Raw genomic sequence first — 61,255 nt, forward strand, 5'->3', positions numbered from 1 at the left:
TAAACTTATAGTGAAGATTAAATGTAAAATGTGGCGCTGTCCTGGTGTATTAGTCCACTTTCATGCTGCTGATAAAGACATACCCGGGTCTGGGCAATTTATAAAAGAACGAGTTTTACTGGGCTTACAGTTCCACATGGCTTGAGGAGGCCTCACAATCATGGCAGAAGGTGAAAGGCACATCTCACATAGTGGCAGACAAGAGAAGAGAGAGCTTGTGCAGCTAAACTCCCGTTTTAAAAACCATCAGATCTGATGAGACTTATTCACTATCACAAGAACAGCACGGGGAAAGACCTGCCCCCATGATTCAGTTACCTCCCATCAGGTCCTTCCCACAACACATGGGAATTATGGGAGCTACAAGATGAGATTTGGGTGGGGAACTGAGCCAGACCACATCACCTGGACTTAAAAACAAAACGCGCACACACTGACACTGTCCCGGGCTTTAACAAAACACACACACACTGACGCTGTCCCGGGCTTTAAAAAAGGTAACATGTATTGCACGTGGCATATAGATTTATATTTAAAAATGTAAGCAGCCGGGCAGAGTGGCTTTTTTTCTTTGACTCTGTCTCAAAAAGAGAAAAAGTAAGCTGTTGTTATATCCCCTACTCAACTGTGATCTTGCAAGCAGGGAGAGGATGGGCAAGGTGGTTCATGCCTGTAACCAGAACACTTTGGAATGCTGAGATGGGCAGATCACTTGAGGTCAGGTGATCGAGACCAGCCTGGCCAACGTGGACACAGCGGCCAATTTTTTTTTTTTTTTTTTTTTTTTTTTTAGAGATAGGATCTTGCTATGTCACCTGGGCTGGTCTTGAACGTCTAGGCTTAAGCAGTTCTCCTGCCTTGGCCTCCCAAAGTGTTGGGATTACAGGAGTGAGCCATTGAGCCTGGCCCCTAATTCCAATATCGTTGTGTCTCAGAGTATAGGAAGGCCAGAGGAGAGCAGGAGAGAGGGGAGAATGGCTGGTCAGTGGAGTAGTCAGAACACACAGAATTTATCAGTTAAGTTTGCTCTCTCATTTAGGTGTGTTTCATGATGCCCTAAAACAATTACAATAGTAACATTAAAAATCACTGATCATAGATCACCATAACACATATAAGAAGAAGAAGAAAGTTTGAAATATTTCAGGAATTGTGAAAAAGCTACGAAAAATACAAAAATTAGCCAGGAGTGGCCGGGCGTGGTGACTCAAGCCTGTAATCCCAGCACTTTGGGAGGCCGAGGCGGGTGGATCACGAGGTCAAGAGATCGAGACCATCCTGGTCAACATGGTGAAACCCCGTCTCTACTAATACAAAAAATTAGCTGGGCATGGTGGCGCGTGCCTGTAATCCCAGCTACTCAGGAGGCTGAGGCAGGAGAATTGCCTGAACCCAGGAGGCGGAGGTTGCGGTGAGCCAAGATTGCGCCATTGCACTCCAGCTTGGGTAACAAGAGCGAAACTCTGTCTCAAAAAAAAAAAAAAAATTAGCCAGGAGTGGTGGCGGGCACCTGTAATCCTAGCTACTTGGGAGGCTGAGGCAGGAGAATTGCTTGAACCCAGGAGGCAGAGGTTGCAGTGAGCCAAGATCTCGCCACTGCACTCCAGCCCAGGAAGCCACAGAGCGAGACTCTGTCTCAAAAAAAAAAAGAAAGAAAGAAAGAAAGAAAGAAAAGAAAGAAAGAAGACAGTGGGCATGCCTTTTTTACTTCTAAATCCTCAGTTTGGGGGCATGGACACATAGAATTTTGTTTTTCTAGAAATTCAGGTTGAACCAATAGATCGCACCACTGCACTCCAGCCTCAGCGACTGAGCAAGACTGTTTAAAAAAAGAAAAAGAAAGAAAGAAACTAAAAAAGTGCCCACAAAACAAAAGGATGGGGGCATATCATAAGGGATTGAGGGAACGCACCTGAAAGAGCTCTCAATGACCGAGGCTGAAACAATTTGAGCAACAAAATAGATACATAGTATTAGATTATAACTCAAGGTATAAAATAAGGATACATGAATGCATATTGATTGTATTAGTTTGCTAGGGCTACGTAACAAACAGCCATAAATTGGGTGGCTAAGACAGGTATACATTGCCTCAGCGTTCTGGGGGCTAGAGGTCCAAAATCAAGGTGTCAGCAGGGCCCTGCTCTCACTGAGACTCAGGGCAGAATGGGCTTTCTTGTTTCTTCCAGCTGCTAGTGGTAGCTGGCAATTTCTGGCATTTCTTGACTTGCAACTGTGTCAATTCAGTCTCCCTGCCTCAGCCTCCCGAGTAGCTGGGATTACAGGCACACGCCACCAAGCATGGCTAATTTTTTGTATTTTTTAGCAGAGATGAGGTTTCACCATGTTGGCCAGGCTGGTCTTGAACTCCTGACCTCAGGTGATCTGTCTGCCTCAGCCTCCCAAAGTGCTGGGATTACAGGTGTGAGCCACCGCACCCAGCCAGTTTTTTTCATTTCAAAGCCATCATGAAGGTTTGGTTCTCATCATCTTTCACCTGGGCCGTGGCAATCATTTCCTATGGACTGCCCAGTTTTCAGACACTATCTACTCTATATACAAGCTATTCTTTCTGAAATGAAAATAACTCCTCTGCTCAGAAAGCTTCAATGACTCCCTATTTACTCCAGTGTCAAGTCCAAATTCTTGGGTTTAAAGCCACTAGTTATATAGCCCTATTACTACCTTACAAAAACCATTCCATCTTGACCAAATACACTCTTTGAATTCACACCTGCAAATTTTACTCATGATCACACTTCTAACTTTTGCTTCTTCTCTAACCATGAGTTCTTTGATTTTTATTATCAAGGTGTGGGTGAAATTGAGTAAGTCTATTTATCCTAATCCCAAGGAGCTCATAGTCTATGAGGAAAACAGACAGGTAAATCAAGAGGAGAGAGACTTAAGCTTGCCTGGAAGAATCACAGAAGGCTTCACAGAGGAGGTAACACTTTGGGTGAATCTTGGAGGAACAGGAATTTGTGAGGGAAGGAATTGAGGGAAAGGCTTCCAGGCAGAGGAGGCACACCTGTCTCTAAGAATCACGTGTCCCTTCTTAACATCTCTTGTAGTTTGTCTTGTATTTCCAGCAGCTTTAAACTGGCCTATCACCTCCTGTATCTACCCTCTGTTAAATGCGGGTAGTAAGATTTACTTTACAGGATTGTTAGGAGTGTTAGCGATAATTCATGTAACATACATGTCAGACACTCAGTGATTTTTTTCTGTAATAAATGAAGTGTCTAGCTCAGTTTCTGACTCATATGAAGGTAGTCAGTGTTTGTTGAATGAATGATGATACCCTGTTTCAAAACTGTTTTGTTTACAGTTGGAAAACTGTGCCTTGGAAGATCTCGGCTTGGCTCGCTGCAACCTCCGACTCCTGGGTTCAAGCAATTCTCCTGCCTCTGCCTCCCAAGTAGCTGGAACTACAGATGTGTGCCACTATGCCTGGCTAATTTTTTGTATTTTTAGTAGAGACAGAGTTTTACCATGTTGGCCAGGATGGTCTCGATCTCCTGACCTTGTGATCTGCCCTCCTCAGACTCCTTAAGTGCTGGGATTACAGGCATGAGCCATTGTGCCCAGCCATAATTTCTAGTACTGCACGATGCTCTAGATCATCTGTTTTCCCTGTCCTGGCCCCAGAATCAACTATTTCACCAAGAAATGGAGAAACGTTCTTCCTTTCAGAATGGTATTTAGAAACCTAGATCTAGCTTTGAGGTATGCTACTGTTATTGAAGTGTCATTGCTCCTAGGCCCTCTGGAGCAACGGAGTTAGGTAATACGTGTATGTATACCAACCATGTGTATATAGGTATCTATCATCATTTCTGTATCTATTCATCTGGCTATATATTAAGCTAAATACAAGTTCGCACTGCTGTCTCCCATTCTAACCCAGTACCACAGAGTTCCTCATAGCCTTTCCCCAGTGGCTCTGTGACTTCTCCCTCTGCCAGCGAGAAACCTGGCTCCCAACATCCATTACTTATTTGCTCAACCCCAATATATATGTAAAACAGTTTCAAAACGTTTAACCCATGCCCCAGTGAAAAACAGATGTACCAGTTACAGTAGTGTTCTGTAGCGTGCATCCGTCTTTTGTCTTTAGCCTTTGAGAGTGTTTCCAGCTAAAACACTGTTTCTAAAGTTACTTAGGTCAGCTCCTTTTCTTCTTACCCTCCGCAGTGTGTGTGTATCATCAATGTGTAATATAATTAGATTCATTTGTCACAGTCTGCATTCTATCCCAGAATACCCTGGCATCCTGGCTGATTTTCTCAGTTGTTTGTCATATGTTGAATCAATGGATATTAGCACTAAGCTCCCAGGGAGCACAAGTCCTATTTATCTTCATATGTCCCAGTTACATCTACACAAATAGGTGCCATGCCCTGCGAATCCATTGAACGACTAAATATACTTTTATTCATTTAATTACAAAAAAAGCAAGAAGCAGATCCTCAGTTGCTCCTTTTTATTCGCTAATGATTCCCAACTCCCAACCATCAGGCTGGCTCCAGCCCAGTCTAGAAAAGTTCTGTTCTGGCCGGGCACAGTGGCTCACTCCTGTAATCCCAGCACTTTGGGAGGCTGAGGCAGGTGGATCACCTGAGATCAGGAGTTCGAGAGCAGCCTGACCAACATGGAGAAACCCTGTCTTTACAAAAAATACAAAATTAGCCAGGTGTGGTGGCACATGCTTGTAATCCCAGCTACTTGGGAGGCTGAGGCAGGAGAATCACTTGTCCCCGGGAGGTGGAGGTTGCGGTAAGCCGAGATAGCGCCATTGCACTCCAGTCTGGGCAACGAGAGCGAAACTCAGTCTCAAAAAAAAAAAAAAGAAAGAAAAGAAAAGTGCTGTTCCCTTGTTCTTTTCCCAACTCTCATTCCTCTGATATTCTGAAACACTGAGGCCCAGGTGGCGCACACATGCAAGCACACACATCCACACACATATGCTGTTTTCTGCCCCTGCCCTTTTACCTTTACAACCGGAACACAAAGATGTGTTTTCCTCTTTGGGATGCCTTTACCATCTCTCTCTTCAGCCCCATCCATTTCTTCTCCCAAAGTCTCTTGTAAAGCCCTATTCCCTGGGAAGCTGTTTGATTTACCCGGGGGGCAGCTTTCCCTCTGCTATTGACCCCTGACAGCACTCGGCCTCTCAGACTATTTGGCCTTTACCTGAGAGCAGGGAGAGGATGAAGAAAAGAGAGAGGAGGCACTGAAGGGGTGGGAGAGCCAAGAGAGCCCCTGGAGTAGGCTGGGCTAGGGTCCAGGAGGATGGTGGAGCCTCCAGAAGAGTTACAGCATCTCTGTCACCTTTCCATCCCTCCCCCAGGACTGCCTTTGCTCCCACCAAAAACACCAATATTTCAGTGGCTGGAGGCCCAGAGATAAAGAAGGTATGGGGGCCCCATTCTCAAAACACCCACAATCTAACTGGAAACATGACACAGGAAAAGAGGAGCAAAAATATAAAATAGCAAAAAAATAATGTGGATGAATTCAAAGGAAGGCAAGATCTCAACTGGCCAAGTAGGTGAGGAAGAGGTGCCAGAATTTGATTAGTGATGGACTAAGTGTGGTGTCTTGTAATCCCAATACTTTGGGAGGCTGAGGTGGGAAGATCACTTGAGTCCAGGAGTTCAAGACCAGCCTGGACAATATAATAAGATCCTGTCTATATATAAAAACCAAAAAAAAGTGGTTTTTTGAGGCGGAGTTTCACTCTTGTTGCCCAAGCTGGAGAGTAATGTCACAATCTTGGCTCACTGCAGCCTCTACCTCCCAGGTTTAATCAATTCTCCTGCCTCAGCCTCCCAAGTAGCTGGGATTACAGGCATATGCCACCACACCCAGCTATTTTTTTTGTATTTTTAGTAGAGATGAGGTTTCACCATGTTGGCAAGGCTGGTTTTGAACTCCTGACCTCACCTCAGCCTCCCAAAGTTCTGGGATTACAGGTGTGAGCCACCGAGCTCAGCCTAAAGAATTTAAAAATTAGCCAGATGTGGTGGTACGTGACTGTGGTCCCAACTACTCTGGAGGCTAAGGTGGAAGGATCACTTGAGCCCATGAGGTTGAGGCTGCAGTGAGCTATGACTGAGCCACCGCACTCCAGCCTAGGTGACAGAGCAAGACTGTTTCAAAAAAAAAAAAAAAAAAAAAAATGTGGCTAGTGATGAGGGGAGTGAAGGGAGGATCCTTGTAAGCTGAAAGCTTGGAGTTCAAGGGAAGAAATGATTCTGAGCACAATTATGCCTCATCCTCACTTCCCCTTATCCCATTTCCATCCTCAAGATGAGAAACCATCAGGGGTTTTTGGGGAAGGAGATTCAGCCAGCTGGCCAAAGCAGGATGTGTTTCAGAGACTTGTCCACGGGGCTGTGAATATCAGATGGAGCACAGGTTCTGTGTCAGGGTGGGGGGTGGAGGGCTGTGGGGTAGGGGAGCGAGGGGAGGGAGAGAATCTGGTCAAATAGCTAAAACCTGTGGGGCTTAATTCATAAGTTAATATGTGGGCCAGGCATGGTGGCTCACGCCTATAATCCTAGCACTCTGGGAGGCCAAGGTGGGCGGATCACGAGGTCAGGAGTTCGAGACCAGCCTGGGCAACAAGAGCAAAACTCTGTCTCAAAAAAAAAAAAAAGAAAGAAAGAAAAGAAAAGTCCTGTTCCCTTGTTCCCTTCCAAACTCTCATTCCTCTGACCAACATGGTGAAACCCAATACTACTAAAAGTACAAAATTGGCCAGGCATGGTGGTGTGTGCCTGTAATCCCAGCTACTCAGGAGGCTGAAGCAGGAGAATAGCTTGAACCTGGGAGGCAGAGGTTGCAGTGAGCTGAGATCACGCCATTGCACTCCAGCCTAGGCAACAGAGTGAGACTTTGTCTCAGAAAAACAAAAAGAAAAAACATAAATACATAACTGACAGGTTGATAGGTGCAGCAAACCACCATGGCACATGTTTACCTGTGTAACAAACCTGCACGTTCTGCATATACATCCTGGAACTTAAGTTAAATTTAATAAATAAATAAATAAGTAAAGGACTCCTGAAGGCTTGAGGATAAGAGAATTATGGGATCAGGAGCACGTTTCAGCAGGACCAGTTTGGATGGTATATGTGGGAGAGATGGCAGAAAACAGAGGCTGCAGGTCAGCTGAGGTTTACACAGTAGCTCCCATCAGCCCCATGTCAGCCTTAGGCCATGTTACGATGTGGCCATTGACCTTCCTCTCTGAGACTTTCCGTCTGTGGACTGTGCCACTACTTCTCATCTCAAACTTAAAGCTGAATACCCCTTGTTCTCAGAAGGAAGTCAGCACTTGGGGAACCAAGAATTTAGAGGGACAGACTGAGTATGACAGACACAGCATGAGGGACCAGAAGACCAGGGTATAGTATAGATGAGGAGGAGGAAGTTCCAGCAGAGTTTATTTATGGGAAAGCTAAGTGATACCCCAAGCTATTTAGCCTTTCCTCAACCTGGAAGAAACTTCTCAGCAAACTCTTCTCACACAAAGGCCAGACAGAATCCCAGGGTTTTGCACCTTGGTCCACACTCTTGGTCTGAGTGTTAAGCATGTGCTTCAGATTTCTGCCCTGGGTACTGAGGCAGAGGGCATCCCAGTGGGAGGAAGCAGAGTTCAAGGGTCTCAGTCTGCAAGGAGGCTGATGGCCATACAATTGGGGATCATGCTGGGCAGGGGGAAACAGGGAAGTGTAATGCTGGGGTGGCAGGTGGAACTGGACTGTGCCATCTGGTTTAGAATCTAGAGAGCAATGGAGCTGGGCAGGTGAGAGCAGCAGGCAGAGAGAATCCGAGGAGGCGGCGGTAGCCGCATGGGAACAGGGATGGGGAAAATTGAGGAGGGTTGGGGAGGGAGCGATGGATGTTAGAAGCTGGCAAAGTGTTGGGCTTTCTCTGTAAGATAACCTACAAAGGAGGAGCACAAACTTTTTTTTTTTTTTTTTGAGACAGAGTCTCACTCTGGTTGTTCCAGGCTGGAGTGCAGTGGTGCCATCTCAGCTCACCTCTCCCATCTTAGCCTCCTAGCAGCTGGGACAAAATATCACCCAGCTGATATTTTGTATTTTTAGTAGAGATGGGGTTTGGTCATGTTGCCCAGGCTGGTCTCAAACTCCTGGGCTCAACCCGCCTTGGCCTCCCAGAATACTGGGGTTACAGGCATAAGCCACCATGCCCAGCCTGACAAACATCTTTAAAGAGTCGCATCAAGCTGAGTGTAGTGGCTCACACCTGTAATCTCAGCATGCTGGGAGGCCAAAGTGGGAGGATCACTTGAGCCCAGGAGTTCCAGACCAGCCTGGACAACATGTCAAAACTCCCACTCTACTAAAAATACAATTAGCCAGGCTTGGTGGTGTGTGCCGGTAGTCCCAGCTACCTGGGAGGTAAAGGTGGGAGGATTCACTGAGCCCGGGAGGTCAAACAGTGAGCCGTGATTGAGCCACTGCACTCCAGCCTGGGCAATAGCAAGACCCTGCCTAAAAAAAAAAAAAATCTAGAACCAGAAATACCATTTGACCCAGCAATCCCATTGCTGGGTATATACCCAAAGGATTACAAATCATTTTATTATAAAAAAAAAATGAACATGTATGTTTATTGCACCACTATTCATAATGCCAAAGACATGGAACCAACCCAAATGCATGGAATACTATGCAGCCATAAAAAGGAATGAGATCATGTCCTCTTCAGGGACATGGGTGAAGCTGGAAACCATCATTCTCACAAACTAACACAGGAACATAAAACCAAACACTATGTGTTCTCACTCACAAGTGGGAGCTGCAAACAATGAGAACACATGGACACAGGGAGTGGAACATCACACACTGGGGCCTGTTGTGGGGGTGGTGAGGTGAGGGAGAGCATCAGGTAGGACAGCTAAGGCATGCAGGGTTTAATACCTAGGTGTTGGGTTGATGGGGAGCAAACCACCACGGCAAGCGTTTACCTATGCAACAAACCTACACATTCTGCACCTGTATCCTGGAACTTAAAATAAAAATAAAATAAAATTTCAATTTAAAAAAAGAGCCAGCTGGGCGTGGTGGCTCACACCTGTAATCCCAGCACTTTGGGAGGCTGAGGCGGGCAGATCATGAGGTCAGGAGTTTAAGACCAGCCTTACAAACATGGAGAAACCCCATCTCTACAAAAAATACAAAAATTACCTGGGCGTGGTGGTGGAGGCCTGTAATCCCAGCTATTCAGGAGGCTGAGGCAGGAGAATCGCTTGAACCCAGTAGGTGGAGGTTGTGGTGAGCTCTCCATTTGCCATTTGCACTCCAGCCTGGGCAAAAGAGCGAGACTCCATCTCAAAAAAAAAAAAAAAAAATCCACACTGGGATCCTGCAAAGCACAGCCATCTCCTCCCTCTTCCCAGCTTTCCACAAGCTTTCCCTCTTATTCAAGAGCATCAGGCCAAAGTCCAGGAGAAAGACTCTAAGACCCTAGCCAGAACCATGTGCAGGACAAAAGAAATAGTGATAAAGGGTGTGGGGCAGGGCTCCAATACCCTGGAACCCATCTCTGACCAGTCTTGGTTTCAGGGAGCTCGGTCAGAGCTTGGGGCAGGGGGTGGAAGAGCCTTGGTGAAAGAAAGCTGCCCCACACCCCTCTCCTCCCGGCCTCTCTGGTCTGCATCAGTGTCTCAGGGCCACGGGAAAACACCATTCCCCAAACACATGTCCGTAGGGAAGGGGCAGTGCTGATAAGGAGGTTCATTTTATTTCATATTTACCTAAAAGTTCAAGAAGCCCTTGCTGACATTCTTGCTTGGGGCCCAGAATTTAAACTTAGTCACTGCCCAGAGCCCTTGTTTTAGGAAAGAATGAGATGGCCCCTGTTGCATAACCCAGAGCTGGGTGGGTGTGGGTTGCTGAAGAAACAGTCCCTCTTCCTCTCTCTTGTGAGGCTGGGCTAGGGGTGTTTGGGTGGGCGGGACACTGCCTAGGAGAGGTGGATGGGGAGCAGTGGAAGCTGACCCTTGGAGTTCAGGCAGACAAGTAGGCAGGCAAAGACACCCAGAGACCAGTTCTTCTCCAAAGCCCCTTGGGCACAAGACAGCCTGATGTATCTAGAGAACCCAATGGATGACTGGGAGGGAAGGGGACGGATTCTGGGAGAGGAGAGGAATGGAGGAGTGAGCTTACCTGAAGAAGGGAGATGGGAAAGGGGATGGGGTCTGCTCTCTGGCCACTGTCCCCAAGAGCATCCCGAATATGAGTTCCTCTCACTCTGTCCCTCTCTAGTTTCAACCGGCCAATTCCCCCCTTTCCCTACCTCCCAGCCAGTTCTCACCCTGCACACAGCCCTCTCCAATCCTTCCAGACTCCACAAGCACCCACAATGCTAGGGTCTCCCACGGTTCATTCAAGGTGTATTCCTCCCAGTCTGGCTCCCCTCAGGCCCCTTTTCTCCATAGTCACATCTCGGGGGTGCTGTCTCTTGCCCTTTTCCCAGTTTTGCCCTTCCCCTCTTCCTCTCCTCCTCTGCCCTGGTCTACTTCTCCAATCAGCAGTAGAATTTCCCAAGACCCCGTTATCCACCCTCTCCATCTTTTCTCTGTCCCTACGCATTGGCCACTCCTCTCGTGATCCACACACCGTCTCTTCTCAGTTCCCTCTCAGCCCCCATCTTCTCCCTCCCCACCAGGTCCCTGCACGCCCCGAGTCTTCCTACACACACACTAAGTGGATTGCACTCCCGTCCTCCCCCTCTTCCGCTCCTCTCCACCCTGCAGTCCCTCCAGCCAGCTGTACAGCTCCCAAATTCCGGGCGAGATTCCCAGGAACAAAGCAAGAAAAATCAGAGCAATTTGGGAAGTAAACAGAAACTGGAAAGGGAGGGGGAAAGAAGAGTGGGAGGACCCAGATTGGGGGGGGCCTCCCCAGTCCCACCCAGTTTAGGGAATGCCCCGGCCCTCTCCCCCACCCCCCTTCACCTGGCTCTTAAAGGGCCCGGCCCCCGGCCGGTGGCTACTTAAGGCAGAGGGGCGGCGGCGGGCAGCAGCAGAGCTGCGACTGCTCTGGAAGGAGAGGACCGGGCACAAACCCTGACCATGACCCCCCACAGGCTGCTGCCGCCGCTGCTGCTGCTAGCTCTGCTGCTCGCTGCCAGCCCAAGAGGCACCTTGGCGCGGTGCCCAGGCTGCGGGCAGGGGGTGCAGGCGGGTTGTCCAGGGGGCTGCGTGGAGGAGGAGGATGGGGGGACGCCAGCGGAGATCTGCGCGGACGCTGAGGGCTGTCTCAGGAGGGAGGGGCAGAAGTGCGGGGTCTACACCCCTAACTGCGCCCCCGGACTGCGGTGCCACCCGCCCGAGAACGACGAGGCACCTTTGCGGGCGCTGCTGCTAGGCCGAGGCCGCTGCCTCCCGGCCCGCGCGCCTGCGGGTGAGTCCGCGCCCCGCCCCTGCCCCGCCCACGTGAGACCCGGGTCCTCCAGGCAGGGTCCTGGGGAGATGGGAATGGACGACCCTGCAAGCCTCTGCACCCTGGCCCTTGACGCTTCCTATCTTGCGGGGGGGGCACATTTGTGTGGGGGAGAAGGGGTACGTTCAGGAAGCTGGGGTGCGGCCAGGGGACCTGGGGATACAGCAGAAAGTGGCCGCATCCGGCCTTCTTTTTTGCTCCATTGATTTACCCTTGAGGGAGTACCCTTGCAGGTGGGAACTTGGGGGCAGCCGAGGGAGAAATGGAGGGTTTTAGGGCCATCCCATGTGCCTCAGCAGGCCCAGCTCCTACAACCCTAGATGACAAAGCTGGGGAAAGGACCCAAATGTTGTTCTCAGCTTCCACTTGGAGAAAGAGGGAAGGGAACCTGAGACTTCGAATTTCTGCACACGCTGAGAAATGACTCCTTTCCTCCTAATACTGGTGTTCGAAGCACCTGAACAGGAGGGGTCTAGAACCGAAGAGGCCCCATATCCAGAGTTGTATTAGACTCGACTAGGGACTGAGAACAGGCTAGGCGCAGGGTCGGGGAGAGGGGAGAAAGAGCAGGGGGCGGGGAGAGGGAATCTGCCAAATCGGGGTTATGATTTAAACCTGCTTAGAACCGTTCACCCATCCTACCCCACCCTGCTCCAGGGAGGAGAGCAGAAGCTGAGTCACTGGGTGGGTGGGACAGAAGTGAATCAGCACCGAAAACACGGGGGGCAGCGGGGAGACGGGGAGGGCAGGAAATGCAAACTGCGCATCCCAGAGGCTCTGAGTGCTTTCCACGGGAAGAGATGGAAAAACGCGGAGGTTCTTTCCTCCCAAATGCGTGAGTGCAGTCTTCCGGGAGTCCTCCTAGAAGTGGGCTGGGCGGATGAGAGGAGGCAGTTCGGAGCTAAATGGTTGGGTGCTAATGTAGGGAATGAAGGACAAGTTCTGGGGAGGGCGGACATCCTGAGGAAGAAGGATCAGACTCAGGATGGCAGGGGAACTGTCTTCTGGGTTATAAGTGGTAGTTAGCTGGGAGCTTGTCTTTGGCCATAGAGGGAGAGAGAGGATCCCTTTAGGGGTTCTGATATCTGATTTGATATTAGGCAAATTCCAAGCAGTACATGCTCCCCTTCCTGCCTTTTCCTAGCCCTGACTTATTTCCTCACCCCTTCCCAGTCCTGAGCTCTCCCCGAACCTCTGGAAACTTTCTCCAGAGCCAGAAACAACCTGCAGGTTGGAAGCCCCTCTTTTTCTGCACCATCTTAATCTGCCCTCAGCCTGTCTTGGTTAAGGATTGAATCCATGTGCTCCTGGGACCAATAGGGTTGAGCTGGCCTGAGCCACAGGGTACCAGAAGGGAGAGGTTCCCACTGAAGTATTCAAGAAGTAGCCACATCTCAAGCCTGGGAGGGGTGGGTTGAGTCACAGCAAGGTCACAGCACGGACATACATTCCATTTGGGGCCATGTTGGCCCCCCTCCTACATCCGTTGCTGTTCTGCCCCATCTCCCGGGCTTCGTGCGCCCCCTTCTGGCCTCTGGTGGAACAGCCAGGTCTTTTCATTCAAAGCTCAAAACCCAAATAGTCCTGTGAATTTGTTCTCCATTTTTCATTTATTATTTATTTAAAAATTCTATTCATTTATCTAATATTTACTTATTTATTTTGAGACGGAGTCTCACTCTGTCACCCAGGCTGGAGTGCAGTGGCGCATTCTCGGCTCACTGCAACCTCCACCTCCTGGGTTCAAGTGATTCTCCTGTCTCAGCCTCTGGAGAAGCTGGGATTACAGACGCCGCCACCGCGCCCGACTAATTTTTGTTTTTTAGTAGAGACAGGGTTTCATCATGTTGACCAGGCTGGTCTCGAACCCCTGACCTCAGGTGATCTGCCCGCCTCGGCCTCCCAAAGTGCTGGGATGACAGGCATGAGCCACTGCTCCTGGCTAATAATTTATTTATTTTTGAGACAGGGTCTCACTCTGTTGTCCAGGCTGGAGTGCAGTGGCACAATCATGGCTCACTGTAGTCTTGGCTTCTGGGGCTCAAGCGATCCTCCTTCCTCAGCCTTCCAAGTAGCTGGGGCTACAGGTGCACACCACCACACCTCGATAATTTTTAAAATTTTTTGTAGAGATGAGGGTCTCATTATTTTGCCCAGGCTGGTCTCAAACTTCTGGGCTCGAGTGATCCTCCCACCTCCACCTCTCAAAGTGCTGGGATTACAGGTGTAAACCATTGCACCCATCCTTGTTCTCCTTTTTTTTTTTTTTTTTTTTTTTGCAAAATACATCTCCCTTATAAGCCTTAAAAGCACTCTGGGAAATACTGGGAAATATTGTCAGGAAAAGTAATGTAACTATTTGTCAGAGAAAGAAGCTAGGGCCAGCATCATGCAACAACGGGGCATAAGGCCCATTCTTCCATAGGTGATGTGGGCAAGGCCCTTCTTCCGCATGGCTCTGGCTGATTTCTGGCCTCTCCTTTCCTTCTGTAGTTGCAGAGAAGAATCCTAAGGAGAGTAAATCCCAAGCAGATACTGCCCGCCCGCAGGATGTGAACCGCAGAGACCGACAGAGGAATCCAGGCACCTCTACCACGCCCTCCCAGCCCAGTTCTGCAGGTGTCCAAGACACTGAGATGGTGCGTTTGGGGCTGGTAGGGAGCAGGAGGGGTGGGGAGCCCTGTAGACTTCCATCTGAGACTGGTCCCTTAGGCTTGGAAATGCCTCCATTGTCAGTCCTGGGTGCTTCCCTGGTGGGCCAGTAGGTTGGAGCTGAAAGCTGGGCTGGAGCGGTTCTAAGCTGCCTGCTTTCCCTCCCCCAGGGCCCATGCCGCAGACACCTGGACTCAGTGCTGCAGCAACTCCATACTGCGGTCTACCGGGGGACTCAAACCCTCTACGTGCCCAATTGTGACCATCGAGGCTTCTATCGGAAGCGGCAGGTGAGACTATTCCTCCCCTCCCCCTGCTCCAGTAGAAGGCTCCTGCCAGGGAGTGGGGGCAGTGGGGCTTCCATAGCTGCATAACTAAGACACTGCCCCATCTTTAAGGATCTTCCAACTTTAGGAGAGCATAGAGAATAATATAATTCATTATATAAACATACAGAGTAATCAAGCACACATTGAAGTAGAGAACTGAAACTACTTAAGGACTGGTCTAAAGTTGTGGCTCTCAAGCTTGAGGCATCAGAGTCCTCTGAAAGGCTTATTATGCACAGTGGATGGCTGAGCGCCACCGGCAGCATTCCCGATTCGGTAGGCGTGGGGTGGGGCCTGAGAATATGCATTTCTAACATGTTCCTGGGTGGTGCAGATTTGGGAACGCCACTTTGAAAACTACTGTTCCAGGCTAGCAGGATGCACACGATTTATAGGTTGAAGAGGGGGAACTAAGGAGAGGGAACCCAGTGGGCCTCGCTGTCCCAAGGGAACCCTCAGGTGTTTCTGCATCCTCAGACTCGGGCGTCCCCTCCCATTCTCCTGCTGGAAGCCTCTGGCCTCACCCCTGACCTGTGTGCCTCTCTTTCCAGTGCCGCTCCTCCCAGGGCCAGCGCCGAGGTCCCTGCTGGTGTGTGGATCGGATGGGCCAGCCCCTGCCAGGGTCTCCAGATGGCAATGGAAGCTCCTCCTGCCCCATTGGGAGTAGGCGATAAAGCTGGGGGGTAGGGGGGCTGCAGGGCTACTGGCAGGAACATGGAGCTTTCATCACTCGACAAATAACCCAAGCCCCACAACCCACCTGCAGGCCCTGCCCCATGGTCCCCCTCACACTGCGCCTTTACATATGTGGTTGGAAAGTGTTGGTGTTGGCTGGGTGTCAATAAAGCTGTGCTTGGGGTTGCTGTCTTGTGTCTCTGTGTCTACCTTTCACAATTCTGGAGCCCCCGACCCTCTCTCTGCCCTACTAAGGCTTACCCACACATTCCTCCTTTCCCGTGGATACCTCCAGGCCTTCCCGCAACAGCCACTGGCAGAGGCTCCAAGCCATCAAGCCTCACAGGGCTGCCCGCCGGGAGGTGGGAGTGGGAAGGGGAGACACTGAGATCATGGCCTTAGTCAGAAGTTGTGACCTTGTTTCTAACACTGATCTTTGGACCCAAGGGGAGGGGAAGGATTAATAGTTAATCCCAGCAGGAACCCAGCAGAGAGGAACTCTCAAAGCACGTACCCTTCTGTCACTTCCTACTAAAAAAAGAAGGAAATTATTGCTAAGATATGAGCTCATCTTATGGCCTTGAACTATGTGATTTTACCTGGACTAACTCATTCTGAGCTTATGATAACCTTGTGATATGAGGATTTTTGCCCCCATTTTTAGAGGAGGAAACTGTGGCTTAACATTTTGGGTCACTTGCCTGAAATTATACAGCTGGTAAATGACAGAGGGAGGTTTGCATCTGCTTCTTCTGTATGTGACTTCTTCCTCAGGTGCTTAAAAAGTGTTGAGCCTCCTTTCTGCCTACAGGCTCACCCAGGCAGGTGTCAGGAAGCGCAGATGTTCAGGGGCCCTGGCACTCAGCCCTGAGTATCACGTGCCAACCGCATCAGAATATTACCACACGCATCAATCACACACCTTGTGGTGAAAGGGAGCTGAATGCACTGATACATGAAGACGTTTCTGACTCCTCCCTGACCTTCAGCCTGCTGGGGGACAGACTGGAAAGCCAGCCATGCTAGATGACAAGCTTCTGAGACGCGAAGTTCCCCTCCCCATGACATACCCAGCCACCATTCCTGTTGGGGGGGGCGGGGAGTAGCACCCTGGGAGCTGGGTATCTGGATGATGGTGGAGGTGTTAGGGATGTGGCCATCCCTGCCACAGGCAGCGGAGCAGCCCTAATCTGAGAAGCTCTGCCCTCCGGATCAGATAACCTATCGAGCTCCCAGAGGCCCCCTCCTCCTGAAAGGACTTTAGTCTTTGGAGCTGTTACCTGAGCTGAGCGGGACAAGAGCTCTGCAGGGCCGGCCACACAGCGAAGGAAGAAGGAGACCCAGGCCAGGGCTGCCTGCTGCCCGCTGGAGACCCCACCATGGAGCCAGGCGCGGCCCGTCTGCGTCTGCAGAGGACAAAAGGGCTGGGAGGGGAGCGGGAGCGGCGACTCTGTGGAGACAGAGATGGGGAGTGGCAACCCTGTGGAGACAGAGATGGGGAGTGGCAACCCTGTGGAGACAGAGATGGTGAGCCGCCCTTGGGGGGGTGCAGAAGGCACCAGCGGGGCGGGGCAGGGCGGGGCGGGGCGTGGTGGGGGGAGATGGCGCTGTGGAGAGGAGCCTCCAACTGCCTGATGGCCTAATGTCAATCCTTCCTGCTGTCCTGAAAGGCCAAGGAAGCCAGACCCTGGCCTCCACCCTGTGCCACCCAGCTGGGGAATGGAACAGAAAAGAGCTATTCAGAGCTGCGGCCTGGCCTTATCTTTCTGACACTTTAACCCCAGAGGGTGAATAGAGTAGCTTCCCGTTCCCTGCGTGCCGTTTCCAGTAATGTCCCCAGGCCCCCTGCTTGCCTATGGCCTCCTCACCGCTGGCAACAGCAACTTCCCCTTCCGGTAGCCCCACCCATGATACTAGATATTGGCTGGTTGGGGTGCAGGGCGACTGCTGAGCACACAGAAAGTGTTTCCTGAAAACCAGATGCCTCTGGGTCTGCAGAACCCCAACTCCTCCCATTGACTGTGCCTTTGATCCCTCCTCCCAGGAAACACTGAGAAGCACAAAGCCCCGGACTTGGTGCAATGGACCCAACACGTGGAGGTGAGGGACGTCAGAGGTCAGAGGTCAAGTGGACAGACCCACAGTAGCAGGAGGCAGGAGTGAGGCTTGGTGATAAAGATGATTTCTTTTTTTTTTTTTTAAGACAGAGTCTTGCTCTGTTGCCTAGGCTGGAGTGCATTGGCACAATCTCAGCTCACTGCAACCTCTGCCTCCCAGGTTCAAGCAAGTAGCTTGTGAGCGCCACCAGGTGTGGCTAATTTTTTATTTTTATTTTTTATTTTTAGTAGAGATGGAGGTTTTACCAGGTTGGCCAGGCTGGTCTTGAACTCCTGACCTCAAGAGATCCTCCCACCTTGGCCTCCCAAAGTGTTGGGATTACAAGTGTGACCCATGGCACCCAGCCTGAAGACTTGTTCTTTTTTTTTTTTTTTTTTTTTTTAAAGGGAATATTGCTCTGTTGCCAGGCTGGAGTGCAGTGGCATGATCACTGCAATCTCCGCCTCCCGGGTTCAAGTGATTCTCCTGCCTCAGCCTCCCAAGTACCTGGGACTACAGGTGCATCCCACCACGCCCAGCTAATTTTTTGTAATTTTAGTAGAGACAGAGTTTCACCATGTTGGCCAGGATGGTCCCGATCTCCTGACCTCGTGATCTGCTCGCCTTGGCCTCCCAAAGTGCTGAGATTACAGGCATAAGCCACCGCGCCCAGCCGATGACTTGTTCTTGAGTGCAAACATCAGGTTAGAATTAAGGGTTAAGGCCTGGTGCCGTGGCCCACATCTGTAATCCCAGCACTTTGAGAGGCCGAGACGGGCGGATCACAAAATCAAGAGATCGAGACCATCCTGGCCAACATGGTGAAACCCTGTCTCTACTAAAAATAAAAAAATTAGCTGAGCATTGTGGTGGGCGCCTGTGGTCCCAGCTACTTGGGAGGCTGAGGCAGGAGAACTGCTTGAACCTGGGAGGCAGAGGTTTCAGTGAGCCAAGATCGCACCATTGCACTCCAGCCTGAGCGACAGAGCGAGACTGTCTCAAAAACAAAACAAAACAAAAAAAGAATTAGTATTAAGATGGAGGGGTTTGATGCACAAGTCCTGAGGGCAGGGACCAAAAGCCAGCCAGTAGATAGAGTCTTCCTCTTAGTGCGGCTGGAGGTCGGGGTGAGGAGTGAAGATCGGAGGTGACAAGGCTGGAAGTCGGACCCAGGGAGTGGAAGCCTTGCTCCTGCTGTCACTCCCTGATCCTCACTGCTGCCCTGGGAAGCCAGAAGGAGATCAGCTCTGGGCAAGAATCATGGCTTCATCTTTCACAGCACTTAGCACGGTGGGCTCCTTCCCTGCCAGCAGATCCATCATCATGGATCTCCCCACCGATGCCTGCCCTTCCCCCCACAGGCCCACCCCTGCTGATTCTCCATCCCTGCTGACCCTCCATCCCTAGTTTTTTCTTTTAAAAAGCACTGTGTTTGGCGTAGGTAGAAACTCAGTGGATGTCTGGTGAATGAAAGGATGGCTGACTGGAGGGACAGTGGGCTCTGCCCTGGCTTTGTCCCGTAGGCTGTGAAGGCACAATTGCTGGAGCAAGTGCAGGGACAGCTGAAGGAGTTGCTGGATCAGGCCATGTGGGAGGCCATACAATCCTACCCATCACAACACAAACCTCTGCCCCCTGCTCCCCCAGATTCCTTGAGCAGGTGAGTCTGGCGAACAGCTTCGTGGGCTCCTCTGTAGCAAGGATCATGAGCTATAAACATCACATTATGCGCTCTCACCAGCCTTGGCAGGACCACGACTCCAGCCTTCCCTCTTTCCCCTTTCTCTTGTCTTCCTAACACTGGCCTCCACCTACTGGGCTGCGCTCTGCCCTGGCCCTGACCTTCCACCAGGTCCTGCCTCTAGCCCTGACCCTGACCTTCCCCTACCACTCCCCTTGGCTCCCAAGTATTGACCTTCTGCATGGCCCTGCCCTCTGCCCACTGACTTCTTCCTGACCCTGAACAAACATCTGAATTCAGGATCCAGGAGCCATCCCTGGGAAAACAGAAAGTTTTCATCATCCGCAAGTCCCTGCTTGAGTAAGTCGAGGTGATGACAGGTAATGGGAGGAAAAGAAAGGGCTTGGGCTGGGGGTCAAGGTCACCTCATTTCTCATCCCTAGGCTCTAGGTGGTTTGTGGGGAGGACTTGGAAGGCGTCTCTAAGGTGCGGGTCCCCCATTTGCCCTGGGCATGACTGTGGAAGAAAGGCCTTTAGCTGGAGGTTCTGGATCAATAGTCCCCATGCCTCATGTGTACAGTGTCAGCTAGTTCACATGACCCTGAGGACCCCCCCACACTGACCTTCAGGCCCCTGTCCCTCCAGTGAGCTGATGGAGGTGCAGCATTTCCGCACCATCTACCACATGTTCATCGCTGGCCTGTGTGTCTTCATCATCAGCACCCTGGCCATCGACCTCATTGATGAGGGCAGGTAGGTCCCCCTCCCACCTGGGATAGGCACACCTATCTGATCAGACCCTCTGGGTCCTCAGTGCCCCATCTGCCTTTGGCACAAGAGGACGCAGGTCCCCCCTCTGATTATTGGACATGCACCAACATTGCTGCCAACAACCTTCCCACCTGAAACTCTCTCTGGGACCCCTTCCTTCCCCAGCCTTGGTTGGCCCTTGGTCTGTTCTCCCAGGGCCAGCCACTCTCAATTGAATCTCAACGACACCTGGCCCTGAGGCAGATGTGTGTGTGCACACATGCACACCCACACACACTCCTTCCCAAGTCAGTTATAGTCAAGTAACCTCCATTGAACACCTCCTGAGTACCAGTCCTAGGGACGGAAGAAATGAGGGAGGGCAGGCTCCACCCCTGTCTGTGAGGCACTCCCAATCTTGTGGGGGAGACGGACATGCACCCACGTGCCCGGGTGGGTCATTTCCACCACAGAGCACCCAACCCAACTGTGAGGATGAGCCTCAGAGAACTGTATACCCTTGGGGGTCTGTATTTTCATGCTTCCCACTGTTCCTGGATCAAACTGAGGGTTGGGGCTGCTATTTTTCAAGGCCTAATAATGAGATGCAGTTGAACTGAGGAGGAAGAGTTTTTATTTCTGTGACTGGTTACAGGGAGAAGGCCTGGAAATTATCACCAGGCCAACTCAAAATTACAAAGTTTTCCAGAGCTTATATACCTTCCAAGCTATATGTCTATATGTTTTGTGCATTCATCTAAAGACATAGGTGATTAACTTCTTTTAATCTGTAACTAAGGTCTGAGTCTTGAAGATCTTCTTCTGGAGCCTCAGTAAGTTTACTTAATCTAAATGGGTCCAGGTGTGGGGTGATTACCTTTATCTAGTCTCCTAAATCGTGGAGGTTTGGGGAGTTGGGTTTTCAGACCCCCAGTAAAACTTGTTTAATCATGCTTTGAGGTTCAGGAAAGGCCTAGGCAAAACCTTGGTGGGCTTTTGTTACATTCCAGCCTTTGTATAAGGGCACTGGTGTTTTTTTTTTTGTTTGTTTTTGTTTTGTTTTTGAGATGGAGTCTCGTTCTGTCACCAGGCTGGAGTGCAGTGGTGCAATCTTGGCTCACTGCAACCTCCAACTCCCTTGTTCAAGCAATTCTCCTGCCTCAGGCTCCTAAGTAGCTGGGATTACAGGCACATGCTGCCATGCTTAGCTAATTTTTGTATTTTTAGTAGAGATGGGGTTGCACCATATTGGTCAGGATGGTCTCGATCTCCTGACCTCGTAATCCACATGCCTCAGCCTCCCAAAGTGCTGGGATTACAGGCGTGAGCAACTGTGCCCAGTCAGGGCACTGGTTTTGGATATTTAACTTAACCACTCAGTCAGTTCTGAAACAGTTGTTATGGAGGTCTGAGTTAGGGAGACCTGCCTGCCACAATTTCCACTGTCAATTTGCACATGATTCCTATCATGTTTATATATTCATTTTTTTTTTCTTTTTTAAAAAAAGATGGGGTGTCACCATGATGGCCAGGCTGGTCTTGAACTCCTGACCTCAGGTGATCCACCCACCTGGGCCTTCCAAAGTGCTAGGATTACAGGCGTGAGCCACCACGCCCGGCCGCTTGTATATTCATGTATCACGAGAATCACAGGGAGATGGTGAGTCGTAATCTTTCTGGCTACTTCCTGCTGAGAGGGGGTCATCGTCGTGGGGCACCAAAGGCAGCGCTGGAGCGGAAGAGGTCAATTTGTTCCCAGGAGCACTCTCTGCTTTGGGGCTTAGAGGCAACAACACATGTAAATAGGCTACTGCTCTTTTCTTCTGAAGTTTAAGTTGTCTAGTCTTCAGTTTGCAGGGCTTTAAGAAACCATAGCTTAGGTTTCAGTGATTACCAATTAGGAAGAATGGGGAAAAAGGAAAAGAAGGAGGAAAAAACTGAAAACATTATTTTGGAGACCTGTAGCCAGAAAAGTTAGAATTTAATCCAAACTGTAGAAAATAATAAAAACTGAAAAACATCAGGCAAGACTAGAATTTAACAAAAGGTGTGCTTTTTTTTTTTTTTTGAGATAGAGTCTCGCTCCGTTGCCCAGGCTGAAGTGCAATAGGCGTGATCTCAGCTCACTGCAACCTCTGCCTTCTATATTCAAGCAATTCTCCATCCTCAACCTCCTGAGTAGCTGGGATTACAGGCATGTGCCACCATGTTTGGCTAATTTTTGTATTTTTAGTGGAGACGGGGGTTTCACTATTTCAGCCAAGCTGGTCTCGAACTCCTGACCTCAGGTGATTGGCCTGCCTCGGCCTCCCAAAGTGCTGGCATTACAGGTGCAAGCCACTGCACCCCGCCATAGTTTTTGAAACATAATTTTTCTCTCTGCAGTTTCCTATTTTTATTAAAAGACCAATCATGGTAGGACTGATTTGCTTTATTATACTTGGCTTAATTATTTGTATACAGTGCAGCAAGAATAATTAGTTTTCATATAGGCCTTTTAAATTGGCTTTGATGCAACTTTTTTCCATAGAAGGAATCTGAGATGAGACTTTTTAAAGCCAAGCCCAGCCATGGATTTGTACCGATAAATACTTATGAGTTGGGTGAATTCCTCTCTTGAGGTTCCAAGATAACTTGGGGTTCCTGCCCTGTCAGAAAATGACATTCTTTACCTACCACAGAGCAGAAACCCTGTGCAGGGACTGTGTATACAAAATATGAGGCCAGTTTCCAAGGGCTTTATTGGCTTCATAAGTCAAGTTTGATTCCTTAAAGGAGAACACACCATTCCAGTCAAAGCCTTGGCAAAATAGCCAGCTTTTCCAATTGTGTCCTGTTACAAAAGAAAACAAATTCTTATTGCACTTAGGCAAATAATTGTATTACAAATAGTTTCCAAATTCTGGAGAAATCAGGTAGAGAGAAACAAATATGCTCCAAATTTTGTTCATAGGAGTATACTTTACTTAATTGTTGCAAGCTGTTAATAGCTCAAAAGAAAAGTTTCCTTGACTCTGAAAAGCAAAACAAAGGATTAGCAACATTTTAAGCAAAAAGTCAAAAAGATCACTTCAGTCTCCTATTAGTTCAGTTCATGCGGTTAATTCCTGTCCTGATTGATATTAATGAATATTTTAGCTCTTAAAGAGTCCTGAACATTTTTCCTCTATTCCTCTATTCTGACAATTTCTAAAGTTATCAGAAACCTGCATTCAAGAGCACCGGTTAGAGCTTTATAGCTAATTATAAAACCACCTTCTAAAGAGGACCAAAACATGACAACAATTGTTTACGGACAACAAAAAGTTTTAGGGTAGCCATAAAGACCCAATTGACAAGGAAATCTGTTACCTCTGTGGCACACAACAATTTAACATAACAATGGCCAGGTGTAGTGGCTCACGCCTGTAATCCCAACAGTTTGGGAGGTTGAGGCACGTGGATCACGAGGTCAGGAGTTTGAGACCAGCCTGGCCAATATGATGAAACTCCATCTCTACTAAAAATAGAAAAATTAGCCAGGTGTGGTGGCACATGCCTGTAGTCCCAACTACTTGGGAGGCTGAGGCAAAAAAATTGCTGGAACCCAGGAGGCAGAGGTTGCAGTGAGCTGAGATCTTGTTACTGCACTTCAGCCTGGGGGACAGAGCAAGACTCTGTCTCAAAAAAAAGATTATAATTACTGTTGATAACGTACATCAAGATATACCAGAATTATAGGAGTCTCCCATAACTTTGTAGCATATACCAATAACATATTGATACAAACATAGCCCAAAGAAAGCCAAACTCCATTTTATATTTGACAATGCTTCCTGTATGATTTTTGGTGCCAAAATGAGCCAAATTTCACCTTTACGTTAGTGTACTATTAATGTTAAACCCAATTGTTTATTTATTTTTATTTTATTTTATTTTATTTTTTGAGACAGAGTCTCAGTCTGTCACCCAGGCTGGAGTGCAGTGGTGCAATCTTGGCTCACTGCAACCTCTGCATCCTGGATTCAAGTGATTCTTTTGCCTCAGCCTCCCAAGTAGCTGGAATTACAGGCACATGCCACCACACTCAGCTAATTTTTTTGTGTGTATTCTTAGTAGAGATGGGGTTTCACCAAGTTGGCCAGGCTGGTCTCAGACTCCTGACCTCAAGCAATCCACCCACCTTGGCATTCCAAGTGCTGGGAGTACAGTCATGAGCCACTGTGCCTGGCCTTAAACCTAATTCTTAATAAAACCTTATAGACATGCTTACCCAATTTTAATGTTTGATCATAAGGTAAGATTTTTATAGACTTTTTATAACCCTTTACAATTTTTGCTAAAGAGCAGATTAGTGCTCTAAGGGAAACCCATTGTGCTTTTATTTTAATGCTCAATTTACAGAAAAAACTGGATGACACACCTTTAACTTTAGCCAATATGTTTACACACAGTATTTCCTTTACAATCAACCTTCCACAACTTGCTTAAACATTCATCTTTACCTTATCCAACTTAAAACAATCCTTAAATCTTTTAATCTAGGCAAAATCCACATTCTCATGCCTCCTAACAGTCTTTTTACCAAAAGTATATTTTACTTTCCTTATATACCTTGCATGTAAATTGTTTCTTCAATAGTGTTAAATACATATTACACTGTTAACTCTTAGCAAACTTTACTTTTGGTGAAAACCTTGGTAAGTTTGGGATTTTTTTTTTTTTTTTTTTTTTTTGAGACAGAGTTTCGCTCTTGTTACCCAGGCTGGAGTGCAATGGCATGATCTCGGCTCACCGCAACCTCCGCCTCCTGGGTTCAGGCAATTCTCCTGCCTCAGCCTCCTGAGTAGCTGGGATTACAGGCATGCGCCACCATGCCCAGCTAATCTTTTGTATTTTTAGTAGAGACGGGGTTTCACCATGTTGACCAGGATAGTCTCGATCTCTTGACCTCATGATCCACCTGCCTCGGCCTCCCAAAGTGCTGGGATTACAGGCGTGAGCCACCGCGCCTGGCAAGTTTGGGATTTTAATTATGTACTAGGTGTGGAGCCTAGGACCTAGAGAGAAGTGCAGTTAAGGTCTGACTTATTCCAGCGTCTAACTCCCTGTATCCTAGGACTTACCTAGCTGTAAAGCAGGCAACCTGCACAGCTAAGAGTCATAAAGCATTTAGGAGGCCTAATCACCTTTAAGTTGCACAACATTTCTTGTATAAATTCCCTTTCATAAATTCATTCATGACTTACACAATCTCTGACATACCTTGACTAGAATCTAATGCTCCAAAATAAATTGAACAATTTTTAAGTCAAAGAAGCAGTTTTTATGACCTAGAGCATTTAGCAAACTTAAGATTTGACCTGCATATTTTAGACCAAATATTTACATTTTTGAAGATACTTTTATTTTACCACTAATCTTTAAAACTCTCTTTATTTTTGCCGGGCGCGGTGGCTCAAGCCTGTAATCCCAGCACTTTGGGAGGCCGAGGCGGGCGGATCACGAGGTCAAGAGATCGAGACCATCCTGGTCAACATTGTGAAACCCCGTCTCTACTAATACAAAAAAATTAGCTGGGCATGGTGGCGCGTGCCTGTAATCCCAGCTACTCAGGAGGCTGAGGCAGGAGAATTGCCTGAACCCGGGAGGCGGAGGTTGCGGTGAGCCGAGATCGCGCCATTGCACTCCAGCCTGGGTAACGAGAGCGAAACTCCGTCTCAAAAAAAAAAAAAAAAAAAAAAAAAAAAAAAAAAAAAAAACTCTCTTTATTTTTATAACTTTCTTTATGTCTCTCTCATTTCCTGTTTCTTTTTTACCTTGTTTTATATATAACCTTTACATAAGCTTTGAATTAGACAAAAATTAGTTATCCTTTACAAAGGACACAATTTTTAGAAAGAATGTTTTCCTACAATGTATTTTTATTGAAAAATACCCAAATAATGAAATATCTGTTGTTTAATTTAACTTTAGATTCTAAATTATGACAAGTTTGTTTATGAGTATTTATCCCATTACATTTATCTGATTATTTATTTTAATCATTCACCATCTTCCTTCTAACCTCCCAGCTATTCTTGTGCATTAACTTGATTTATAGTGTAGCTTTAAAACAGAGATGATAGCAATTCTTTCCCAGAACAAACTTCCTTCATGTCTGTAGACTAGACTGCCTAAAGTCACAAGAGTGGAAGTTGGGTATGTTACTAAATAATTCGAGATGTAGCTATCTTCGTTAAACCAATATTAATGTTTCATTTATTAAAAATTACACGAGCAAACATTATTCTGTTTGGGGCTGAGTTATAGTTTTGTAGCCTCTTTGCCAAATTTTGACACCTTATAGTATTTGGCAGAGATGAGTATGAAATTGCTCAATCAATAAATGCAAACAAAAATGTATGCTGGCAACTCTTAAGACATTTCTAATATTACTTTACCAATAATTTTTAAAGCTAGCTTAATGTATTAAAGATTTTATTTAAGTCACATAAACTTGAAAAAGCATTTGACTAGTCTTTCCTTTTTTCTGTTAAAGTATTTAAGCACTTTTATTTTTCTTTGAGCCAATTAATTAGAATTCTTTTATATATTTTCAGTAGCGAAACATGGTGTACACAAGACGTAAATACACTGATGTATTAGGCATGCCAATAGAAGAACATTTTATAGATTCATAAGACCTCCTTTTTCCTTTCTTTTAACTGGATCTTTGTGCTCTGGGCAGAGCTCACACTGAATCCTGGGTTTTCAAAACAGAAGAATTGTTACGAAGGTAGATCATGTGAGGCTTTTACAGTGCATTTAAAAATTCTTTTTCCCTGGCCAGGCACGGTGGCTCATGCCTGTAATCCCAGCACTTTGGGAGGCCAAGGCAGGTGGATCACGAGGTCAGGAGTTCGAGACCAGCCTGGTCAACATGATGAAACCCTGTCTCCACTAAAAATACAAAAATTAGCAGGGTGTGGTGGCGCACACCTGTAGTCCCAGCTACTCAGGAGGCTGAGGCAGCAGAATTGCTTGAACCCAGGAGGCAGAGGTTGCAGTGAGCCAAGACCATGTCATTGCATTCCAGCCTGGGTGACAGAGTGAGACTCTGTCTCGAAAAACAAAATTTTTTTCTGAAACAAAGACATTTCTAAGTGTCTAATTACACTTTTTCTTAAAAACTCCAGCTTCTGTTGCAATAAAAAAACAGCTTCTGTTGCAATAGCGATTAATCAAGAAAACAGAATTTAGTCAATTGAGAAGAAAAAAACTTTTACTCAAAAAGACAAGGTCCTAGGAGAGAAATAAAAACAAAAACATGAAACCCTTTTAAATACAAACATGCACACATACATATATACATCTTGGATGTTAGCTTTTAATTAAGCTGATTCTCAGCCACTGAGCTTCTAAAAACTATTTTTCTTTCCCGGTGGCCTCTTAGCAGGAGTGGACCCAATACCTCCCATTTTCTTTTTCTTTTGTTTTCGAGATGGAGTCTTGCTCTGTTGACCAGGCTGTAGTGCAGTGGCACGATCTCGGCTCAATGCAACTTCTGCCTCCTGGGTTCAAGCGATACTCCTGCCTCAGCACCCCGAGTAGCTGGGACTACAAGTGTGTGCCACCATGCCCTGCTAATTTTTGTATTTTTAGTAGAGATGAGGTTTCACCATGTCGGCCAGGCTGGTCTCAAATTCCTGACCTCATGAACCACCTGCCTCAGGCTCCCAAACTGCTAGGATTACAGGCATGAGCCACCATGCCAACCGAATACCTCCCTTTTCAAGTTTACATCCTATCAAAGGGGAAAAGACAGACACACAAATAAGTGGAGACAAATTCTGAACAACACAAGGGGGAGTGCACTCAGGCAAAACAGACTCAAAACCAACTCAAAACCCGATCTCAATGGAAATGCAAAGCGGGAGTATGCAAAGCGTGGCATCATCCCGGTCTCTCCTGACTGGCTTGCCAAATTTTGTTCCTGGGTCAAACTGAGGGTTGGGGCTGCTATTTCTTGTGGCCCAATAATGAGATGCAGATGAACAGGGGAGAAAGAGAGTTTTTATTTCTATAACCGGTTACAGGGAGAAGGTCTGGACATTATCATCAGACCAACTCAAAATTACAAAGTTTTCCAGAGCTTATATACCTTCTAAGCTATATGTCTATATGTAAGTGTGCATTCATCTAAAAATGCAAGTGATTAACTTCTGTTAATCTATAACTAAGGTCTGAGTCTTGAAGACCTGCTTCTGGAGCCTCAGTAAGTTTACTTAATCTAAATGGGTCCAGGTGTGGGGTGATTACCCTTACCTTGTCTCCTGCTAAATCATGGAGGTCTGGGGAGTTTCTTCAGACCCCTGATAAAACTTGTTTAATCATGCTTTGAGGTTCAGGAAAGGCCTAGGCAAAACTCTTGGTGGGCTTTTGTTACATCCCAGCCTTTGTATAAGAGCATTGACTTTTAATATTTAACTTAACCGCTCAGTCAGTACTGAAACAGTTGTTATAGAGGCCTGTGTTAGTGAGACCTGCCCTGCCACACCCCTCGCCCTAAATCAGGCTTGAGAAGCAGCGAAAAAGAACAGGACCAAGGATGCACAGGTTCAGCAACAGCACCACCGCCTTTTGGTAAAATTTTTGTTGTTAGTTAGACGAGTATTAAAAGGATAAAAATACCACTAGGTTTATGTAAGAAAAAAATTTTCAAAACTTAAAAATGACAAAATTTCAGTAGAAAGCTCAAATACATGTTTTCCTGTAAAAGGAGTCCTTCTTGACCACCCGCCTCAATCCCACACTGCTCTCAGAAGATTTTTTTTAAACAGTTTCTGGCCGGGCGCAGTGGTTCATGCCTGTAATCTCAGCACTTTGGGAGGCGACGGCAGGTGGATCACTTGAGGTCAGAATTTGAGACCAGCCTGGCCAATATGGTGAAACCCTGTCTCTACTAAAACATAAAAATACAAAATTAGCCAGGTGTGGTGGTGCACACCTGTGGTCCCAGCTATACAGGAGGGTGAGGCAGGATAATCGCTTGAACCTGGGAGGTGAAGGTTGCAGTGAGCAGAGATCGCCTACTGCACTCCAGCCTGGGTGACAGAGCGAGACTTCATCTCAAAAAAAAAAAAAAAAAAGTTTCTGAGTTTCCCTCCAGAGCATTTTTTATGCATTGACATTCAGTACCAAAGATATGTCCATTGTGGAGGTTTTACATAAAGAAGAAACTGTACCTATTATTTTGCAATTTGCTTTTACTCCCTAACAACCTATTTTAGGGATCATTTCATGTCAGTCCATTGGTTTGAAGGACTGCAGAGGATGGAGATGCAGATTTGTTCACTTAGTTATTTACTAATGGACACTTAGGTCATTTTCAGCTTTTCCGCTTAACAAACCATACGCTCTTAACCCAGGCTAACAAAACACCAAAAAACCGGCATCCTATTAGCTCCAAAGGAACAGAACTAAGGAAAGTCAGAATAGTTACCTCATATCCTAACACGCATTGCATATAGAGTACTGAGCCCTTAGCAACACCATGAAATCAGAGAGGGCTCTCAAGGTCATTTAGAATCAAACTCATGCCACGACTCAGTCTCCTGGAGCAACGCCCTGTACCACAGGGGTGCCATCTGGAACACCTCCAGAGATGGGGAGCTCACAACCTGATCAAGATACCTCAGTTCATCTTCCAGGAGCTCGGGCTGAAGAGGAAGGGGACAAGAACGGGCTTCACTTGTCTACTTTGTCTCTCCTTCCCCACTCCAAGGCTGCTGCTGGAGTTTGACCTACTGATCTTCAGCTTCGGACAGTTGCCGGTGGCGCTGGTGACCTGGGTGCCCATGTTTCTGTCCACCCTGCTGGTGCCGTACCAGGCCCTGCGGCTGTGGGCCAGGCCGGGGGCTGGGGGCACCTGGGTGCTGGGGGCGGCCCTGGGCTGCGCGCTGCTGGCTGTCCACGCCGTGGTCCTCTGCGCGCTGCCGGTCCACGTGGCTGTGGAGCATCAGCTCCCGCCGGCCTCCCGCTGTGTCCTGGTCTTTGAGCAGGTGAGGGCTGAGCCACGCTGGGGAACCGGAGGGAATGGGTGGGCGGGGCCATCTCAGCGGAGGGGGAGCGCCCCAAAGAGGGGGCGGGACCCACGAGAGGGAGGGCGCTGGAGAGGGCGCTGGCAGGGGCGGAGCTAGTTACCAGGGGCGGAGTCCGTTACGAAAGATTTGGGGAACCTGCAGCCTGGAAGGCAAACAGTGTGACACCGCCATCATAGGAGGTTGGCAGGAGGAAGACTCCACTCTGGCCTCTCATCCCAGCAGCCTTTACTCATCCCAGCATATGTTCGGCTATACGGCCATTCAACAGAGAAAGAGTATGGGCTCTGACCAGACAGATCTTACACTCTGCCTGCCTCTCAGAGGTAACCCAGAGCACAGAGAGGTTAAGCGATTTGCTTAAAGCCACGCAGCAATTCGGCCCCCCTTCCACTCTGCCACAGGTTAGGTTCCTGATGAAAAGCTACTCCTTCCTGAGAGAGGCTGTGCCTGGGACCCTTCGTTCCAGAGGAGGTGAGGCCTTCATCTTGCTCAGTTGTGAACTCAGTCCTCTTGGCTGATTGAACGAAGCCAACAGGTGCAGGATCCTGATAAAAGCCCTGCCTTCCTAAGCCCGAGTTGCCCACCAGGCACAGTGCTGGCCTCCAGCTGGCATTCTCAGCTCCTGCCACTGACAGACAGCACCTCTGTTACCCAGGACTTCTGGCACTTTCCTATTTCCTATTTCCAGCCCCAGCCTGTCATCCAGGCTTTGTTGTTCCATTTATAGAGCACAGGCAGAGTACATTTAGTATCATTCTTAAGGGCCCTAGACTTTTTGGAATGACAAGTTGGCACTGGGTCCAAATTAAAGTCACCAGCTGCATTAGACCTTAACAACAGAGTCAGGCTGGGCACAGTGGCTCACACCTGTAATCCCAGCACTTTGGGACGCTGAGACGGGAGGATCATTTGAGCACAGGAGTTCAAGACCAGCCTGAGCAACATAGTGAGATGGGGTCTCACTTCAGAAAACGTTTTTAAATTAGCCAGGTGTGGTGGCTAATGCCTGTGGTCCCAGCTGTGTGGAAGGCTGAGGTAGGGGGTTGAGGCTGCAGTGAGCCATGATTGTGTCACTGAACTCCAGCCTGGGCAATGGAGTGAGATCCCATCTCAAGACAAACAAAAAAAAGAGACATGCAACTCCTTTCACTTGAACACTCGAAGACCATTCCAAGGTTATTAATTGGTCTAATTTCAAATTTTTTTTTTTTTTTTTGAGACAGAATCTTGCTCTATCTCCCAGGCTGGAGTACTGTGACACAATCTTGGCTCACTGCAACCTCTACCTCCTGGGTTCAAGTGATTCTCCTGCCTCAGCCTCCCAAGTAGCCAGGATTGCAAGGTGTGCGTCATCATGCCTGGCTAATTTTTTTGTATGTTTAGTAGAGATGGGGTTTCACCATGTTGACCAGGCTGGTCTGGTCTCCAACTCCTGATCTCCAGAGATCCACCCACCTCAGCCTCCCAAAGTGTTGGGATTACAGGCATGAGCCACCACGCCAGGCCAATTTTTTTGTTTGTTTGTTTTTTCAGAGACAGGGTCTTGCTATGTTGCTCAGGCTGGTCTTGAACTTCTAGGCTTAAGCAGTCCTCCTGCCTTGGCCACCCAAAGTGTTGGGATTACAGGAGTGAGCCATTGAGCCTGGCCCCTAATTCCAATATCATTGTGTCTCAGAGTATAGGAAGGCTGGAGGAGAGTAGGAGAGAGGGGAGAATGGCTGGTCAGTGGAGTAATCAGAACACACAGAATTTATCAGTTAAGTTTGCTCTCTCATTTAGGTGTGTTTCATGATGCCCTAAAACAATTACAATAGTAACATTAAAAATCACTGATCGTAGATCACCATAACACATATAAGAAGAAGAAGAAAGTTTGAAATATTTCAGGAATTGCCAAAATGTGACACAGAGACATGAAGTGAGCACTTGCCATTGGAAAAAGTGGCGCTGATAGACTTGTCCCAGGCAGGGTTGCCACGAACTTTGAATTTGTGAAAAAGGCAATTCCTGGGAAGTGCAGTGAAACAAGATGTGCCTGTATTAGGAAGTCCAGACAGCAGGGGAAGGAGAATGGGTTGTGGAACGTGTGCGTACCAAATGAAGCTCTGGCCACAGCAGGCCCTGCACTGGAAAATAGGGCCCCTGAAATGAAAACAGAAGAGACGGTGTTAAAGAGCCGATTCCGCTCCTGCCCAGCTTAGCTCCCCCCGCCCGCATCCAGGTCCTACGTCCAGCTCCTTGCCTGTGCCCCACCCCTACCCTATCCATTTCTCCACTCATCAATCCCACCACCCTTCCCCAGCAGCCCCCTCACCTCTGCCCTCTGCCCTTCCCCTTACTAATCCACCCCTCTCATCCCTCCCCAGGTGAGGGGATCCAGGCCCCCAGTTTCTCCAGCTACCTCTACTTCCTCTTCTGCCCAACTCTCATCTACAGAGAGACTTACCCCAGGTAAGACCCTGCACCCCTTCCCCAAATGCCCAGGCCCATCAGGAACCCTACCATTCTACTCTCCCCTCCCTGAGGTCCTCAGTATTGCCTCAGGCACTGGCCACTTTCTTGGGAAGCATCTCGTAATAAAGATGGGAAATACATGGCTGGCAGACTACCCTGTCTCCTTGCCCAGCCTGTGATGACGCTAGGGTGACCCACTTTCCTGGCTTACCCAGGGCTGTCCTGATTTAAGTCCTGAAAATCCTACCCATCCTACACACCTTTGTTGACGTCCGTGCTTAAAATCCACTTGTCATCCCTGTTATGGAAAGTTCAAATATCCTAGACCCCACCACCCTAGATAATCCTCCCAGGCCTGAGCAAAATTCAGGGAACTGCGGAGAGAGGGCCCCAGTCTGTGCCCAGGCTGAGCAGAGAACAACATGAAAGAATGAGAAACCTATTGTCCCCATTGCCGCTGCAGGACGCCCTACGTCAGGTGGAATTACGTGGCCAAGAACTTTGCCCAGGTGAGGAGATGGGGTAGAAGGGTGGACCTGTGACTCATGGTGGCAGAGAGGGAACATTTCTGGGAGGCCTGGAGAGGCAATAGAAGGGTGGTGCCAAGGGAAGAGAAGGCCAGTGCTGCGCCAGAGGTCCAATGCCACCAGCAGCTGCCAGCATCCCTCTCCAGTTACATGTCCCCACGCCCCCTCCAGGCCCTGGGCTGTGTGCTCTATGCCTGCTTCATCCTGGGCCGCCTCTGTGTTCCTGTCTTTGCCAACATGAGCCGAGAGCCCTTCAGCACCCGTGCCCTGGTGCTCTCTATCCTGCATGCCACGTTGCCAGGTGAGCCAACTAAGGCAGGGCTGGAGCAGGCTGTGCCCCGGGGAAGGCTCATCAGGGAAGGACTTGTAGTTACCTTCTCTCTGTTTTAACACATTCTCCTTCTGAGTCTCCCCTCATGTCTGTCACCTCCTATCAGGGCTCATTGCCATGGTCTCAGTTCAGACCATCTGCTCCCCCTCTGAACTAGCCTCCTAACCCATATCCCTGGCACCCAGATCTTTCCTCTCCCATCTATCCCTGACACTGCTGCCCAGGTGAACTTTCCTACTACAACTAATCATTCCCTACCCACCTTCAAAAACTCTGATGATAAGCCAATGCTGGCACTTTCAGATCAGATGTGAACCCTTGGTGTGGCATCCGAGGCCCCTTCGCATGCAGCCCCAGCCTATCTTCTCATCCTGCCACGCCCCCTGAAAGACGTGTTTACGTGCCTCCAGGCCTTTGCTCACACTGGCCCCTCAGCTTGAATGCCCTTTCCCCATTTTCAGCCATGGAATCTAGTTTCTTTTTGGAGGCCCATGGCTGAGATGCCCCCTCCTCTGGGAAGCCTTCCTTTTATGGCCATCAATTACCATGATGGCTAATTGAGAAACTACCCATTTCTCTGCACTCCCAGACACATCAGTGCCACCATACTTAGCTCCCATTACATTTGCCCTGGAAATGTGGTTGGGCATGTCTTTCTGTCTCTGTCTCTATATGTGTGTCTCACTTCAATCACTCTGTGACCTCCCAATGGCCAGGGACTTTGAGATTTATATTTATCCCCAACATCTGGCACGAAGTAGATACCAAGTAAACGTACATGAACAAATGGATGAATAAATGAATGTATGAAGACGGGCACAGTGGCTCACACCTGTAATCCCAACACTTCGGGAGGCTGAAGGAGGAGGACCGCTTAAGGCCAGGAGTTCGAGACTAGACTGGACAATATAGTGAGATCTCATCTCTACAAAAATATTTAAAAATAAAAATTAGCTGGGAGTGGTGGCTCATGTCTGTAGTTGCAGCTACTTGGGAGGCTGAGGTGGGAGGATCGCTTGAGTCCAGGAGTTTGAGGCTGCAGTGAGTGCATCACCCCACTGCACTCTAGCCTGTCTCAAAAAAAAAAAAAAAAAAGAGGAATGCATAAATTCCTGAATTGCCAATAAATGAAAGTTGGGGCCCTGGTTTCCGGGCAGGGGCTCCTCAGAGCCCAAATCAGGGCTGCCTGCGGGTCCAGGTGGGCCAGTCTGACTTGCAGCCCCTTGTCCCCATCCACCAGGCATCTTCATGCTGCTACTCATCTTCTTTGCCTTCCTCCATTGCTGGCTCAACGCCTTTGCCGAGATGCTACGATTTGGAGACAGGATGTTCTACCAGGTGGGGCCTGGACTTAGGCCAGCTGGAAGCTGGAGGCAGGGAGGGCTGGGGAGGGATCTGGGGAAGATGGTGGTCAGGAATGGGTGTCACTTCAGCTGCACTGTTCACCTCCCATAATAAGCAGTCCTCTAGATGTGGTTATAATGCCACCCCTCCACCTCCTGACAAGCCAGAGCTAACTGCTTTCGTGTGCATGGTACTACAGAATCTTCTTCTCCTGAGAGAGGGAGTAGGAGGGAGGACGGGGCCTCCACGTCCTGAGGAGGGAGCTGAGAGGGTGTCTGCTGTCCCTATTCTGCCAGGAGCCAGCCCTTCTGGAACACTGGGGTTGGTTGCAGTCAGAGGGAGCAGTGGGGAGGAGCCGGAACCCAGATGCTGGCTTACCTCCTTTTCCCCACTCTGACCCCACCTTCTCCAGGACTGGTGGAACTCAACGTCCTTCTCCAACTACTACCGCACTTGGAACGTGGTGGTCCACGACTGGCTGTACAGCTACGTGTATCAGGATGGGCTGCGGGTACGGCCCTGCAGACCCCTTCAGCTCCCAGTTAATGGGCTCTCCCTCCCTCCAGATACAATGTGGAGTCCACACCACTTACCTTTTCCAGGCCTGAGAGCCCTTTTGATTTCATCTGCCCTCAGTTTACCCAACCCAGTGGGTAGAAAGTCCTTGCAATCTTAATTTTCTTCCATCTTTATCCTTAATTCCACCCTCTCCACAGGGCGTTGCTCTCCACCTTAGCCTTCTAAGGAACTAGCAATTTTCCAGGTGCCAAGGGTGTGTACATACATTTAATCAGCACAGTAACCCTGAGAAGCAAGTATTATTATATCCTCATTTTATTTTTGGTTCCTCTCACTTATTTTTTTATTGTGATAAAATATACATGACAGGCTGAGTGCAGTGGCTTATGCCTATAATCCCAACACCCCGGAAGGCCAAGGCAGGAGGACCACCCGAGCCCAGGACTTCAAGACCAGCCTGAGCAACATAGGAAGATCCCGTCTCAAAAAAATTTTTTTTAATTAGCCAGGCAAGGTGGCCCACAGCTGCAATCCCAGCTACTCAGGGGGCTGAGGTGGGAGGGTCACTCCAGCCCAGCAGGTCAAGGCTGTACCGAACCGTGTATATCCTCATTTTAAAATGGCAGCAAAGGCCCAATGGGATAGTAGCATGCTCTTAAATAAGATTAACGTCACCCCTTCCGACCTCAGATCCCATATTCTTTCCAGCACACCACACTCCCCCTGGCTTCCTTAAAGTGGGGACTCTTTGTGGAGAAGCTCAGGGAGACTCACCCCTCACTCCTTCCCTCACCCTGCCAGCTCCTTGGTGGCCGGGCTCGACCGGTAGCCATGCTAGGTGTGTTCCTGGTCTCCGCAGTGGCCCATGAGTATATCTTCTGCTTCGTCCTGGGGTTCTTCTACCCCGTCATGCTGATACTATTCCTTGTCTTTGGAGGTGAGCTGGCCTCTGTGCCACAGGAGGGGAGCCATCCAGAGGGAGGTCTGGGTCCTGCTCCTGGAGATCCCAGTCTGATGGTGGGAGGCATTGCCCCCAGGACTGAAGGCGAGGCTGCTGGGTCTGAGAGGTGGAGTGGGGAGGGACTTGGAAAGCAGGGAGGGAGGCAGCACTGGGAGGAGCCAAGGCGTATCCTGGGGCATGCAGGAAGAGGTTTCTGGTTAGAGAACATTTGAACAGGGCACTCATGGAGGAAGACAAAGAGGAGGACACTGACTCAGTATGAGATTCACGATATTGAAGTGCAAACTGAAGAATCCTGGTTTTACATGAGCCACTTGAGACCTCCACGAATTTCTGCACCTGGGTTCAAGATCTTCTCCAGTGGGGCCTTCCTGTTCCATCTCTTCCCAATACCCTGGGATAGGAGGGAAGCCAGAAAGACAAGGCACAGATATCTGGAGCTGGACTGAAAACCTTTCCTCCTGTACCAGGAATGTTGAACTTCATGATGCACGACCAGTGCACTGGCCCAGCGTGGAACGTGCTGATATGGACCATGCTGTTTCTGGGCCAGGGAATCCAGGTCAGCCTGTACTGCCAGGAGTGGTATGCACGGCGGCACTGCCCCTTAACCCAGGTAAGAGACCACAACCCTCACCTAGCTCTCCATCCATGAGGACACACAGCCCAACAGCCAGTCCCTCCTTGTTCCCCAATTCACAGCCACGGTCAGGCACCAGGGCCTGACTTGGGGGTGATGGACTCTCACATGTTGGATGCACAGGGTGGGTCACCAGCAATGATCTCATTTATAACTTATTCTTCTCTGGCTCAGACAACCTTCTGGGGGCTGGTGACACCTCGATCTTGGTCCTGCCATATCTAGAGATCAGGGCACCCTGACTGCCCAGATGACACCACCAAGTTCTCTGCCTGCAAAGCCTGGGACCAGGACTCCTCTCTGAATTTCCAAACTTGGCTCTGAGTCAAGGCAACGTGCACACAAGACCCCACCAGGGAATTGCAAGGGCTGAGATCTGCAGACCTGTAGGTAGCTGAGCACAGACCTCAGGATAGGGGCAATAGGGGCGACTCTTCAGGCCCTATCCCCGTGGACTGGGTACAGCAGACCCTCCCACCCCATGACTATCTTGAGGAGACTTGGGGGACTGTACGGATTTGATGAATGTGAAAGAACTCAGAGGAACTGGGGCCACCAAGGTTTGAAAAGGATTTGGTTCTTAACTTTGTATTTCTTCCAATATGGCAATAAACTTCGTCTCCCTTTTTATCCATTCACTCATTCATCATTTGTTGAAGGCTCACTTGGATTTTTGTAGAGTTGTGTCTGCAGAGGCAAGACTTTGTGGTAGGATGGGTGAGACTCTTGGAGGCCCCCTGTCTTACCTTCTCTATGCCACCCCCATCTCCCAGAAACCTGACCTCAACCCCTCTTCCACCTCTTCTCCAGCTCACACTGAATTTTCTAGCCCCTTTAATCCTGCTCCTGGCAATGCCTAGCACATTTTGAGAGGACAAAACGTGTCCTTCTTTCCTTTAGCAGACCCAGGAGAAGAATGTCTTGTACCGACCTGAAGCAAAGCTTTTAATTTCCTGCAGTTTTCACGGCTATTAGAGAGACATTAGAATTAGGAGTGTCCTGACTGAAGGAGACAGAAGGTCAAATTCTTCTATTCAAAACTGTTTCAGAAACCAGACTGAGGCTGGGTGTGGTGGCTCACGCTTGTAATCCCAGCAGTATGGGAGGCCAAGGAGGGTGAATCATGAGGTCAGGAGATCAAGACCATCCTGGCTAACATGGTAAAACCTTGTCTCTACTAAAAATACAAAAAATTAGCCAGACATGGTGGCACGTGCCTGCAATCCTAGCTATTTGGGAGGCTGAGGCAGGAGAATCGCTTGAACCCAGGAGGTGGAGGTTGCACTGAGCTGAGATAGCACCACTGCACTCCAGCCTGGGCGACAGGGTGAGACTCTGTCTCAAAAGAAAGAAAAAGAAAAAGAAACAGAAACCAGACTGAGTGGTCTGCCCTCCCCACACTAATTCCTTGCCTGATCTGGTTCTGGGGAGCTATCTGTGTAAGAAAAGTAAGAAAAGGCTATCTATTAGCCTTTGGGGGGTGAGAACCGAAAAACCCAGGGTCCTAAGAAAGAGAGATGGGGTATTTCTTTTCTTTTTTTAACATTTCAACAGTATATATAAGACGTCTTTTTATGTCAATAAATATAGACCTATTTTGTCACTTTTATTTATTTTCATTTTTAAAATTAAATTAAATTAAAATAAATAGTGATGGGGTGTTGCTATGTTGACCAGACTGGTCTCAAACTCCTGGTGCCAAGCAATCCTCCCAACTCGGCCTCTCAAAGTGTTGGGATTACAGTTGTCAGCCACTGCGCCTGGCCTTGTCATTTTTAATAGTATCACATTGTGTGTGTGTGTGTGTGTGTGTGTGTGTGTATACTATAATTTAACTAATTGCATATATTTCAATTGTTTCCAATATTTTGCTCTTATAAACAACTCAGGGTACCTGCACTGACAAGAAGGACATCCTAATGTATATATACGTCTTTGTGCACCTTCCTAAGGGAGTTTTCTAGATGCAGAATTACTGGGACATTAGATGGGCTTACTTCAAATGTACACACTGCCAAACTTCTCTCTTCCATGAATTTATATTATATGATACTGCCCATTACCCCACCTCCCTGCCGATGCTGGGTTTTGTCTAATTTTTAATTTTTGGCAATCTGATAAGCAGAAAATTGTATCTATTGTTTTTATTTTGCATTGCATTATTTTCATTACTTTAAAAAGTTAAATATATTTTCCTGTATTTACCATTTTAATTTAATATTTTATTATTTTTAAAAGGTTCATTTATTTATATCTATCTATTTACTGATCTGTTTAAGACAGGGTCTTGCTCTGTCACCCAGGCTGGAGTACAGTAGTGCAATTTTGACTCACTGCAGCCTCTACTTCCTGGGCTCAAGCAATCCTCCTACCTCAGCCTCCCAAGTAGCTGGGACTACAGGCAAGTGGCCCACACCTGGCTAATTTTATATCTATCTATCTATCTATTTTTGAGACAAAGCCTCAGTCTGTTGCCCAGGCTGGAGTGTAGTAGCATGGTCTCGGCTCACTGCAACCTCTGCCTCCCAGGTTCTCCTGCCTCAGCCCCCCATGTAGCTGGGTGTTCAGGCACCCGCCACCATGCCCAGCTAATTTTTGTATTTTTAATAGAGGTGGGGCTTCACTATGTTGGCCAGGCTGGTCTCAAATTCCTGACCTCAAGTGATTGGCCCACCTTGGCCTCCCAAAGCGCTGAGATTAAAGGCGTGAGTTACTGCTCCCGGCCTTGTCGCATATTTTTTATTTGCTGGTTTGTATCAGGATCCAAATAAACTCTATGCCTTGGAAGTGGTTTCCTTTCTTTTCATCTATGGATTCCTATCCCATCTCCTATTTTAATTTTCTTTTTATATACGATAAAACGTAAAGATCTTAACTGTTTAAGTCAATTAGGTTCGTATATACCCATGTAATCATCTCATCAAAACATGACAGAACATTACCACATCCCCAGGAAGTTCTCTCATGCCCTTTTCTAGTCAACTACCCAATCAAAGACAACCACTTTCTAATCTACCCTCATATATTAGCTTTACCTGTTTTACAATTTTGTGTAAATAGAAATCTACAGCATTTACTCCTTTATGAACGGCTTGTTTCACTGTAACCTTTTAAAGATTAATCCGTGTCTTGCATATGTCAGTCGTTTGTACCTTCTTATTGCTCAGCACTATTCCATTTATGAACATATCACAATCTGTTTCTTCACCTTTGACGGGCATTTGGGATGTTTCTAGTTTGGAGTTATTATGAATAAGGCTGCAATAAAGATTCAGGTGGATACTTGAGAAGAATGTGTACTCTGTTGCTATTGGGCAGAGTATTCTTAAATATGAATTAGGTCAAGTTGTTTGATAAAATTGTTCAATCTTCTATGTCTTTACTAATTTTCTGTCTACTTGTTCTTTTTTTTTTTTTTTTTTTTGGGGGGGGACGGAGTTTCGCTCTTGTTACCCAGGCTGGAGTGCAATGGCACGATCTCGGCTCACTGCAACCTCCGCCTCCTGGGTTCAGGCAATTCTCCTGCCTCAGCCTCCTGAGTAGCTGGGATTACAGGCACGCGCCACCATGTCCAGCTAATTTTTTGTATTTTTAGTAGAGATGGGGTTTCACCATGTTGACCAGGATGGTCTCGATCTCTTGACCTCGTGATCCACCCGCCTCGGCCTCCCAAATCTGTCTACTTGTTCTATCAGTTACTGAGAGATGATGAAATAATTGTGGATTTCTCGATTTGATTTGATTTCACATATTCTTGAACCTCTGTTTTTAGGTCCATAAACATCTATTTAGCATTGTTATGTCCTCTTGATGAATTTACCTCTTTATGAAGCAGCCAACTTTTTTTTTTTTTTTTGAGATAGGGTCTCACTCTGTCACCCAGGCTGGAGTACGGCATAATCACAGCTCACTGCAACCTCCACCTCCCGGGCTCAAGTGATCCTCCCACCTCAGCCTCCCTGGTAGCTGGGACTACAGGCATACACTACCACACCTAGCTAATTTAAAATTTTTTTTTGTAGAGACGAGGTCTCACTATGTTGCCCAAGTTAGTCTCAAACACCTGTGCTCAGGTGATCCTCCCACCTTGGCCTCCCAAAGTCCTGGGATTACAGGCTTAAACTGAACATCACACCCAGCTTGAAATAGCCAGCTTTATCCTTGCATGACACTTTGCTTTGAAATCTACTTTGTCTAAAAAAAATTTTTTTTTTGAGACGGAGTCTCGCTTTGTCGCCCAGGCTGGAGTGCAGTGGCGCAATCTCGGCTCACTGAAACCTCCGCCTCCTGGGTTCAAGTGATTCTCCTGCCTCGGCCTCCAGAGTAGCTGGGATTACAGGCATGTGCCACCACACCTGGCTAATTTTTGTATTTTCAGTAAGACAGGGTTTCACCATGTTGGTCAGGTTGGTCTCAAACTCCTGACCTCATGATCTGCCCACCTCAACCTCTCAAAATTCTGGGATTATAAGCGTAAGCCACCAAGCCTGACCAGCCAGCCATTATTTCATTTTATCTTTAAACTATTTATGTCTTTATATTTAAAATGGGTTCCTCTCTCTCTCTCTCTCTCTCTCTCTTTCTTTCTTTCATGGCAGGCACCTGGAGTCCCAGCTACTCAGGAGGCGGAGGCAGGAGAATTGCTTAAACCTGGGAGGCAGATGTTGCAGTGAGCTGAGATTGCGCCACTGCATGCCAGCCTGGGTGACAGAGCGAGACTCAGTCTTTAAAAACCAAAAATAAAAATAAATAAAAGATTCTTGTGTAGTCATCTATTTTTCTCAGTTTTCTCACTTTGAGCTTCCAGTATTGCAGATGAAAAGTCCTATACCAATGCGATTTGGTTCCTTTTGTAGATAACTTGCTCTTCCTGTCTAAAAACTTGAAAATGTTTTTCTTTAACCTTGAAATTTGGGCATTTCATGCCTGCCTGTATGTCTTTCTCGTATTTTCCTGCTTCCTTTCAGTCTTCAAGCTCAGATATTTCTGCAGGTTAGCAAAACTTTCTTCTGTCCTTTAATTATTGCCTCTCCTCCATCTAATCATTTTCCCCCTTTTGGAACCAATATAGTTGCATTTTAGGACTACTGAATCTATTCTCCAAGAATCGTATTTTTCTTATTATTTCTGTCTCTTCATATTATTTGCTCCATGCTTTGAAATATTATTTCCACTTATTCTTCCAAGCCACTAATTTGAGTCTCAGCAGTGACTATTCTCTTTCATACATATACTAATTTTTTTTGAAATAGTGTTTTTTAATTTCAGAAAGTTTTTTTTTTTTAATCTTTTTTTCTCTTTTCTTCTTCCTCTTTTTTTTTTTCACTACTTGAATCTCTTTAAGTGCTCCTAATAGTTTAAGTTGTTACACACCTCTTTCAGTGGCTACTGTGCTTTCTGGTGGGCAGGGAACCCAGCTACAATAACCGCATCCCTGCGGAGCGAAGGTTGTCTGCGTCACATTCTTCCAGTGTTCCCATGGTCCTGATCTCTCTGCTCTGGGTGCTTCAAAGCTGGTCTCCACGCAGTTAGAGTGAGGAAGCTCCTCACCAGGTCTCCACACCAGGACTCCCCTCTCTAACCCCAAGTTCAAACCTTTATTTGGTTCCCTGCAGCCTGGCTCCAGCAGCAACATGGCTAAGCAGAGGCAGGTGTCTGGAGATGAGGGTGGAAAAGAGTGAAAATTGCCTTAGAACTGCAGTTCTAAAACTCTAGCGTGCATTAGAACCATCCTCAGGGTTTGTTAATAGAGTTTCTGATTAAGTTGACGGTCAAGCCTGAGAATGTGCATTTCTTTTCTGTTTTGTTTTGTTTTGAGATGGAATCTCACTTTGTCGCCCAGGCTGGAGTGCAGTGGCTCCATCTCAGCTCACTGCAACTTCTGCCTCCTGGGTTCAAGTGATTCTTCTGCCTCAGCCTCCCAAGTAGCTAGAACTAGAGGCATGCGCCATCAGGCCCAGCTAATTTTTTTTTTTTTTTTTTTGTATTTTTAGTAGAGACGGGGTTTCACCATGTTGGCCAGTCTGGTCTTGAACTGCTGACCTCAGGTGATCCACCCACCTCGGCCTCCCAAAGTGCTGGGATTATAGGCATGAGCCACCGCACCTGGCCAGGATTTCCTTTCCATTTTTCAAAGGAACTATTTCATTTGTTCCCTTTCCTTCCACCATCCCTCTCCAAGTCCACAGAACTCCCCAGCAGCTATCCTCTGCCCCAATTCCTTCCTGTTAACTGAAGGAGTTCGCCCTCCTCCCTCTCCTCAAGCCATCTGGCTCAGTCATATCAGTAGCTCTGCGCCCCCCATTCTCCTTTCTACTAGATCGCTCCCAACAGCAGCCAGCTATGCTCCTCCACTCTCCCTAGGTCTAACTGTCCCTGCCCTCACCCACAGCCGCACCAGGCTGCTGTCCCACTTCTCAGCTCCCTGTCACCGCCACACCTCTCCAAAGAGTTGCCTGTCCCCTCTGTTGAGGTTTCCCACGGATCTGCAAAGGGGCCTCTCATATTTTAATGGCAAGCCTTCCTGTCATTTCTCTTCTCATCAGAGGAACCCACTCTAGCACATGACAAATCTGTATGGATTCTTGAAAATAGAGTGCTTTACTCTACCTTTTAAATTTATACAAAGGGTTGGATCAGCTTTATTCAAATATAATTCACATATCATACAATTTGCCCACTTAAAGTGTGCAAGTGAATAATGTTAGTATATTCAGATTTGTGCAACCATCACCGCAGTTAGGTTTGGGTTTTTTTTGTTTTTTGTTTTTTATTTTTTATTGGCCTCCTGCTCCCCAGAGGGTCCCCTGCTTCTGCTGGCTTAATGTCTCAGAACTTTGGTGTTGTTTGTCTCGGACACCACTTTGCCATTCACTATCCAGTGGGTGGTGGTCTTTTGGGCGGTTTGCATGGAGTTGCTGCCGTCCAGGGCATCACCAACACTGAAGTCCTCGCCATCTTCCAGCAGGCAGCAGTAGGTGGCGATCTCAGCCTCCAGCTTGACCTTGATGTTCAGCAGGGCCTCGTACTCCTGGGCCTGTTGCTGTCCCTCTGCCCAGGTCTGTGCCAGCTCTGACTCCAGGTGCAGCAGGATCCCATTGAGCTGCTCCATCTGCAGGGCGTAGCGGGCCTCCACCTCCCTCAGGCTGTTCTCCAAGCTGATCTTCGTATTTCTCATGGAGTCCAGGTCAATCTCCAAGGACTGGACTGTACATCTCAGCTCCGTGAACATCATCTCAGCAGCTCCAAGCTTGGTGGACTGCATGGTGACCACTGTGGTGCTCTCCTCAATCTGCTGAGACCAGTACTTGTCCAGTTATTCTCAGTTCTTCCTAGCCAGCTCATATATTGGGCCCAGATGTCTCCCATGATCTCAGCGAGGTCCTGAGATTTGGGGGCATCTACCTCCATGGTCAACCCCGAGCTAGCAATCTGGGCTTGTAGGCCTTTTACTTCCTCTTCGTGGTTCTTCTTCATGAAGAGCAGGTCCTCCTTGAGAGCCTCGATCTCTGTCTCCAGCTGGAGCTGAGTGACATTGGTGTCATCAGTGACCTTGTGGAGCCCATGAATGTCACTCTCCACAGACTGGTGCATGGCCAGCTCTGTCTCATACTTGACTCTAAAGTCATCAGCAGCAAGATAGGCATTGTGGATCTGCAGAACAATGCAGGCATTGTCCACAGCATTTGTGAAGATCTGAGCCCTCAGGAGGTCTTCGATGGTCTTGAAGTAATGGCTCCAGTCTCTGACCTGAGGTCCCGTCTTCTCCAGGTGCTCCCAGATTTTGCTCTCCAGCTTCTGGTTCTCAGTCTCCAGGCTCCTCATTCTGTCCAGGTAGGAGGCCACTACCTGGTCAGGTTGTTCAGGCTTTGCATGGTCTCCTTGTTCTGGATGCCTCCCACTCCTGCCAGACCCCCGGCCATCTCCACAGCCAGGCCCCCAGCCCCCATGCTGCCCCAGAAGCTGGTGGAGCAGGACACAGAGATGCGGGAACCAGAGCCCCCAGCACCTGCATAGACGCTGGCCATGCTGCTGACCGGCCGGGCGCCATATCTGGGCACCTGGACGGAGCCTACGGACCGGTAGTTGGTGGAGAAGATGGATCAAGTGGTGAAGCTCATGCTGCCCTGGGAGGAGAGTGAGAGGACAGGACTCAGTCTTTGCCGATGACCTTTTTTTTTTCTTTGAGATGGAGTCTCACTCTGTCGCCCAGGACGGAGTGCAGTGGAACAATCCCAGCTCACTACAACCTCTGCCTCCTGGGTTCAAGCGATTCTCCTGCCTCAGCCTCCCGAGTAGCTGGGATTGCAGGTACATGCCATCACGCCCAGCTAATTTTTGTATTTTTAGTAGATACGGAGTTTTACTGTGTTGGTCAGACTGGTCTCAAAATGCTGACCTCGTGATCCACCCACCTCGGCCTCCCAAAGTGCTGGGATTACATATGTGAGCCACTGCACCCGGCAGTTAGTACATTTTTATCACTGACCCCCGAAATCTCACACCCACTAGTGCTCACTCTCCATGTCCTGAAAACCTCCCAGCCTTGGGCAACCACTGATTTACCTTCTGGATATTTCTTTTCTTTTTCTTTCTTCTTTTTTTTTTCTTTTTTTGAGACAGGGTCTTACTCTGTCTCTCAGACAATGGTGTCTGGAAGCAGTGGTACCATCATAGCTCACTGCAACATTGAACTCCCCACACAAGCAACCCTTCTACCTCAGTCTCCTGAGTAGATGAGACCACAGGTGTGCACCACCATGCCCAGTTAGCTTTTATATTTTTTAAATTTGGTTTTTTGTTTTTGTAAGGATTGGGTTTTGCCATGTCGCCAGGCTGGTCTCGAACTCCTGGGCTTAAGTGATCTGCCCACCTCAGCCTCCCAAAGTGCTGGGATTACAGGTATGAGCCACCATGCCTGGTCCATTCTGCATATTTCACACAAATGAAATCAGGCATCAGTGGTGGGGATGGCTGTAGGCCGGGGTTGCTGACTGCCAAGCTAGGAGGAGGCCCAGTGCCCAGAATCTCGGTGGGTGCTGCCCAAGCACGGCCTGTGCCATGCCCCTCTCCACCACCTCCTCAGAGCACTTCGACCATCTGCACGAGATGTGCCTCCACCTCCGTGAGGACCTACAAGTAGTGCACTAGTGGCTGCTGGGCATGGAAATTGATCAGAGATTTTGATGAAAAGCAACAGGAAGCAAATGAAATGCTGGCACAGATGGAGGAGGAACTACATTATGGACCCCTATGTTTCTATAACCCCATGATGTCTAAGCTTCAAGATTACCAGAAGGACCTTGCCCAACTCCATCTGGAGTGAGAAGTACACCTTTAACAGTCACGCCTGGGGGCTGAGGAGACATGACAGATGGCACATATGCTGTAGAGAATGAGCATATGAATAGGCTACAGTCTCAAAGGGCAATGCTTCTCCAAGGCACCAAAAGCCTGAGCCGGGCCACCTAAGAGACTGACCAGATTGGCTCAGAAATCACAGGAGAGCTGGGGAAACAACAGGACCAGTATGAACATACCAAAAGTACACTGGGAAACACAAGTGAAAACGTGTGCAAAAGTCAAAAGATTCTCCCTTCAAGGTCCAGAAGAATGGCAACCAACAAGCTTCTGCTTTCCATTGACATCCCGGGAGGCCGGGTTTACTTTGCGTTCTTTTGCAAGCATGGGACTTGCAATAGGAAAGGGTTGTGGGGCCGGGCGTGGTGGCTCATGCCTGTAATCCAAGCACTTTGGAGGCCAAGGTGGGCGGATCACCTGAGGTCAGGAGTTCAAGACCAAGACCAGCCTGACCAACATGGTGAAACCCTGTCTTTATTTAAAAAAAAAAAAAAAAAAAAAAAAAGGAAAACGTTGTGGACCAGAACTTTGACCTTGGGAATGCATGGTGTTAGGGATGCAGATGGAATGAGCAGGTTGCTGCTGTGGGCTAACAGTTCAAGGATGCACTGTGTGGCCAGACTGGGAGAAAGGAGGGCAGATGGACAGCCACTTAAATGAGAAGCGACAGCAACAAGACCAGTATGATATGCCAAGGTAATAAAGCTGTTTATGACTTCTTTAAAAATAAATAATCCTGGCCAACATAGCAAGACCTCATCGCTACTAAAAATGAAAAAAAAAAAATTAGCCGGGTGTTGTGGCCACACTTGTAGTCCCAGCCAAGCAATTTGCTGCCTCCACCTTCCAGAGTGTTGGGACTGCAGGCGTGAGCCACTGCACCCGGTCCTTTATTTCTTTTTTGTAATCAACTCCCAGGTGCCTGGATGTTCCTTCTTATTGTCAAATTATATTCCATTGTATGGATATACCACATTTTATATATCCATTCACCAGTGACAGAATTGAGTTTTTTCCACGTTCTTGGCTATTCTGAATAAAGCTGCTATGAATGTTTGTGTACAACTCTTTGCATCAACAAATTTTTTTTACTTCTCTTGGTTATATACCTGGAAGTAGAATTACTGGGTCATATGATAACTCTACATTTACTCATTTGAGGAACTGCTAGACTGTTTTCCAAAGTGGCTGCAGCAGTCAATAATCCCGCCGGCAGCGTATGAGGGTTCCAGCTTCCCACATACTCACCAAAACTTGGTTCTTCTCTCTTTCTGGTTATAGCCGTCTCTATGTGAAGTGGGGCCTCCTGTGGTTTTGATCTGCATTTCCCTGATGACTAACGGTGTTATGTGCTGACTGATGATTTGTATATCTTCTTTGGAGAAATGTCTATTCAAATCCTTAGCCAACTTTTCAATTGGAATATTTGTCTTTATATTATTGAGTTGTAAGAGTTATTTATATGTTCTTTATATAAGTCCTTGATCAGATACATGAAGTACAAATACTGTCTTTCATTCTATAGATTGTCATTTCGCTTTCTTGATGGGATCTTTTGAAGTGTAAAAGTTTTTAATTTTGATGATCTCCAGTTTACCTATTTTTTCTTTCGTTGCTTGTGCTTTCAGTGTCATATCTAACCTAACCCAGGCTCCCAAAGATCTATTCCTATATTTTCTTCTAAGAGTTTTATGGTTTTAGCTCTTAAGTATATATCTATGATCCATTATGAGTTAATTTTGGGGTACGATATAAGAAAAAATTACATTCTTTTACATGTAAATATCTAGTTGTCTCAGCAACTTTTGTTAAAAGGACTATTCTTTCTCCAGTGAATTGTCTTGGAGTCTTTTTTTAAAATTTATTTTATTTTACTTATTTTTTTTTTTTTTTTTTTTAGAGATGGGTTCTCATTATGTCACCCAGGCTGCAGTGACGTGATCACGGCTCACTGCAGCCTCAACTTCCTGGACTCTGGTGATCCTCCCACCTCAGCTTCCCAAGTAGCTAGAACTACAGGCATGTGCCACCACACCTGGCTAATTTTTTTAGTTTTTTGTAGAGACAAGGTCTCACCATGTTGCTCAAGCTGGTCTCAAACTCCTGAACTCAAGCTACCCTCCTGTCTGACCTCCCAAAGTGCTGGGATTACAGGCATGAGCCACCATGCCTGACTGTCCTGACATTCTTGTTGAAAGTCAACTGACTCAATATGAGGGCTTATTTCTAGATTCTGTTTTATTCCATTGATATACATGTGTATCTTGTAGACTATACTGTTTTGAAACTTCTGTAGTTTTGTAGTACGTTTTGAAATCGGGAAGTATGAGTTCTCCAAGTTTATTCTTTTCTTTCAAGATTGTTCTGGCTATTATGGTTTCTTGCATTTCCATATGAATTTTGAATTAGCTTGTCAATTTCTGCAAAGAAGCCAACTGGGGTGATGATAGAGATTGTGTTCAATCTATAGATCCACTAACCTGAAATGTCTTTCCATTTACTTAGATCTTCTTTAATTTCTTTCCACAATGTGTTGTAGCTTTCAGAGTATACATTCTACACTTGTTTTATTAAACTGGTTCCTAAGTATTTTATTCTTTTTGATGTTCTTGTAAATAAAATTATTTTATAAATTTCATTCTTAGATTGTTCATTTTAATGTACAGAAACACAACTGATCTGTATGTTGATCTGTTATTTATTTATTTATTTATTTATTAAAAAATAGAGACAGGCCAGGCATGGTGGCACACGCCTGTAATCCCAGCACTTTGGGAGGCCGAGGCAAGTGGATCATGAGGTCAGGTGTTCGAGACCAGCCTGGCCAATACAGTGAAACCCCGTCTCTACTAAAAATACAAAAAATTAGCCGGGCATGGTGGCGGGCACCTGTAATCCCAGCTACTCAGGAGGCTGAGGCAGAAGAATTGCTTGAACCTGGGAGGCAGAGGTTGCAGTGAGTGGAGATCATGCCACTGCACTCCAGCCCAAGTGACAGTGCGAGACTCCATCTCGGGGGAAAAAAAAAATAGAGACAAAGTCTCACTATGTTGCCCCAGCTGGTCTTAAACTTCTGGGCTCAAGTGATTCACCCGCTTCCACCTCCCAAAGTGATAGAATTCCAGATGGGAGCCCATGTGCCCAGCTATATATGAAATAAATTTCATTTTCTTACCTAATTGCCCTGGACAGAGCCTGTAGTACAGTGTTGAATAAAAGTAGGGAGAGTGGACATTCTTGTCTTCTTCCTGATCTCAGAGGGAAAACATTTAGACTTTCACCATTAGGTGTGACATTAGCAGAGGGTTTTTGCAGCTACCCTTTATAAGGTTGAGAAAAATCCCCCTCAATAACTAATTTGTTGAGTTTTTTTCTTTAATCAAGGAGTGTTGGATTTTGTCAAATGATTTTTCTGTGTGTATTGAGATCATCAATAGACCACAATGAAATGTGGGTTTTGTCCTCTATTCTATTGATATGGCATAATACATTAATTGATTTTGGATGTCAAACCAACCTTGCATTTCTGAGACAAAACCTACTTTGTCATGGTATATAATCCTTTTTATATGTTGCTGAATTGGTTTGCTAGTTCAGAATTTTTGCATCTAAATTCATAGGACATATTGGTATGTAGTTTTCTTCTGATGTTTTTGTCTGGTTTCGGTATTAGGATTAATACTGCCCTCATAGAATGAGTTTAGAAGTATTCTCTCTTCTGTTTTTTGGAAGAGTTTGTGAAGAACTGGTGTTAAGTCTTTAATGTTTTGTAGAATTCACCATTAAAGTCTTCACTTTTCTTTGTGAAATGCTTTTAAATTACTAATCCAATTTCTTTTCCTCTTTTTATTATAGGTCTATTCAGAATTTATATTTCTTTCTTGAATCAATTTCAGTAGTTTGTGGTTTTCTAGGAATTTGTCTGTTTCATCTACTAGTAAGACAAAAATTAGCCTGGCATGGTGGTGTGCACCTGTAGTCCCAGCTACTCAGGGGGCTGAGGTAGGAGAATAGCTTGAACCCAGAAGGCAGAGGTTGCAGTGAGCTGAGATCGTGCCACTGAACTCCAGCCTGGGTGACAGAGCAAGACTCTGTCTCAGAATAATAATAATAATAAATAAATAAATATTGAGATCCCTGGCCAGGCAGGGTGGCTCATGTCTGTAATCCTAGCACTTTGGGAGGCCAAGGTGGGTGGATCACTTGAGGTCAGGAGTTCAAAACCACCCTGGACAACATGGTGAAACCCCGTCTCTACTAAAAATACAAAAAAGTTAGCCAGATATGGTGGTGCGTACCTGTAACCCCAGCTACTTGGGAGCCTCTCACTATGCTGCCCAGGCTGGTCTTAAACTCCTGGGGTCAAGCAATCCACCCACTTCCACCTCCCAAAGTATTGGGAGGTTGAAGTAGGAGAATCACTTGAACCTGGGAGATGGAGGTTGCAGTGAGTAGAGATCACACCACTGCACTCCAGCCTGGGTGACAGAGCAAGGCTCCACCTCAAAAAAAAAAAAAAAAAATTGAGATTCCTTAGACTGTCTTCAGAAAAAAGGACAGACCACAGATTTTTCCTGTGGTTCTGTATTCTTTTTTCAGGGTGTGTCCTTAATCTTGACAAATAAACCTCTTAAAATAATTGAGACTCACCTTGGTCACTTTCTTTGACTTACAATATGTTGAATTACATTAATTAATTTTTGAAAAAATAGAGAAAATCAAACCAACATTGAATTCCTAGGATAAACTCCACTTAGTTATGAGGTATGTTTTTCTATACCATTAGATCCAATTTACTACAGTTGTTTTAAGGATTTTTGTATCTGTATCATGGTAGATACTGGTCTGTAGTTTTCTTGAAATGTCTTTATCTAATTTTCATGTCATATTCCTATTTGATAACACATTCTGGGCAATAAGACACATCTCAATAAATGTAAAAGGATGCAAATGATACAAAGTATGTTTTCTGACCAAAATAGTTTAAATTAGAAATCAACGGCTGGGCATGGTGGTTCACACCTGTAATCCCAGCACTTTGGGAGGCTGAGGCGGGCGGATCTCGAGGTCAGGAGATCGAGACCATCTTGGCCAACATGGTGAAACCCCGTCTCTACAAAAAAAATACAAATAAATTAGCTGGGCATGGTGGCACATGCCTATAGCCCCAGCTACTCAGGAGGCTGAGCCAGGAGAATCACTTGAACCTGAGAGGTGGAGGTTGCAGTAAGCAGAGATCTCACCACTGCACTCCAGCCAGAGGGAGACTCCATTTCAAAAAATAAAATAAAATAAATCAACAACAGAGACTGGGCATGGTGGCTTGCACCTGTAATTCCAGCATTTTGGGAGGCGAAGGCAGATTGCTTGAGCCCAGGAGTTTGACAGGTATGCACCACCATGCTTGGCTAATGTTTGTATTTTTTGTAGAGGCAGGGCTGAGTTCTTTAAAAATTAGCTGGGAATGGTAGTGCACACCTATAGTCTCAACTACTTGGGAGGCTGAGGTGGGAAGATTGCTTGAGCCCTGGAGGTTGAGGTTGCAGTGAGCTGAAATCACACTGCTGCACTCCAGCCTGGGCAACAGAGTGAGACCCTGTCTCAAAACGAACAAACAAACAATAACAGAAAGATATCTGGAAAGTTCCCAAATATTTGGAATCTGAAGAACACACTTCTAAATAATCCATAAATCAAAGAAATTAGAAGGGAAAATAAAAAGTATTTTGAACCAAATGAAAATAAAAACAACATATTAAAATGTATGGGATAACATTTATGGGATAAAACTGAAGTTGGAAGGCCAGGCGCGGTGCCTCACACCTGTAATCCCAGCACTTTGGGAGGCCAAGGCTGGTGGATCACCTGAGGTCGGCAGTTTGAGACCAGTCTGACCAACATGGAGAAACTCTGTCTCTACTAAAAAATACGAAATTAGCTGGGCGTGGTGGCGCACGCCTGTAATCCCAGCTACTTGGGAGCTGAAGCAGGAGAATCGCTTGAACTTAGGAGGCAGAGGTTGCAGTGAACCAAGATCTAGCCATTGCTCTCCAGCCTGGGCAACAAGAGTGAAACTCCATCTTGGAAAAAAAAGCAAAAACTGAAGTTGGATCAGGAGTGGTGGCTCACACCTGTAATTCCAGCACTTTGGGAGGCCTAGGCAGGTAGATCACTTGAAGCCAGGGGTTCGAGACCAGCCTAGCCAACATGGTGAAACCCCATTTCTAATAAAATTTTTTTAATTGTTTAAAGAAGAAGAAAAAAAATGAAGCAGCACTTAGAAATTTAAAGCACTGAATGCCCATAGTAGAAGAAAAGAAAAATCTAAAACCAATGTCCCCCGCTTCCACCTTAACAAACTAGAAAAGAAGAGGAAATTACACTCAAAATAAGTAGAATAAAGGAAATAGTAGATTAAAGCAGAAATCAGTTAAGTAGACAACAATAAAAACACTCAGTAAAACCAAGCCTGGTTCTTTGAGAAGATCAGTTGCAATTGTATTAGTCAGGATTCTCCAGAGAAACAGAGCCCATTAGGATATGCGTAAATGTATAAGAGATTATCGTGGGAATTGGCTTGCATATTATGGAGGTCAAGAATTCCCATGATATGCCATCTGTAAGCTGGAGAATCCGGAAAGCTAGGGGTGTTATTCAATCAGAGTCCAAGGGCATGAGAACTAGGGCAGCAGTGGCAAAGCTCCCAGTCTGAGGCCAAAGGCCTGAGAACCAGGGCAGGGAATGGTGTAACCCCAGAGTCCAAAGGCCTGAGAACCAGGACCTCCAGTGTCCTCAGGTGAGTGCCACGGGCATAAGATTGATGTCCCAGCTAAAGAAGAGAGAGAATGTGCCCTTTTTTCACCTTTCGGTTCTATCGAGCCCTCAGTGATTGGATGATACCTGTCCCCATTGATGAGAAAGGATCTTCTTTCCTCAGTCCACCAATTCAAATGCAAGCTTTTCTAGAGACAGCCTCACAGGCACACCCAGAAATAAAGTCTACCAGCTCCCTAACCTAGACCAGCTGACATATAACATCAACTATCACAGGCCAGGCATGGGGGCTCATGTCCCTAATCCCAGCACTTTGCGAAGCTGAGGCAGGAGGTTCATTTGAGCCCAGCCTGGCCAACATAGCAAAACACCATCCCAGGCCAGGGACAGTGGCTCATGTCTGTAATCACAGCACTTTGAAAGGCCGAGGCAGGCAGATCACTTGAGGTCAGAAGTTCGAGACTGACCTGGCCAACACAGTGAAATCCCATCTCTACTAAAAAAAAATACAAAAATTAGCCTGGTATGGTTGCGCACTTCTGTAGTCCCAGCTACCTGGGAGGCTGAGGCAGGGGAACAGCTTGAACCCAGGAGGCAGAGGTTACAGTGAGATAAAATCATACCATTGCACTCCAGCCTGGGCAACAGAGCAAGACTTCATAAAAAAAAAAAAAATCACAGCAATAAACTTTGCACTAAAATGAACAGAAAAAAAGGGAGAAAACACAAATAATTAATATCAGAAATGAAAAAACTGACAATACAGATTCTTTAGAACTAAAAGGATAATAAGGAAACAAGTTTATGTCAATAAATCCTGAAACTTAAATGAAATAGACAAATTTCTGGCCAAGTTTGGTGGCCCATGCCTATAATCTCAGCTCTTGGGAGAGTGAAGCGGGAGAATTGCTTAAGGCCAGAAGTTCGAGACCAGCCTGGGCAACAAAGTGAGACCCCATTTCTACAAAAAAAAAAAAAGCAAAAAAAATTAGCCAGACATGACAGCATGCTTTTGTAGTCTCAGCTACTCTCAGGAAGCTGAAGTGGAAGGATCGCCTGAACCCGGGAGTTCGAGACCAGCCTGGGAGACAGAGTGAGACCCTATCTCAAAAAAGATAAAAAAGAAAATAAATAGACTTTTTTTTTTTAAACTGCTTTTTGTGGAACAGGGCTACCTCATAGGCAGTGTGCCCAAGACAAATTTATTTCTTTTTTTCTTTAAACAGGGTCTCAATCTGTCACCTAGGCTGGAGTGCAGTGGCATGATTTCAGCTCACCGCAACCTCTGTTTCCTGGGCTCAAGTGATTCTCTAGCCTCAGCCTCTCGTGTAGCTGGGATTACAAGCATAAGCCACCAAAGCTTGGCTAATTTTTTTTTTTTTTTTTTTTTGTAGAGATGCTGTTTCACCGTGTTGCCCAGGCTGATCTCAAACACCTGAGCTCAAAGCAATCCACCCACCTTAGACTCCCGAAGTGCTGGGATTACTGGTGTGAGCCACCATGCCTGGCCGCCAAAACAAATTTCTTAACAGACAAAAACTACCAAAGTTTACTCAAGAAGAAACAGTCCTGAATAGCCATTATTTATTAAAGAAAGTGAATTTGTAGTTCAAAATCTTCCCCGAGAGAAAATCCCAGTGTTGGGATATCCCAGACATAATCCTCACGTCTATCTACACGGACAGACAGCAACAGCACCCAAACCACCTCCATTTGACATTAAAAAACACTTCAACTCCTGAGCTAACTTTAAAATGTATGTTGTTACAAGAAAAGCTAAAAATAACATGCTACAAATTAAGGAAGTATGCAGGCTAATTATGTTGGCACCGGAGAATTTGCTAAAAGTAAATTCCAGGAATATTTTCAAAAGTGGGTCATCAGACTGACTGGACCCCTGTAACATGTGGAAACTGGATCTGAAGAGCTGACAAAATCGCCTAGAAAAGAAAGTACAGAATTACTGTATATGTTGGGATGAAATAAAGAAATGTTAGCTGCACCTGGTAGCATTCAGCTGTAGTCCTAGCTACTTGTGAGGCTGAGGCAGGAGAATTGCTTGAGCCCAGGAGTTGCAGGCAGCAGTGGGCTATGATCATGTCACTGCACTCCAGCCAGGGTAACAAAACAAGACCTTTTCTCTTAAAAAAAAAAAAAAAGTGGTGAGTGTTTTGTCTTGGTTTGTTTTGTTTTGCCATCCAGGATGGAGCACAGTGGCGTAATCTAGGCTAATTTTTTTATTTTTAGTAGAGACAGGGTTTCACCATGTGAGCCAGGCTGGTCTCAAACTCCTGGCTTCAGGTGATCCGCTTCTTGGCCTCCCAAAGTGCTGGGATTACAGACATGAGCCATTGTGTCTGGCCAGGATATGGTGGTTTATACAAACAAATCATTTTCCTCTTGGAATAAAATATATCTTTTGCTTAAGAAGCGGACACTTCTGTGACCTTGTCAAGAACCATAGCTTTATCCAGCCTCAGCTGCCTTACTTGTAAACTACGGGTTGAAAAGTTGCCTAAAGGCCAACATCATACCAGAGGAGTACTTGTGCTGGCTGGGCAACTCCACGGGCCATAATTCTATGAAACTTGTAATACTAACGCTAAATCAGGGGTTGTGAAAACGCTGCCATCTTTATACAAAACCCAATCTCCATGTTCCTCCACTTAACATTTAAAAACTCTCTAGAAAGGAGGGTGGGTTAATCAGGCACCACAACTCTGTGCCTCATTCCCCCGCCCCCTCTGTTACCAGCCACGCTCCCTGCTCCGCCTCTTCCAGTCCCGGGGGAACATCACTTCCTCCTCTTTAGGCTCTGGCCCAGCATTTCCCTTAGCATAGCTAAGATGGGTTGGGAGTTCCAGAAGGATGTTAGTTTAAAATTTAAAGGTACTGAACATAATCAGTAGCAATGTACACATCTGGTGCCTAGATTGTGTTTTCGAAATACTGTTCTCCACTAAAAGGAACCAGAGCTTTCTGAAGACCTGGTTGAACTCAAGACTGGGGCAGACAAGGAGAAAGATTAGCCTGAAACATTTTTGTGGTGCCAGGAAATAAGGCAGTGCCGAAAAAAAAAAAAGAAGCAACATTAGCCGGGCGAGGTGGCTCACGCCTGTAATGCCTGTACTTTGGGCGGCCAAGGCGGGTGGATCACTTGAGGTCAGGAGTTCAAGACCAGCCTGGCTAACATGGTGAAACCCCATGTCTACTAAAAATACAAAAATTAGCCAGGCGTGGTGGCGGATGCCTGTAATCCCAGCTACTCAGGAGGTTGAGGCAGGAGAATCGCTTGAACCCAGGAGGCAGAGGTTGCAATGAGCCAAGATCATCCCACTGCACTCCAGCCTAGGTGACAGAGCGAGACTCCATCTCAAAAAAAAAAAAAGAAAAAAAAGTTATGTCAAAAGACATGGAAGTGCTGGATGGCTCATGCCTGTAGTCCCAGCACCTTGGGAGGCCAAGGTGGGAGGATCACTTAAGGCCAGGATTGGAGACTGACCTGGGCAACATTGTGAGATCCTGTCTTCACACACAAAGTTGTTTTTTTTTTACAAAAAAATTTTTTTAAAGGACATGGAAGCCAGATTAAAGGGGCTCCCTCTGGCCAAAACTGGAATAATTTGAGTATTAAAATAAGTAAGAACAGAAATTAATTATGATCTATTGAATAAAACTAGGGTCCATATTGATAATACACATGAATGAATAAGGAGAGGGAAGGGCTTTTTTTAATATAGTCTAATGACAAATGATAAAAATGCGGGGAATGCTGGAGTTAGAAAATCACCATTGTGCAACCTTTATGATAAAAATTGGCTAGGGGCCGGGTGCAGTGGCTCACACCTGTAATCCCAGCACTTTGAGTGGCTGAGGTGGGCGGATGACTTGAGGTCAAGAGTTCGAGACCAGCCTGGCCAATATGGTAAAACTCCATCTCTACTAAAAATACTGAAAAAAAAAAAAAAAAAAGCCGGGCATGGTGGCAGATGCCTGTAGTCCCAGCTACTTGGGAGGCTGAGGCAGGAAAATCACTCAAGCCTGGGAGGCGGAGGTTGCAGTGAGCCGAGACTGTGCCACTGCACTCCAGCCTGGGTGACAGAGAGAGACTCTGTCTCAATAAACAAATAAACAAACAAACAAACAAATAAATAATTGGCTAGGGCAAAATCCTGAATGGCTACTAATGCAGGGCTTCACCCAGGAAAGAGGGCAAGCTGGTGGTAGGGTAGAAGAAAAATAGCCTTATTGAAGTGGCAGTGTTACGCTCTGTGACTGCTCCCGCAGAGCAGGGCTACCCCGTCAGCAGTGTGCTGAGAGTAGCAGCTCAGGGCAGCTTTGCAGTCATATTGACACCTACTTTTAATTACATGTAGATTAAGGAGTGGTTTATGCAGAAATTCCTAGGGAATAGGTAACTTTTGGGTCATCAGGTCATTGCCATGGAAAATGGTGGTAAATCCTAGATGTTGCCATGGCAATGGTAAACTGACATGGCACACTTGTAGGTGTGTCTTATGGAAAGCTGCTTCCGCCCCATACCTGTTTAAGCTAGTCTTCAATTCGGTCCAGTGTCCAAGCCCTACCTCTGGAATCAAGTCTCCCGTCTTACCTCAATACTAAAAGTCTAGGTGGAGAAAGCAGGAAGCAAAGCGCAGCAGGGTTGTTTGCATGATCTCAAAGTATCTCACCACAGATTGTTTACAAATTGATACAAGTTCACAGGTTACAAAATAGTAACTGTATATCATGGAGAAAGCAGACAACATCATGAGCAAGTTTGATTAAATTAACGACACCAGGAAGGAGCAGGTGGACGTTGTAGGGCTTGGGTTGGGCTTCCCCTTCAAAGGACATAACACAATTTATGTGGTATTTCAGGTCAGATGCATAAACCGAGCCCAGTCATAAGGAAACACCAGGAAAACACAAATTGATGAACATTCTATAAAATACTGGCCTGTATTTTTTTAAATGTCAGTGTCATTAATGACAAAGAAAGGCTGAGGAACCATTTTAGATTAAAGGAGACAAGGAGCATGACAATCCATACTCCTGAAGGGCCTTGTACTGGAGGGGAAATGCCATCAAGGGTGTTATTGGGACAATTGACAATTGTGGAATATGAATTTTATAGTGTCAATGTTAAATCTCCTGTATTTGATAATTGTACTGTTGGAAATAGATGCTCGGTGACACAAAGAAAAATTAGCAGGGAGACAAAGCATCTTTCAGCCATGAAATTTTTACTTCCTGGACTGCAGGAAGGGAACTCTTGATAGCTACCTTGCCACAAGAGTACAGTGTATAAAGGAAGACAATTTTATTCCTTATGCATTTGGGATCTTCTTTACTGCTGTGTCTGATCTCCGTTGGCTGGAACCAGGCCTCACAATCTAAACTAAAATCCAATTGGCTAACAACGTAAAACTTTTCTAAACAGGTAAAAGCTATGGAGAGCTGGGCCTGTGAGCACGTCCAGCACAGATATCTTGGTTAAAGTACAAGGACATAGAATGTACTCCATGCCTGTAAGCATGGCATGTCTAACAGCTACATAGGATAGGGCTTAACAAAGTTATTATCACACTTATTCTTTAACAAGAAAGAAAACTTTAAAAAGGAACTTTTCCGCTTCCCACAGTACATGATATATATATATATTTTATTTTAGAGACAGGGTCTTGCTCTGTTGCCCAGGATAGAATGCAGTGACTCAATCATAGCTCACTGCAGCTTCAAACTCATAGGCCTCAAGCAATCCTCCCACCTCAGCCTCCCGAGTAGCTGGGACTGTAGGAGCATGCCACCATGCTTGGCTAATTTATTTTTTATTTTTTTGTAGAAACAGGATCTTGCTGTATTGTCCAGGCTGATTTTGAAACTCCTGGCATCCACGGATACTCCCACCTCAGCCTCTCAAAGCGCTGGGATTGCAGGTGTGAGCCACCTTGCCTAGCCTGTACCATGATTATTTAAGAGAATACTCTTGTTGTTGAGAAATACTCATTATAGTAGGAAGAGATAAAGGGTCATAATACATGCACTGACTCTCAACTGATTCCAAAAAATGAGTCTAATCCATTTAGAGAGAGAATGACAAAGCAAATTTGTCAAACTGTGAGAAATGGATAAATCTGGATAAAGAGAGGTCTCTGTAACTAAGAATAATTACAAGAATTCAACTTTTGTATAAGTTTGAAATTATTTCAAAATAAAAAGGTTTTGACTATAGCCCTCTGCAGTGCCAGCTGAGCTACTGAGGGATGCTATAAAAAAGGTTTTCAAAAGGCATATAAACAAGAAAAACAGCCGAATGAGGACTAGGGTGTATAAGGACAGTTCCAAGTGTCCAGTCAAATTCTGACTGTAACTTGTTCTTTTTTTTTTTTTTTTGAGACGGAGTTTCACTCTTGTTACCCAGGCTGGAGTGCAATGGCACAATCTCGGCTCACCACAACCTCCGCCTCCTGGGTTCAGGCAATTCTCCTGTCTCAGCCTCCTGAGTAGCTGGGATTACAGGCACGCGCCACCATGCCCAGCTAATTTTTTGTATTTTTAGTAGAGACGGGGTTTCACCATGTTGACCAGGATGGTCTCAATCTCTTGACCTCGTGATCCACCCACCTCAGCCTCCCAAAGTGCTGGGATTATAGGCGTGAGCCACCGCGCCCGGCACTTGTTCTTTTTTATCTACTTTCTTTAAAGAGTTCTTACTCTCAACCTCAGAGAGCTGCCACGACCTCATAGGTACGCCATCCAGCTTCTTACCTTCCCAGGCCCTGGCCTTCCTCCCTGTGAAGGGCACCATCTTCCTTCCCCAGCCAAGGGGAGGCTGGTCCCTAGGTCCTAGAGTCTAGGATACTTTTATTCCTTTGCTCTTTCCGAAACCAAAACCAAACGACAACAAAAAACCATTCTAACATTGCAACCCACTCAGGCAATTCCAATGCCTTTATTTTCCTGTTGAGGAAAATATCATTTCCCCAGGCCAAGGGCAAGATGGGTGACAAACCCTGGGAATGGCCTCAACCTTTCTGCAAGTAGTGGATCCACAGCATAGGGTTAATAATTTATGCTACTAAGGTTAGGCTATTAAGGCTATTAGGGAACACACACAAAAATAAAGGAAGAAGAAAGAAACTTTAAAAAAAGGCCATTAAGGTGTACAGCCCTAAAACACACACACCTATGAATTAGATGTACCTGTCAACAGAAGCTGGTCAGATCCATGGTTAAGAGCCAGATAAGATGGTCTGAGTGGTGACTTAAAAGTTGTGTGACTGGCTGGGTGCGGCAGCTCATGCCTGGAATCCCGGCCCTTTGGAGGGTTGAGGCTGGTGGGTTGCTTTGAGCCCAGGAGTTTGAGGCCAGCTGGGCAACATAGCGAGACTCTGTCTCTATTTTATTTATTTTATTTTTTAAAAAGTTCTGTGATTGGGCTGGGCGCGGTGGCTCACGCCTGTAATCCCAGCACTTTGGGAGGCCGAGGCGAGTGGATCACGAGGTCAAGAGATCGAGACCATCCTGGTCGACATGGTGAAACCCCGTCTCTACTAAAAATACAAAAAATTAGCTGGGCATTGTGGCACGTGCCTGTAATCCCAGCTACTCAGGAGGCTGAGGCAGGAGAATTGCCTGAACCCAGGAGGCGGAGGTTGCGGTGAGCCGAGATCGCGCCATTGCACTCCAGCCTGGGTAACAAGAGCGAAACTCCGTCTCAAAAAAAAAAAAAAAAAAAGTTCTGTGATTGAGGCTGGGCACACTGGCTCATGCCTGTAATCCCAGCACTTTGGGAGGCCAAGGCGGGCAGATCACGAGGGCAAGAGCTCGAGACATCCTGACCAACATGGTGAAACCCCGTCTCCACTAAAAATACAAAAATTAGCTGGATGTGGTGGTGCGTGCCTGTAGTCCCAGCTACTTGGGAGGCTGAGGCAGGAGAATCACTTGAACGCGAGAGGCAGAGGTTGCAGTGAGCCGAGATCGTGCCATTGCACGCCAGCCTGGCGACAGAGCGAGATTCTGTCAAGAAAAAAAAAAGGCTGTGTGACTGAGAGCAAGCCAACTAGTGCCTGGAGCTTATTAACTATTCACTCAACAATAGTACCCACCTTGTAATACCAGAAAGTATTTTGGGAGGTAGCAAAATGTAAGCTCTCTGCTCTCAGAGCATACATTCCAGTTGGGTGAGACTGAAACTTTAAAAATAAATAATTAAAATATGGAGTATACCATTATTGAATCCAGAGATTTTGAGGCTGAATTTTGGGGAAGGAGGAAAAGCAGCATCAGTTTTATGAAATTGAAAAAAAAAAAAAAAAAACCCAGGTGATTAACTGATTTTATGTTCTGTTCTTCTGGCCTCTCTTTAAAATATTTATCAAATGGAGATGATTTAAGGAATTTGTAGATTTTATTTTTGTTTTCGCTTTCTGGCTTTGAGTTGAAAAGTAGACTTTTTTTTCTTTTAAATAGCTTTATTGTGTATTCATACACCACAAAATTCATGCACTTAAGTTTAAAATTCAACAATTTTTAGTGTATTCAGAGTTGTGCAACCATCATCACAATCCATTTTAGAACATTTTCACCATCCCCAAAAGAAACCCCG

The 61,255-nt window shown here is 46.7% G+C and overlaps 2 protein-coding genes and 2 pseudogenes across 3 annotated transcripts; 3 read left to right on the forward strand and 1 right to left on the reverse strand.

Annotated features, from left to right (window-relative positions):
* Positions 1 to 10,863: 10,863 nt before the first annotated feature.
* Positions 10,864 to 15,327, forward strand: IGFBP6 (insulin like growth factor binding protein 6). Its single transcript, XM_012450304.2, has 4 exons — positions 10,864 to 11,444; positions 13,977 to 14,122; positions 14,306 to 14,425; positions 15,016 to 15,327. The coding sequence occupies exons 1-4, from the start codon at positions 11,114 to 11,116 to the stop codon at positions 15,136 to 15,138; spliced, it is 720 nt and encodes a 239-aa protein (XP_012305727.1). The 5' UTR covers positions 10,864 to 11,113; the 3' UTR covers positions 15,139 to 15,327.
* Positions 15,328 to 16,083: 756 nt separating this feature from the next.
* SOAT2 (sterol O-acyltransferase 2) lies at positions 16,084 to 41,186 on the forward strand. Of its 2 annotated transcripts, none has more exons than XM_064377129.1 (15): positions 16,084 to 16,666; positions 17,184 to 17,239; positions 18,760 to 18,896; positions 19,218 to 19,277; positions 19,563 to 19,670; positions 29,413 to 29,689; positions 30,133 to 30,202; positions 32,098 to 32,182; positions 32,649 to 32,694; positions 32,884 to 33,013; positions 34,284 to 34,381; positions 34,800 to 34,898; positions 35,708 to 35,843; positions 36,338 to 36,483; positions 41,106 to 41,186. In XM_064377129.1, the coding sequence occupies exons 1-15, from the start codon at positions 16,519 to 16,521 to the stop codon at positions 41,178 to 41,180; spliced, it is 1,671 nt and encodes a 556-aa protein (XP_064233199.1). In that variant the 5' UTR covers positions 16,084 to 16,518; the 3' UTR covers positions 41,181 to 41,186. The 2 variants fall into 2 exon arrangements, with proteins under 2 accessions (XP_064233199.1, XP_012305726.2); XM_012450303.2 differs by lacking the exon at positions 41,106 to 41,186 and adding an exon at positions 36,682 to 37,151.
* Positions 41,187 to 43,327: 2,141 nt separating this feature from the next.
* LOC105715856 (keratin, type I cytoskeletal 18-like) lies at positions 43,328 to 44,627 on the reverse strand (annotated as a pseudogene).
* Positions 44,628 to 45,549: 922 nt separating this feature from the next.
* LOC105715987 (vesicle transport through interaction with t-SNAREs homolog 1B-like) lies at positions 45,550 to 55,482 on the forward strand (annotated as a pseudogene).
* The last annotated feature ends 5,773 nt before the right edge of the window (positions 55,483 to 61,255 follow it).

This window comes from Aotus nancymaae, unplaced genomic scaffold (genome assembly GCF_030222135.1).
Source record: "Aotus nancymaae isolate 86718 unplaced genomic scaffold, 86718_ANA_hifiasm-v0.15.2.pri h1tg000016l, whole genome shotgun sequence".
NCBI classification, from domain to species: domain Eukaryota; kingdom Metazoa; phylum Chordata; class Mammalia; order Primates; family Aotidae; genus Aotus; species Aotus nancymaae.

What these genes read in the sequence shown, in the direction of transcription:
- IGFBP6 (XM_012450304.2), top strand. Translation starts at nt 11,114, where the DNA reads ATGACCCCCCACAGGCTGCTGCCGCCGCTGCTGCTGCTAGCTCTGCTG. An exon ending in CCCGGCCCGCGCGCCTGCGG is followed by an intron (nt 11,445 to 13,976) that starts GTGAGTCCGCGC and finishes TTCCTTCTGTAG; the next exon opens with TTGCAGAGAAGAATCCTAAG. An exon ending in GCTTCTATCGGAAGCGGCAG is followed by an intron (nt 14,426 to 15,015) that starts GTGAGACTATTC and finishes CTCTCTTTCCAG; the next exon opens with TGCCGCTCCTCCCAGGGCCA.
- SOAT2 (XM_064377129.1), top strand. Translation starts at nt 16,519, where the DNA reads ATGGAGCCAGGCGCGGCCCGTCTGCGTCTGCAGAGGACAAAAGGGCTG. An exon ending in GTGTCCTGGTCTTTGAGCAG is followed by an intron (nt 29,690 to 30,132) that starts GTGAGGGCTGAG and finishes ACTCTGCCACAG; the next exon opens with GTTAGGTTCCTGATGAAAAG. An exon ending in GACCCTTCGTTCCAGAGGAG is followed by an intron (nt 30,203 to 32,097) that starts GTGAGGCCTTCA and finishes ATCCCTCCCCAG; the next exon opens with GTGAGGGGATCCAGGCCCCC.